The sequence below is a fragment of the Lolium rigidum genome, chromosome 4 (assembly GCF_022539505.1).
Source record: "Lolium rigidum isolate FL_2022 chromosome 4, APGP_CSIRO_Lrig_0.1, whole genome shotgun sequence".
Classification (NCBI taxonomy): domain Eukaryota; kingdom Viridiplantae; phylum Streptophyta; class Magnoliopsida; order Poales; family Poaceae; genus Lolium; species Lolium rigidum.
The window spans coordinates 48,537,267-48,609,355 of NC_061511.1; the positions used below are offsets into that span (position 1 = coordinate 48,537,267).

At 48.3% G+C, this 72,089-nt stretch overlaps 1 protein-coding gene and 2 pseudogenes across 1 annotated transcript; 1 reads left to right on the plus strand and 2 right to left on the minus strand.

Annotated features, from left to right (window-relative positions):
* Positions 1–13,146: 13,146 nt before the first annotated feature.
* LOC124646998 lies at positions 13,147–15,377 on the minus strand (annotated as a pseudogene).
* Positions 15,378–24,419: 9,042 nt separating this feature from the next.
* LOC124646999 lies at positions 24,420–28,495 on the plus strand (annotated as a pseudogene).
* Positions 28,496–57,346: 28,851 nt separating this feature from the next.
* On the minus strand, positions 57,347–61,462 carry LOC124649091 (short-chain dehydrogenase TIC 32 B, chloroplastic-like). Its single transcript, XM_047188765.1, has 8 exons — positions 61,345–61,462; positions 59,045–59,276; positions 58,816–58,895; positions 58,570–58,723; positions 58,415–58,493; positions 57,853–57,937; positions 57,692–57,738; positions 57,347–57,514 (listed from the first exon to the last, which is right to left on the minus strand). Exons 1-8 carry the CDS (start codon positions 61,460–61,462, stop codon positions 57,347–57,349), a joined length of 963 nt encoding a protein of 320 aa, XP_047044721.1.
* Between the last annotated feature and the right edge of the window lie 10,627 nt (positions 61,463–72,089).

Genomic DNA, 72,089 nt, shown 5'->3' on the forward strand with positions numbered 1-72,089 from the left:
AACACAGGCAGAGCGTATGTCGAGGATAATACTGGCCGATCGCTAAAATTGGCCTCCTCTTGCATTGTAATGCTTAATGAGGATTTACAACTTCTTGGCCTTTTATTACGGTGATGTGACTTGCTGGAGGCACGTTCATCCTGTCTTGGGTCGTAAATCTCTGAGGAGATCCTGGACACTGTGCTTGTACCAGCCGATGCCTCTGCATCGGTATCAGCCGATGCCTGTGCATCAGCTTTCGTCTGTTTAGGGCGCCATACTTTTTTGGGCGGGCGCGCCTTTGTCTCTAATGCTTGCTGAATTTCTACGGCCAGATCGGGCCACGCTTTTCGCAACGTGTACAGGTACTGTGCCTCGGCTTCTTCCAAGTTTCGCAGCCGCTGCACCCTACGCTTCTGAGAATGGCTGAGTCCATCAGGGCACCACCTTGGCCGGTGATACCTATCTTCTTCTCCATCTGACTCCTCGAAGTCTTCTTCTTGAGATGACCCAGCTTGTTTCTTATGAGATGGGAGAGGTTCTAGACGCTCGAACGCTGAAACTTCATTTGCCCTTCTCCTTTGATGTTTGCACTCTGTGCAGTTCTCGATTGTTGGCAATCGGCTCATTCCGGAGTCCCAGCAATGTTTGAAGAAAGGACAGTTCCATTTCTTATCCATGTTGTCTTGCTCCCTTGACCTCCCTCTAGCGTGAAGCTCGTACCCGTCGTTGTTTCTGTTGTGCTGACGATACCTCCTGTCCGTCGCATCTGACCGACGATATCTTTCGTCGTCTTCGTCGTGGCGTCGACGTCGGTCGTACTGCTGCTCGTATTTGTTGAGGGGATGCACTGAGAGTGGGCGTTGATACCGTATGCTTCTCACCTCCTCCTCGGTTAGGTATCGTCTATCATCATCCTGGGGCCGGTCGCGTGGAACGGCCTCCTCTTTGTCCTTGCCACGAGAGTGGCTGCTTTCTGCTTTGCCCGTGCTATGGCGGATCACAAGCCCTGCCATATTGACACCAAAGGAGAACCCTGGCTCCCTTATAGAGTGGCTGAGATCCACCATATTGACGCCAGGAAACGAACGTGTGCCCCCTTTGACCTTGATGCCGTGCAGACGGGCTTTCGCAAAGGAGCCGATGAGCTCGGCTTCACAGATGGCCTTCAGCTCATCGCATTTCTTCTTGTGTTCTGCAGGAAGATCCTTGTATGTGATCTGTTCCTCTGCCATCTCGGATGTCGGTGTTGACGTGGATGCTGCAGAAGATATACACAAGACTGCATTCAGAGTGCCGGGCTCGGTGGGCTTGTTTGAATATGTGGTCATGACGTTTGGATTAAAGAACGCTGGCGCAACATACCAAAGAGCCATGAACTACATCTTCCATGATCTAATTGGCAAATTGGTAGAGATTTACATCGACGACATGGTGGTAAAGTCCGTTGCGACGAACGGACACTTAGAGGATTTGCGACAAGTCCTGGACCGAACCCGGAAGTTCGGACTGAGAATGAATCCAAAGAAGTGCGCCTTCGGTGTGACGGCCGGTCAGTTCCTAGGGTTCTTGGTTCACGAGCGCGAGATTGAGATCGGCCTGAAAAGTCAAGAGGCAGTGCGAACGATGAAGCCGCCCACCACAAAGAAGGAGCTCCAATGTCTCATTGGCAAAATTAATTTCGTCAGAAGGTTTATCTCCAACCTGTCAGGGCGAATTGAGCCGTTCATGGGCTTGGTCAAAATCAAGTCCGATGAAGAGTTCCGCTGGGGGGCAGAGCAACAACAGGCCTTTGACAATATTAAGGAATAACTGACCAAGCCACCTGTGTTAGTTCCGCCGCGGCAAGACAGGCCGTTCTACATTTACTTATCAGTGGCTGACACCTCCATCGCATCAGTGGTGGTGCAGGTTTATGATGGCCTGGAAAAAGTGGTTTTTTACCTCAGCAGAAGGATGTTGGATGCAGAAACAAGGTACCCTGAAATTGAGAAGTTGTGCCTCTGTCTATTCTTTACCTGCACCAAGATCCAGCACATCCTGGTGTCAGCAGACATCATCGTTATATGCAAATCAGATGTCATCAAGCACATGTTGTCGGCTCCTGTATTAAAAGGCCGACTCGGCAAATGGATGTTTGCATTATCGGAGTTTGAAATCCGGTATCAACCGGCAAAGGCAGTCAAGGGACAGGCGCTAGCAGATCTGATTGCTGAACGAATAAACACGGACGTAGCAGCACTATCTGTGCGTGCATGGGCCATGTTCTTCGATGGATCGGTTTGTGAGGATGGTTGCGGCATCGGCGTGCTACTCGTGTCGCCTCGGGGGGCAACATACTCCTTCTCCATCAGGTTGGCTGACCCTTGCACCAACAATGTGGCTGAGTACGAAGCGATCTGCAAGGGAATGGAGTTACTCCTGGAAGCTGGGGCTGAAGCAGTGGAGATCTTTGGAGATTCCAAATTGGTGATTTCTCAGCTCACAGAAGAATACAAGTGCGAAAGCGAGTCACTCTTCCCATTTTGGGTACAATGCCGTGAGCTAATGGCACAGTTCAGGTATATAAGCTTCAATTGGATCCCAAGGTCGCAAAATACTGAGGCAAACGACCTCGCACAAACAGCGTCAGGATACAAGGATGTAGCAGGAGAGGCCGATTTTCAAGTGCAACTCCTGGAACCAGATGATTGGAGAGCCGATATCTTCAATTACTTGAAGGATCCGGCTCGGGGGGCACCTAAGCGTACAAGATACAGAGCCATGAAGTACGTGCTGATTGGCGATGACATGTTTTATAGAACTTTGGAAGGATTACTTCTCAAATGTCTGGGACCAGCCGAGTCCAATCGGCTCTTGCACGAGGTGCACGAGGGTGCTTGTGGAACCCACCAGTCGGCTCATAAGATGAAGTGGCTGATTAGGCGCTCCGGGTTTTATTGGCCTACCATGCTTGAAGATTGCTTCCAGTATTATAAAGGTTGTCAAGCATGTCAGAAGTTTGGGAGCATTCAGATGGTACCCGCATCGGCAATGAATCCTATCATCAAACCTTGGCCATTCCGAGGATGGGGTATGGATATGATCGGAGAAATTCATCCTTCGTCGAGCAAGGGCCATTGATGGGTTACGGCCATTACAGATTACTTCACGAAATGGGTGGAAGCGGTCCCTATGAAGAAAGTAGCATCGGAAGACGTTATCAAGTTCGTATTGGAACATGTCATTCATAGATTCGGGATCCCCCAAACTATTACGACCGATGGAGGTTCGGTCTTCGTTTCGAAAGAGATGAAAAAGTTCTGCGATGACATGGGGATCAAGTTAATCCGATCGTCTCCATATTATGCTCAAGCAAACGGGCAGGCTGAAGCATCCAACAAAAGCTTGATCAAGCTGATCAAGAGGAAAATCGACGAGCACCCTAAACGATGGCATGAGGTGTTGTCAGAGGCGTTGTGGGCTTACCGCATGTCGTGCCATGGAGCAATAAAAACCACCCCGTACCAGCTGGTCTATGGACAAGAAGCTGTGTTACCCTGGGAAGTCAAGGCAGGGTCAAGGCGGGTCACGTTTCAGAATGATTTAACCTGCTCGAAGAATATGCAGCCCGATGAGTGACGGCGTTGAGGATGCGACGGAACTTAGACTATGGTCACTTGAGAAAATCAAGGAGAACAAAGCCAAGGTGGCTCGGGCATATAATAAGAAGGTGAAGCCAAAAGAATTCCAAGTTGATGATTTGGTATGGGAAGGTCTGTATTGCCGTTGGGGACGAGGGATAAAGAGTATGGTAAATGGTCTCCGAATTGGCATGGCCCGTACAAAGTTGTCCAAGTTTTGAAAGGGAATGCGTACATGCTCGAGAAGTTGGATGGCGTGAAGTTCCCAGTAGCCGTCAATGGCCAGCATCTCAAGAAATATTTCCCAAGTATGTGGGATGATGGACAGTAAGATATGGAGGCCGATACACAAATCGGCCAGTAAAAAAAATGGGGGCCGATGTATGAAATCGGCCGGTAAAAAAAAAATCAGGCGGTCGATGCACGGTCATCGACTCTAGAGATTGAAGGCAGCTTTTTCGCCTTGAATTACGTATGGGATGCAGGCCGATGCTTTGCCATCGGCTCTTTGGGTAACGATTGCGTTGAACAGTCGGCTAAATTGACAAAGAAGCAAAGGTAATTGATAGGAATTTTCTTCATTAATAGGAGAGGATTTTTACAATGAGGAGCCGATTGCTCAAGAAAGGAAGGACAAAAGAAGAGCCGATTGCTCAAGGACTACTAATCCTACAGAGTTAATCTTCGTTGGCCTCATCGTCGGCGCCGGAGCCGCCGTCGACGCCGCTTCCGGAGACTTCCTCGTCGCTGCTACCCAGGTCTTCGGCTGGAGCCTCTTCTTCCTCGTCATCATCATCATCCTCACTGTCCGCCCAAGCGCGGAAACGCTTTGTCGGCGGATACCCAGCGGAAGAGGAGGAATCATCTTCCTCCTCTTCTCCTCCTTCCTCGTCATCATCATCGTCCTCGCTGTCCGCCCACATGCGGGAGCGCTTCGTCGGCGGGTACCTGGCGGAGGAGGGGGCCTCTTCCTTCTTTACTGGTTCCTCCTTCTTGTAGGAGGAGATGGGGTTCGCCCCGGAGTGGGGGTCGTCTTCATTCTTTGGCGAAGATCGGAGGGAGAGACCTGAGGAGGTAGAAGAAGAAGAAGAAGACATTGCTGCGGGGGAAGAGGGTTTTTTGGTGCTGGTGGGCAGAACAGAGCAAGGGGATGAAGTGGCGAACAGTCTGGCACAGATAAATAAAGGGGATTCAGTGAAGATTTAATGCTATGACGGTTCTCGAGGACATGATTCCAAAACCATCAAATCGTGCAGAGAAGTTGAGAAGGCAAGGCGTCATGATGGAGAATACTGCGACGGTTCTGCTCTGCCAGGACATGACCCCTCAGAGGAAAAACAGATGGTTTTGAAATTATCATTGCCAAAACCAGGGGGGCATGTGTTATCACCAGATTTTGGCCAAATCAGGAGATGGGCCGTAAGTGAAGATGGGCTTGAAGGACGTACACGTGGAGCATCTTCGAAGCGGCCTTGCGCTAAGGGTTTGGGCTAAATTGCCCGTGTATCTGTAACATAGTAGATCGTATCGTGTTTAGAATTAACAGATAGAGTCTGGCCCGTGCACGGTTAGGTGCACGCCTCAATTAGAAAGTCCCTTGGACTATAAATATGTATCTAGGGTTATCGGAAAAAGAGGACAATCACGTTCACAACAAACACAAACCAGGCGCATCGCCACCCCTTCCTTCGAGGGTTTTCTTCCGGGTAAGCATCATGCTGCCTAGATCGCATCTCGCGATCTAGGCAGTACACGTTTATTCGTCTACCTTGTGCTGCTCGTGCTGAAGCGTTGTTGATGGCGAGCAGCACTATTTATCCTTAGGTGTTTAGGGGCTTGCATTGATGCTTTCTCATGCATATCTGCGTGGCAATGCCGTCCCTCGACACCTAGCTGCCCGTGTAAGGGCAGCATCTTGCTTGTTCGTTACTTAGTAGATCCGATCTGTTATAGTTGCTCCTTGCTCCGCAGGGATTAGTTTAATATCTGCATAGTTAGGCCTTATGCTGGAGTCGGACGATCCGGTAGTGCGTTAGGTGTTGTTTACCGTCCCTACAAGGGATGTTCCGGGAATCAACGTTATGTTGGTTTTTAGGCCTCTCGTAGGGGTAGTTTGCATCATCTTTCGTATCTGCTAGGCCCGATCACACGTAGGACGTTCCGGTTATGCGGTGAAACCCCTAAACTGTCGTAGATCGGTTTAGCTTTGTTTTGATCAAGCAGGATCCCCATGTCATTGCAAATCCAACGTGAACCATGGGGCGATCGGCTCTTTGAGCCGATCCACGAGGCAACTCCGAGAGCCGATAGGGCTCGTATTTAATGTTTACGTGTCTACCATGCGGGAACAATCGAAGCACTCTAACACCTTCTCCGATCGGGTCTAGGTCGGGTGGCACGCCCTAGCAACCGCCGGGACGTGGCCGGAAGACTTGCGGGACGACGCGAGGTGCCAGGGTCCACTAAGCGGCCTTGGGAGCCTCCCGGCTCTTCGTGTTGCTTAACCATTGCCCGCCGGTGGGTTTTGGCAGGTAACATGACCTTAAGCCGATTGGTCTTCCTCGATCGCGGCACGAGGGGAGACTAAGTGGAAAAGGCACGATCGGAAGGAAATCAACGATATGTATGGACGGCCATTCTCTTACTGAAGCACACCACACAGTTCTGACCAATTCCAGCTTGGTGGCTCCGTACTTTGAGAAACACAAGAATATTTTACGCTCGGACAACCCGGGGAAGCCTGAATCCTGGATTAGGAAGGCCCACATGGAGACTTTCGGCAGTTGGTTAAGAAAACATTTAATGAGTGACAATGAGGTTGTAGATCAGCTGTACATGTTGGCCAAGACACCATTTTCCAAGGGTACGAGATAAATGGGAATACATTTTACACGATTGCCCAAGATAAAAAGAGCACCAACCAAAACAGTGGTGTCCGCTTTGATGCAGCAACCAAGAATGGGCAAAAGGTCACATATTATGGTTACATAGAGGAGATATGGGAACTTGACTATGGACCCTCCTTCAAGGTCCCTTTGTTCCGGTGCAAATGGTTCAAGCTAACAGGAGGTGGGGTAAAGGTGGACCAGCAATACGGAATGACAATGGTGGATTTCAACAATCTTGGTTACCTTGACGAACCATTCGTCCTAGCGAAAGATGTCGCTCAGGTTTTCTATGTCAAGGACATGAGTAGCAAACCGAGGAAACGGAAAGATAAGAAAACGATCGAGTACATCATGCGATGATCCAAAGCGCCACATTGTTCTTTCAGGGAAAAGAAACATCGTGGGAGTGGAGGACAAGACGGACATGTCGGAAGATTATAATATGTTTGGTGAAATTCCGCCCTTCAAAGTGAACACCGACCCAAGCATTAAGTTAAATGATGAGGATGCTCCATGGATACGACCCAATCGTAAGCAAGCAGGGACACAAGGGAAGAAATGATGTGTAATAATTTATTGTACCAAACTTTGTTGAATGGATCATGTGAATTATATTGCCTGTGATGTGTTTGGTGTCCATTTTCGAATGATTCGATTGATTCGAGATAGCACTGATGATACATGAAATTTGGAGTGATTTAGTCATACTCCTGCCTAGGCGTATAATATGCATACTCGTAGTCTTCATAGTCGCCGCCATTGTACTGGTAGTCGTCGCCTTCTAAGTTGCCGCCGTCGTTGTCGCTGCTGTCGTCGCTGTCGTCGGGCGGCGCTCGTGGCTCGAACTAAGGGTAGCGCAGGCGGGGGATATCGCCGGCCGTGATGTAGTCCATGACGCTCTGCAGAGTCCGGCCATACCACCATAGCCGACGGCCGGCCTCGTGGAAGTTCCCAGGAGGCAGACCGTCCTCCTCATACTCGGCGAGCGCCCTCTCACGCCGATTGATGAAGAAGGCGTCCCAAGTATGCTGGTTATCGGGATGCCGGCGGGATTCATCCGCTGCTCCGGCGTGAGGTCGAGATAGTAGTGGTTCGTGATGGCTGCCCGGCGCGCGAGCACCCGAGGGAGGGGAGGGACCGGCACGCCGCCGGCGCTTAGGCTCCGGCCGGCGGGGACGCGGTAGCCCGGTGGGCAAGGGTAGTTCGAGGCGCAAAGCTCCTCCACCTGCTGGTAGGTTAGAGTGGGTGCGGTGGAAGCCATGAGAGAGTGATGAGAGATTGTAGAGATGTGATAATGCTGGCCAAGCCGGGCTACATATATGTAGTGAGAAATGGCGGGAAAAATGGGAGCGGGAAGACAGGAGGCGGGAAGAAAGAGGCGGGAAGACAGGAGGCGGGAAGAAAGAGGCGGGAAGAAAGAAGCGGGAAGAAAGTAGCGGGAAGACAGGGAAGAAATGGCGGGAAGACAGGGAAGAAATGGCGGGAAGAAAGAAGCGGGAAGAAATTGGCGGGAAGACTGGGAAGAAATGGCGGGAAGAAGAGGAAGAAATGTAGTAAGATTTTGAAATGAATTAGTTTTATTTTTCTGAATTTATTGATATATTATTTGTATTTTTAAGATTTTGAATTGAATTAGTTTTATTTTTCTTTATTTTTTGATATATTATTTGTATTTTTAAGATTATGAATTGAATTAGTTTTATTTTTCTGAATTTATTGATATATTATTTGTATTTTTAAGATTCTGAATTGAATTAGTTTTATTTTCTGAATTTATTGATATATTATTTGTATTTTTAAGATTTTGAATTGAATTAGTTTTATTTTTCTTTATTTTTTGATGTATTATCTGTATTTTTAAGATTTTGAAATGAATTAGTTTTATTTTTCTGCATTTTTTGATATATTATTTTGTATTTATAACATTTTACAAATTGAAATAATTTCGAAAAAGGCCTTTAGTCGCGGTTGGCCACCCCAACCGCGACTAAAGCTCATTTCCGCGGGAATCGCAAAAACGGGCGAAAATTGGGCTTCGGTCACGGTTGGTGTGGCCAACCGCGACTAAAGGGTATCCTTTAGTCGCGGTTGGCCACACCAACCGCGACCGAAGGGGGGTCCCTATATAATTGGCGCTGAACGGCCGCGCCGAACAGTTCGCCATTCCCTTCGTCTTCGTCGCGCGCCAGAGAGGAGATCGTCGCACGCCGCCGCACACGCCGCCGTTCGTCTCCGCGCCGCCCTTCTCCGCCCTGCGCCCCTCCTTTCTTCTCCGCCCCGACGTCCCTTCTCTCCGCGTGCATGGTGCTTGGGCGCCGGGGCCGCCGCCGGCCGCCGCGCGCGCCTCGTGTGGCGCTGCGCGCGCGCCGCCTTGCGCCGCCCTCGCCTCGGCGCGCCCTCTGGCCAGCCTTGCGCGCCGCCCCTGCCTCGGCGCGCCGCCTTGCGCCGCCCCTGCCTCGGCGCGCGCGCGGCCCCTGCATCACATCGAGGGAGAGGCAAAGAAGGAGAGAGAGGGCCGCCGGTCGGCCGGATTTTTTTTCTTTTTTTTAATGTTTTGTTTGTTATTTTTAATTTTAACTATACTTAACAAAAAAAACTTAAAACTTTGTAATTATAATTAATGAATTAATTGGTAACTATATATATATAGTTAACAAAAAAACATAAAGAAAAATATCCTCGATCGATTTGGCCGAATTTTTTATTTTTTTTAAAATTTGTAACTAGTTAAATTACTTTGTGTTTTTTTGTAACTAACTACTTAACCAAAACATAATATTTGGAATTTGGAATGTTAAGAAAACATAATATTGGAATGTTAAGGAAAAAATAACTTAAAAAACTAACTACTAACTAATAAACCTCTAATATTGGAATGTTAACTAACTAACTACTTTAGTAAAAATAATAATATTGGAATATATGTTAAGAAAAAAATAACTTAAAAAAAACTTAATTGGCATGTTTGGAATTTGGAATATTGGCGTGTTAAGTACAAAAGTAATTACAAAGTTTGGAATTTGGAATATCGGCTTCGACCCCGCGTGTATACGGAGGGGGCCCTCGCCGCCCCCTCCGTATACGCGCGGGTTTTTTTTTGTTTTTTTACGAGAGAGAGAGGATCGGCACCGCCACCGCCACCATCACCGCCACCGCCCTTTCGCCACCGCCCTTTCGCCACCGCCACCGCCCTCTCTCCTTTTGCCACCGCCGCCCCCCTTTCGCCACCGCCACCGCCCTCTCTCCTTTTGCCACCGCCCTTTCGACACCGCACTTAATTAATTAGTTTTTACTACATGTTTTCAGGACTGACATATGGCGGACGATAGAGCTGACCTGATTATAGACAACTATGATCAAGAAGTTGAAGAACAGATATTTGGCATCATAAAAGGCGATATTCCTTATGTGCCGACCGAACAAGATGAAGAGGGTATTTCTTCTTATCTGAATCTTGACGGTCAAGATGAAGGCCGTCAGCAAGATGATGGGGAAGAAACGTCGATAAACGACGATCTTCAATTGCAAGTAGCAACCAGCTCCGGCGCCGAGGTATATATATACATTTTGCCTCTGGTGATACAAACTTACTGATTTGAATAAATATGTGTGTACTAACACGCGCGACTCTCTTTCTTATTTTAGCCCTCGGCCGGATCGTCGAAAAAATCTAGTACGTCGTCGTTAAAGCGTGGCGCAACCAAGACGCTCAAACCAGGAGAAACATATACCATCGAGGTTGTCGACAGTGCAACCGGCAGGCCGCTGGAGCCCCAGAAGCACGCCACCAAATTTATCAACCAATGCGGAGCCGTTGTTAGAGACAACGTCTCGATCACCCTCCAGGAGTGGAATGAGCCAAAGAAGGCACGTCTTGGTTTCACTTTTGTCGACAAGAGAACTAAAAAGGATTGCTTTAAAAGCTTATGGAGCATTTCATCCTACCTCCGGAATACCACAAATTCGATGAGGAGGGTAACAAGATTCGAGGAAAACAAGGAGAGGAGAAGGCTAGTCAAACACTTCGCTCTTGGTAAGATGGCCGACACATTCCGGAAATTCAAGCAAAATCTAGCCCGTGACTATGTCAACCAGAACAAGACTCCGGAATTCAAAGGACAAGTATGAGAGACTTGAACATGATTGGCCAGAATTTGTGAAGCAGAAGAAATCGGAGCATTTCATTGAAATATCGAAAAAAATAAGGAAAATGCGGCTAAGAAGGAGTACAATCATGTTATGGGGCCAGGAGGGTATCCCTTTTGGGAGCCTATGTGGGAGAAGATGGAGAACGAGCTGAGGAGGCGAGGAATCCGTCCAGGTACGGAGGGATGGGACCGAAGGGCCAAAAGCTGGTGGTACGGGCATGGGGGGACGCTAGACCCGGAGACAGGGGCGTGTGTTTACGGGAAAAAAATGTTTAAACCCACCCAAGCCCTTATTGACGCAATGAGGGATGCTCAAGAGGGGAAGATCAAGTTCAACAGAGAGAACGACGCGCTAACAAGAGCCCTCGGGAATCCTGAACACGGAGGACATGTACGAGGCATGCCCGGGAACATTCTGTGGAAAGTAGGGTTCTCGCAGGACGATGACCCGTACGGTTACAGAAGCCGTAAGAGAAAGTCGGATGGGGATGCAGATGTTGTGGCGCGGTTGGCATCGGAAGTCGATGAGATGAAGAAGACCCTGACTATACTAGTACAGGAGAGATCGGCAGCCGGGACGCATGAAGATCATCCAGGCGGATCTCGGAAGCCGGCAGCGGAGAAGCGGCGTGGCTTCCACGGAGGTCCAGCCGGCTACCGATGCACCGGAGATCCAAATTACTGCACCGGAGCCTCCTCGCTACCCCGTGGACGATGTAAAGGAGATGAAAGAATGTCATCTCGCATTATCCTACCGGGAACATGTCCACGAAGGTAGCCATCGGCGAGTGCTTTACCATGTGAGCTCGGAGCACTCCACCACAACAACCCCATTGCGAGATGGCTATGCTCGTGTCACGGTGGAGGAAATAGTCCCGGGGTTTGAGGACCTCGGAGATTGACATTGCTACACCCGAAGGGGAGAGAAGACTTGGAGGTGTCAAGCGCCGGTTTATTCTCCGGAAAAGAAGTTTATCAAGTTTCCAGGCGAGGCGCCAAGGCGAACAAGTCCACCCCCCTCCGGTGGTGGTGGCGGCGGCGGCGGTGGTGGTGGTTCACCTACACCTCCTTCACGTCAGCCGACGCCGCCCCCCAATTCACCTCCGGCGGGTAAGCAGACGCCGCCCCCAGTCCTCGTCCGGCGGGTGATCAGACGCCACCCCCCAATCCACCTCCGGCGAAGAAGCAGAAGCAGTCTTGGGTTATTAACCCGGAGCCTTATGTACCTGCAACCACAAAGATACCAGAGCCATCACTAAAGCCTCTCACCCCGAGGCCTTGGGAACTTAGTGTCGAGGAAAATGCAGCGGCCGTGGCTGCTCAGCATGAGAAATGGAAGGCGGACTGCAAGAAGAAAAGAGAGCCCGAGCCCAAGCAAGTATTTTCTGAGAAGGAAAAGAGCTGGGCTAAGTCATTTTTGAACACACCATCCCAAGCCGCGAAGAATCTGCCTGACGACTATGAACGTGAACTTCGTAGACAAGCACTCGCGGTCAAGGGGAAACAAGTTGCCCAGCTCGGGGAACAAAGTAAACAGTCGATCGCCCCGCTCATAGTGAAAGCCGCCGGTCCGGACGATGCCCCCGATATCATAGCAGCTGCGGCAGCACAGGGATTGAGCCGTAGCGAGTGCCACGGAACAAGCGGCCAACTTAGGTCTGACTCTTCGTGCAGTGTTAGGCCTTGATGAGGCGCCAATGAAGGACGTAGTATTTACATATGTGCGGAATGGGCCTCTCGTCGAGCATGCGCAGGAAGAGGATCTACCTCGACAAATGACAGGTCTGCTAAATTGGTACAAGGCTTACATACAACTTAAAAGCGCCAAAGACTATATTTATGCGGAAGTTAGACCTGAGCATCACTTCAAACATTACTATATAACAATTCATCGGAGTGAATTGTTCCAGCTGTTCAATCTGCGCGAGCTCGACAAATCTATCATCGGTTGCTATGTTACGTAAGTGATTTATTAATTTCTACCCCATCTCGTTCATTGCCCGCACTATAAATATATATATTGTCCTAACTATCTTGTTGTGTACGCTATTATGCGAGAATGAAGAAGCGGGAAATGCGAATAAGGCGCATCCATGATGTTGGGTTCATTGACCCACAAATCGTTAATTCATATGTGTTAGAACACCACCCCACCGACGTGGAGGATGACCTCGTGGCGGTTTCTTATAAAACAGGAACTCAAAAGTGATATTCTATTTCCTTACCATTTTGGGTGAGTGTTTCTGTCTTGAGCACATTCTCTTTTGTTTACTCCATGCATGGTATGTGGCTAATCGATGAGTTATGCATGACTGCGCATGTATCGTGTCCGCAGGTTCCACTGGATTCTGCTAGTAATTCAAATTCAGAACTCCACAGTTCTCGTCCACGACTCTCTGAATATGGATCCGAAGCTTTGGGCCGACATGAAAAAAATGATGCAAAAGTAATCATTTTCATTCGTTTGCGCTCTATATCGATCGGCCTATTTCGTTCATCATTTCCTAATATCAAGTAACTAATTAATAACTCTCTTGTTCATTTAATTTTCTTTGCCTCGTAGGGTTTGGAGACGGTTCGTAGATCAAAAGGTCGGTGAATTCAAAAAAGAGCTACATTTTAAAAGGGCAAAGACTGCGACTCGGGGATATTCAGCCACCGGGGACCAATCTATGTGGATACTATGTTTGTGAGAGGATCCGGAGATACACCACCGAGCGGCAGCCGTCCGAGAACAACATCGGGAGGAATAACCTCCGGACGACGCTTAGTCCGGAAGCTCGCTTCCGACCACTTCAAGAGGAACTAGCTGGATGGTTCGCGAGGGAAGTCATCGATCCTAGAGGAGAACACTATGTAGAGGACGTAGAACTTTATATGCACTAAATATGTATGGAAACTTGTTCAAAACTGTATATGGTCATCCGATATTGAATATATATTGTATATTCCTCTTGAATTCTTTTTGGTTCTAATTTCAAATTTGTTTGAAATTGTACATTCATTTGCATGTATGTAGTACGGTAGAATATGTGAAACTCCTTCAAAATTAAAACCCAAAAGAAATAAAACAATACAAACTAAAAAGAAACCAGATTTAGGGGGAGGGGGGCTAAACCCTAAACCTGCGGCGGCCTTTAGTCGCGGTTGGCCAGGAGAACCGCGACTAAAGGTCCTCCGCCCCGAAGGACTGCTGGCGGTCACGTGGAGGCGCTTTAGTCGCGGTTCGTAAGGAACCACGACTAAAGGGGAGGCCTTTAGTCGCGCTTGCTTGGTCGCGGTTGCGCAACCGCGACCAATGACAATTACGAACCGCAACCGAAGCCGTTTTTTCCACCAGTGGGTACTCTGTCCCACTGAAGAACAAGAAAACAGAATGACCAAGAGTTGACAAGAATATACATCTAGCCTCTGAACAACTAGAATGCACATATATGACGATCGGAAGAGCTATTAGAGTGCTAAATATTATCCTGAAATGGGGTAAAAATATGTAAATAGAAAGTTATATTCACTAAGACTTATGTCTGGTTCAAAATTTCAGAAAACTTTTGTTCTTTTTTTTTTTGGGGGGGGGGGGGATAACTTTTATTTGGAAGATCATTTCAGATGAGGGTCCAGATTTCAGGAAAAAAATTCAAAATTTTAGTGGGTACTGAAATATTTGTATCCTCGATATTGCAGGTTTGATTCAAAATAATTTCAGAGAAAATTAATATTAGATCATGCTAAATAATTTAACTGCTCTCTTTTGTTTTTTTTTATAGTTGTCTGTTTTCGTTACGGAAGTAATGAAAAATGGAGCACTTTTTTATACAGTAGCTATTTCAGATGCTTCTTGATTGACTTACCCGGTGCAAAGAATTGCGGCATGGAGATTGTACTCTTTGGCGAAGATGAACGGCACGATCCCCGTGGAATGGCGGCCTACATAGCAGCATGATGCCACGTTAGTGGATGTCTTGGAAAGATGAGCCAAGAATGGTACGGCCGTACCGACGGGGAGACACGTACGTACTTGGACAATGGCGATGCGCAGCAGCGTGCCTCGGAGGCCGACGGCGGCGGAGGCGATCGCCATGACCGCGGGGCTGAGGAGAAAGCGGACGGCCATGGCGGCAGCCATGACGGTGTTGCTGCCTGCGATGATCTTGGGCTGTATGGCCATGAAGAGTCCCAGGCTGAACATGGCCATCCCCAGCCCTGCGTCGGAGAGGATGGAGATGGAGTTGGCCACGATGGCCGGCATGGTGAGGTGGAATCTCGAAGAGGAGGATGAGCAAGTTGTACCAGACGATGCACTGGAGCACGACGAGCTGCACCACGAGGTGGGCAGCATGCGGCCCGTACATGGGGCCGATGAGCGGTATGCCCACGATGACCGTGTTGGGCAGAGTGGAGAAGGAGAAGAGCGTGATGGACCAGTCCAGCCCGGCGAACGGGCGGTAGCGCGCGGGGCGAGGCGGCACCATACGGCGAGCGCGGCGATGACGAGGCCGGAGCTTCTGGAGGGTGTCGGCTGCGGCGAAGCGGAGGTCCATGGCGTAGATGTCGGTGGCGGAGATGACCTTGAAGATGAGGAGCGGCACGGCGAAGACGGCCACGAAACGGTTGATGCCGGCGCACTGCTCGGGGGTGATGACGGCCCACCAGCGCACGGACCCGTAGGCGAGTATCATCGCCACGTACAGCGGCACCACGGCGGACATCACCATGTACAGGTCGTGCCACATTATCATCGCGCACACACGCCCTGCCGGGCCACCGCGAGCAACGCCGGGCCGGAGTGGTGGCGCCGCCGCGAATCTTGGTGCACTGAGATAGTAAGCTACGATTTTCGTTTGATTGATATATAAACGGATTTGCTAGCCTTAAGGTAGAGTGTCAACCCCACATATATACGTGACCATCTCTCCTCATCGGGGGCACCACAATTAACCTACGATTTTCGTTTGATTGATATATAAACGGATTTGCTAGCACGCAGGGAATAGCTGGCCATCTTCTTGTCTGATTTTGAGTATTTCGCATTCCTGTCTCCGTCTATTCCCTTTCCATTCTTTTCTTTTTTGACCCTCTGGTTTGTTCCCACGTGCTTCTTCTCCCCAATGTTCGTTTATCCCAAACAAATGCTCCTTGAGTAATATAAATTTCTAAACCGAGACAATATTTTAATTCTCCTTTTGGGGTGTGGAATTTTGTGGTAAGAAAATAGGTGGGGAATAGCACAAAATAGATGAGGCACTCATATAGATGATTATATTACGTTTTTATCCGCGATTTATTATATACTAGCAAAATACCTGGTGACGTTGCTACTGGTTTCTTTTTATTGAATAATATATTTAGACCATTGATATTTTTTGTCAGGTTAGCAAATCTCAGAAAATTAGATACGTGATGGCTCGAGGAAGACGCATTACTTGCCTAAACTTGTATAGCTAATATTAATCAATACGTATGACATAACTGTAAGCAATTATTTTTGAATCTACTATTTTATTAGCGAAGAAATCCCATTAAACTAAATACTTCATGTTCATGGCTTGAGGAGACACATTAATTTGATTACTCACTATACTACACCTGTACAACAAACAAATGGATACATATTATGATCTAACAGCTCGGGGTTTCATCCAGATCGACATGTTTATTTTAGCGCTCGCATTGAACTAATGGATGGGTGGTCACTACTACCTTGCATATAAACAAAAGATTAAGAGCGTGTGGATGCCAGCAAATACGATTGGAGTTTCAGATACATGTGGACATGCTCCTGTTTCGTCTGATGTTGTTGCCACCACATGAACTACACTCCGGCAGCAGAGCTACAGCTTTGTATGAACAAATGCCAGAAAAGCTATACGGTCTTGCAAACAGCTAGCGCGCGTGTGCATGAGGTGACTTAGTAGCGGCAGCAGCCAGCAGCTGAGCGTGAGGAGAGAGAGCAGCAGCACGCAGGAGTCCTTCGGGGCTCTAGACTTCGATCGTGATCATGACGCCGATTTGATCATGAGTCGCTGTGATACGACTTATGAAGGACGTTTCAATCCTGACGAAAGGCCGATCGAAGCTGGTTTTCTTTAAGTAGTAAGTATACTAGAAAACATGTCCGTGCGCTGCACAGGATTATTTAAAAATCTTCAAGATTTACATATGCCAATTATATACATTATCATTAGCCATACAGTGTTGATAAATGAAGAGAACAACCAATCGACTTATAACACTACTGTATATTTGGTGCCAGGTAATGCTTGTAGCACTAAACACAAGGAAGACGATATATGTTTTCACACATTGTATCTCCATTTGACCATTATTAGTTGAGATCATAGGTTCACTGGCATGACATCGCAAGAAACTAATCACTTAAAGCAAATATGGACAGGTGCACCATAAAAATACTAGACTTGGTATGGAAAAATTAAACATAAATTTCTACTAATGTCATGTAAATAATGGTCAAATATTTCAAGATATCAGGCTTTACCTATAGCTGAGTATTTCCTATTCACGTGTCTTCGTGCCACTCCCTCGAGAAGCAAACTATCGGGATAAAAGCATGGATGCGCATGACCGAATATCAGCCGATCCAACAAACTCCAGGAATAGGGTGCACTGTTGCATATGCCGACGGAGCCTTCCGAAACTCACCACTCCAGCTAGATCAAGAAGGACCGACTTCAATAAGGTATCCATCTTCGCAAAAGAGGAACCCTAGGCCAGTCACCTTTATTAGGCAGATTGACGGGCCCCCATGCCGCCGCCCGCCGGTCGACCTCATCGGAGGAAGAGGAGGCCGCCACCGACCACAGACCCGTCGCCGAGTTGTCCGCCGCCTCCCCCGCCAAACATCATATAGTAGGCCACCACCATGAGCCGCCGGGAGGGTGGGGCGTAGATGACCCACCGGCCACCACCAAGCACGACCACGATGCCGTAGACGCTGGATCCGCAGCCGTCGGCGTCACCCCTGCTGCTAGCCACATCGCCAAGCCATCACCCGGCTGCTGCAGCCCTCGCCAAGGGAACCAGGCGCGATGCGTCACAAAACCACCACCCCAGGACGCCGCCCCGGATCCTGCCCTGAACCCAACCAAACCGACCCCCAACCAGCCCCGCTACCGGCCGGTGGTCACCGCCGCTGATCCAGCGCCTCCTCTATGTACGCAACGCATGAGGGGACCTGCCGCCGCCCAGAGCATCACGGGATTTGCCCGCACGCGTGCGCCGGTGGCGACATGGTGGACGGAGACTGGAGGAGGGGGAGGAAGAGGCGGTGGCGTTAGGGTTTTCCTCCCGAGCCGCCCGATGCGGGGTGCGACGCTGGGAGGTGTGTGTCAGCTCTGGCAAGGATAAATGGAGGATCCCATATGTTTTTTAAAATATTCAAAACACACAACAACTTAGTCATGCCTAACGGTGGCCAACGTCAAGTGCATCGAGTGGTCTAGAAGTAACAACTTAACTAAATTTAGTGAGGTTTCTCAAATTTGGGAACAACTAGTGGCATAGACCAAATTTTGACAAAAACAAGTGACTAAATTAGAAACCTTTTTTTTTTTGCTACGGACCATACTTAATTAAGTGTTTATCTCTACGTTGAAGTTCGTTATTTAGGTACGTTGTTTCCGGTTTTCCGAGTGGCCGCAGAAAGGTTCCATTGGAGATCCGTCTTCATACATGGTTGCACACTCCGACGAGCTTAATTAGCACGATGAAGATACTGCTTGAATTAGAAAAAGGAAGGTAGGTATATATTGACGCGCTGCAATGAGCTTAGCAAGATCTCCTGCTCTATTTACCAAACAAAAAAGTTGCATATTGACACGCTGAATGAGCTTAGCACGATCAGTTCTTTTCTAAATGCAAATGGTACGATCGGATTTTTCTTAATTTGCACGTGCCATCAGATCAGATACGTGAGTAGCCCCAAATACGGGAGTCCACGAGCATGCGTGACAATTTAAACCATTATATATGGCTATTACTTTATGAAATCGTAGGCACAAACACTACATCTCACAATCAGAAACTTTCTGTGCAGGAACTTGTCCAAGACATAAATAGTAGTCCTACTAGTATGATAACCTCGATCTGGATGAGAGAATGAAGCAATTAGATTAGTGGAAAGAAGAAAGAACACAAAGAAAGCAGCTCTTGCCGATTTTGTTCACAACGTGAGATCCTAATTATTGACTCCGAGATCATGGACCGATCGTCGATTTATTCTTACACAATGAGCAGCTGTGCACTCTTTCTGAGATTATAATCAGAAAAAGGCAACTCCTAACACGGAGTAGTCAATCGAATAGACACAACCTGATTTGCTGCCGTGTAGAACGTCGATTGAGGCCATGGTTCGAGTCATGGCGGTCACATGGAGTAGCAGATCATGCATCGAGACTTGGGGATCATGCATGCCCAGCGTGCAAGTTGCAGAATTCCTGTCATTTTTTTTTGTTTGTTTCACGTGACCTTTTTTCCTTTGGGCTGGCTAGCTAGCAATATTCATGCAATGCAAGTAGTAAGATTAACAAGCAAACGAGAAGTTTTATGCATGCACCTCGTCCCTGACGTCCACCCAGCTGCACCGGGCATCGGAATTCCTCACGATGGCAACGACCATCCGCCGCCTCACCACACCGGCGTCGTTCTACTCACCGTCACCGCGTGGATGCCCAACATTAGTACCCACATCACATATAGCTCGCCGAGTCCTGGTTCTCTATGTTGCACGTGCGGTATTTCTCGGTGCGCTCGGCGCCGGCTTCCCCTCTCGGCATCGTCCCCAAGCAGTCTCTCGTGACCGCCATGTCGGTGTTGCTTTTTATAAGTGCAGTCATCTTTTGTGCAGGGTGCTCATCATGCGGTTCCCGTGACCCGTGGCCCGTGCAACACGGTGCATGCCACGACCTTGTTCTCGACAGCACCGCTGACCACCACCTGTGAAGGCCATCTCTCCAACACATCTGCATGCTCACTTCCTGGATAAGCAAGTTCCATGACACTGCGTCACGATGATTCATAACTTTGAAAGTGAGATTCATGGGTGGTCTCCATGACTCCGATGGAGAAAACCCTTGTATTTTCGTGACGGTGGCCATGGTAGTTGATTTTTTTTATACGGGACATGAGGAGGGTGTGTGTTAGGTACATCCTTGTCTTCTCCGATTTTGTGGCTATTGTGTGTTTCTCTTCCAACTTCGACATATCAAACTGAGCAGGTAACGACGACACCTGTTTTTCTTAGCGGTTGTTTGCGGGAACAACGTGTAACCTGTTTTTTTGTTATCGATCTCTTCACGGTCGGAACGGTTTATTTGATGTATCCGGTTTTTTTATGTAAAAAAAAAGATTAACCACCGATAGTTTGGTTGGGCCTGATAGAGCCCAATATTTGGGAATTTCCATCCTGAACTCATTCCCCAATCCCCATTCGCATGTCCCGTATAGAAATTGAGAATTTTCATTCCAGGTCTGACAATGGGGAGTAAACCCCAGATAGAAATTGAGAATTTCCATTCCTGAACTCATTCCCCAATCCCCATTCGCATGTCAGACCTGATCTCATCTTGCTCCTGCCATGGAGAAGAGATCTAGGAAGGACAACTCTCTGGCGGCGGCGGCGGCGGCGGCGGCGGTTGACCTAACCGCCGGCCGCTTCCGCCCCATGGAGGAGGAGACACCTAAGGAGTTGATGACGGACAGCCCTCCGGCGGCGGCGGCCAGCCTTCTCACGGACGACCTCATCGTGGAGATCCTGTCCCGCCTCCCCGTCAGGTCAGTCCACCGCTTCAAGTGCGTCTGCAAGCTCTGGCGCGACCTCATCGCCCTGCCGGCGCACCGCAAGAAGCTGCCCCAAACCTTCGCCGGCTTCCTCTACACCACCTATCCCGGCGGCTACCGCCACCACCTGGCCGGCGTCTCGGCCACGGCCGTCGATTCCGTCGACCCTTCGCTGGCTTTCTTGGGGCCTATGAATTGCACCAAGATCTTTCTCCGGGGCACCTGCAACGGCCTCCTCCTCTGCTCCTGCTACCACAACGACGAGGAGGAACGCCTCGTCGTCTGCAATCCCGCCACCCAGAGGTGGACCGAGCTGCCCCCTCCTCCCCAGCCGCAGCCACCCGCGGAATTCTGTGTCGAACACCTCGCTTTCGATCCGGCAGTCAGCCCATCCCATTTCCACGTCCTTGCTTTTGAGTCCACCGGCAAGGATTATCACCTAACAGGAGTGAGCATATACTCGTCAAGAACCAGAGTCTGGTCTCATAGGAATGCTGAGCTGCTTGACAAAATTGTGCTCAGCTATGGAAGTGTCTTTGTTGGCGGTATGCTGCACCTGCCGGGCGACCTGTGCACCGACCGCCTCACCGAGCAGGACGACGGCTTTGTGGTGGTGGTTGTAGACATGGAGGGGAAGACATGGAAGACGGTCCGCGTGCCACGTGGTTTATATACAGGTGCAATCGGATGGTCACAGGGGTGTTTGCACTGTGCTACTCGATATCAAGATGACGAATGGGGTGAGGAGGTAGCAGTCTGGTGCCTTAAGGATTCTGATACTGGTCAAGAATGGTTTGTCAAGCATACTGTCAGGATCGATAAGCTGATTGACTTACTTGAGATGCAGTACTCAGTGGCTGGGTTTCATCCGGACTGCGATACCATCTTCTTTGTTACCAGGGGCCTTTATGACGGCGATTCATGGACGGCTTCTTCATTAGCATCATGGGATATGCGCCGTCTGGAATTCCGTACTATCCGTCACCTCGAGAATGGTAGTGGTGAGACATATCTACCTTATGTTCCTATGTTCTCAGAGTTGACATTGGCAGATGGAAATATGCACTAGCTGGTGTTACTTTCTGTTCACTTCATTCTTGGCCATACTCCAAGAAATAATCAGCTATTGCGTACGCATGCTGAATAATAATATATCTATGTGGATCTGCTTGTTCAATTCATGATTTTTGTATGCCTTTTGTGAAATTTTATTCTATGGACATGCCATAGTTACTTAGAGATGAATTTGAAATTATTTTTGCTATTCTCTCGCAATACTTACTCTGGCTAGGGTTTGGGTTGCTACTTGCTAGGACACCACCACTGGTGGAGCACAAGTAGATTTGGCCGTTCGGGTTTCTGTGTGTTCATGTTGCAGGCGCTTTCTCCTGACGGCTAGGGTTCATGTGGCCATGACACCACCACAGGCAGAGCAGAAGTGTCCAGGGTGTTCTTGTTTGTCACAGGTATCAGGCAGCTCTTTGTTTTAGTACATGATCTTCCTTCACAAAGTTACGAAGCCCCTCAATCTTCGTCCAACTCGCAACTCGTAGGCAGAGCAGAGTTGAACCTACAGTTAAGCTGCCCTTGTATTTGTGGTCACTAATTTGTCGGAAGGAATAAAACATGAATTTTCATGGTACCGACACCTTGGTGACACTACTCTGAAAGTTGAAGTATGGGTATGCATTTTACTCTTAAGAAATTTATGTATTATTTTACCAAAGGCATATTCATGATACTCTTTAAGAGGTATAAGAAGGGAATGGCATCTTAGGCAACTTTATCAGTTATTTGGAATGAGAGAAACACAATACCTCTGAAAGATGACTCTTATTCTTTTTCTTGAGCATGACGCTTAATATCGCTTATATCAGCTTCTATAGTAGACATGCTGTTGATGGAAAGCACATTATCTTCAATCTGATTCACTTCACCCTTTTTTCCATGTAGTTTAGTTTGTGATCATTGTTGTTTGTCAACTGATCTTTGGCCCACAAAACAGCTCAACCGAGATGTCTTTGCTTCTTGACTCACACTTTTGTAAGTGAGACGAGGACAGTGTACTATGCCTTCCCTGCAATTCATTAAGAGCATCTCTAGCAGAGCCCGAAAAAACGCAAACCGAAAAGGAAGGATTCAGTCTCCCGAAAACGGGAGTTTGTCCCTTTTTGGCAGTGGCGCAGAACAGAAACCGTAAAACACGAACTGAAAACATGTAATCAACATGTAATCAGAAATCTCGCGGGAGAATTCATCGATGAACACAAATAGACGATAGTTGTTGCTCCGATTGAGCACCAAACACCAAACAGTACATAATTCAAACTAATAACCTAAATTAACAAACACCAAACAGTACATAATTCAAACTAATAACCTAAATTAACTAATATCCGCAGCAGCGCGATCTAATTTTGCCCAAAAAGCGGCCAGGCAGCGACGTCGGCGGTGGTGGCGGTGGAAGGCGAGGCGGCGGACGCTTGGAGCTCCTAGTCGTCGTCGAGGTCGACGATCTCCTGCTGCAAGCGGCGGACGCGTTCTTCACGGCGCGCCGCCTCGTATTCCTGGACCTGCCGGACGGCGTCGGCCTCGTCGAGGCGCCAGCGTCGACGGGCCTCCGCGGCGGACACGGCCGCCACCTGAGCGACAACCGCGTCCTCCTCCTCGTCGTCGTGGACGTAGTCCTCGGTGGACACGACCGTCGCCGCCGTATGCGCGACGACAGCCAGCTCCGCCTCCTCCTCTTCTTCCTCCTCCTCCTCCTCCTCCTCCTCCTCCTCCTCCTCCTCCTCGTCCTCCTCCTCCTCCTCCTCCTCCTCCTCCTCCTCCTCCGACTCCTCCTCTTCCTCCTCCGACTCCTCCTCTTCCTCCTCCGACTCGGACCAACGGAGGCGTCGCGAACCGCCGGTGGAGGACCCCTCGCCTCCTAGCGCGTACTTGGCGAGCTTCCCCGGGGGCGTGAGCCCCCTGTTGGTCCACCGGCGGGCGCTGCGCTTGCGCGCGCCCTCCGAGCGGACCCATTTCCGCCGCTCCTCCTCGGTGCGGAATACGGGCGGACGCGGCGGCGACTCCCCGCCGCCCGATCCGGCGGCTGGGCTGCCAGCACCTCCACCGGAGGCCATCGTGCGGCGGAGGTTGGAGGTGCGGTGGCTGGCTGCGCGTGGATTGCTCGTCGGAGTGGGGGACTGGCGGCGGCGGAGGAAGAGAAAACGGCGGAGGGGAGTAGGGTTTGCGACCCGAACTCCCCTCGGCGAACCCTTTTAATAGGGGCCGTGCGGCGATTTGTTCGGGCCCCTGAACTTCCAATTCGGGCCGGCCCACTTTTTCGGGCGCTGTTATGCGCCAGTTTCGGTCCGAACCCGTAAATCCGCCGGAAAAGTTCGGTTCCGGCGGGATTTACGGACTCTGTTAGAGATGCTCTAAGGGTGTCTTCCGGCTCAGAACAAAGTGGAATGGAATTGGAATGGAATGTAGGCCGGTGGAATGTCATGCTTACATTCTGGTCTTGTGTTTGGTTAGAGTCAATGAGATGGAATGGAACCGTTTTATCATATCACCTTTGTAAATAAGAGTTGCAATTATATATGTCATTAAGCAATTTCATAGTGATATGATATCAGCATATAATCTGCTGCCTATGTATCATTTAATTCACAGGGACTTTTCTAGTAAACAAACCCAAAATTAGTGAAGCACAAAATCAATGACAATCCCAACAGAAAGCATACGTATCTAGCACTAATCGAGCTATTGCGGAGGATTAGTACTACTACTTAAAATCCATCGCTAAGATCGATTGATGCTAGCTTACCATTGCTTCTTTCAACTGTGCACTGCTTTTATTGGCATTTTGTTTTCTTATATACTTCTACTGAAACTCCGCCTATGTTGTCTCAACATAGCCGGTCCCAATCCCGGGTAAAGGAGGAGGGTTGTGATAGGCGAGGCGAGCCAACGTAAAAAACCCAGCCACTCTTATGGAGATGAAACCCAAAGGAACCTCGTTGGAGCGTAACCCTCTTAGCGACGCGCCACATCGGAACCCGGGTGTGGTGTCAAATGGGTAAGGGCCGGGCCATCACCCCCTTGGTGGCACGCCGTATCTTGATCTGGATACGGTGATAAGTGAGCAAGGGTCGGGTCGCCGCATCCTTAGTGGCGCGCTGCACCGACGCCCCGGTGTAGTGAAAAATGAGCAAGGGTCTCCGCATTTGACTCGACGAGTGCGGAGGGTAAGGAAGTTAGCCGAGCCTAGGAGGATACGCTTAGGTAGCTGGAACGTAGGGTCCCTGACGGGTAAGTTACGGGAGTTAGTTGATACAGCGGTGAGGAGGCGTGTTGATGTCCTATGTGTCCAAGAGACCAAATGGAAGGGACAGAAGGCGAATGAGGTGGAGGATACCGGTTTCAAGTTGTGGTACACGGGGACAACTTCAAACAAAAATAGAGTAGGCATCTTGGTCAATAAGAGCCTCAGGGATGGAGTTGTGGACGTCAAGAGGCAAGGGGACCGGATGATCCTTGTCAAGCTGGTTGTTGGGGACTTAGTCCTCAATGTTATCAGCGCGTATGCCCCACAAGTAGGCCACAATGAGAGCACCAAGAGGGAGTTCTGGGAAGGCCTGGAGGACTTGGTTAGGAGGGTACCTATTGGTGAGAAGCTCTTCATAGGAGGAGACCTCAATGGCCATGTGGGTACATCTAACACAGGTTTTGAAAGAGTGCATGGGGGCTTTGGCTATGGCATCAGAAAGCAAGAAGGAGAAGATGTCCTAAGCTTCGCTCTAGCCTATGACATGGTCGTAGCTAACACCCTCTTTAGGAAGAGAGAATCCCATCTAGTGACGTTCAGTAGTGGTCTACAATCTAGCCAGATTGATTTTGTCCTCTCTAGAAGAGAAGACAGACACGCCTGCATTGATTGTAAGGTGATACCTGGAGAGAGTGTTGTCCCTCAACATAAGCTGGTGGTTGCTGACTTTCGCTTTAGGATCCGTGTCCAGCGGGGTAAGCGCGCCAAAGTCGCTAGAACAAAGTGGTGGAAGCTCAAGGGTGAGGCATCCCAGGCTTTCAGGGAGAGGGTTATTAAGGAGGGCCCTTGGGAGGAAGGAGGCGATGCAAACATGATGTGGACGAGTATGGCGACCTACTTGCGGAAGGTCGCTGTAGAGGAGTTTGGGGTGACTACGGGAAGTAGAAGGGAAGCTAAGGATACCTGGTGGTGGAACGGTGAGGTCCAGAAGGTTATTAGGGAGAAAAAGGACTGTTTCAGATGCCTATATCTGGACAGGAGTGCAGCTAACATGGAGAAGTACAAGGTGGCGAAGAAGGCTGCAAAGCGGGCGGTGAGTGAAGCAAGGGGTCGGGCGTATGAGGACCTCTACCAACGTTTAAACACGAAGGAAGGCGAAGGGACATTTATAAGATGGCCAAGTTTAGGGAGAGGAAGACGAGGGATGTCAACGAAGTCAAATGCATCAAGGACGGAGATGATTAGCTTCTTGTGAAGGATGAGGCGATCAAGCGTAGATGGCGGGAGTACTTTGACAACCTTTACAATGGAGAGGCTGAGAGCTCTACCATTGAGCTAGACGACTCCTTTGATGATACCAGCATGTGCTTTGTGCGACGTATCCAGGAGTCTGAGGTTAAGGAGGCGTTAAGGAGGATTAAAGGCGGCAAGGCGATGGGTCCTGATGGTATCCCCATCGAGGCGTGGAGAGGCCTTGGAGACGTAGCGATAGTATGGCTAACTAAGCTTTTCAACCTCATTTTTCGGTCAAACAAGATGCCTGAAGAATGGAGGCGGAGTATTTTAGTACCAATCTTCAAGAACAAGGGGGATGTTCAAAGTTGTACTAATTACCGTGGAATCAAGCCGATGAGCCATACTATGAAGCTATGGGAGAGAGTCATTGAGCACCGCTTAAGAAGGTTGACAAGCGTGACCAAAAACCAATTTGGTTTCATGCACGGGAGGTCTACCATGGAAGCCATCTTCTTGGTACGACAGCTGATGGAGAGATACAGGGAGCAAAAGAAGGACCTTCATATGGTGTTCATTGATTTGGAGAAGGCCTATGATAAGATACATCGGAATGTCATGTGGTGGGCCTTGGAGAAACACAAAGTCCCAATAAAGTACATTACCCTCATCAAGGATATGTATGATAATATTATGACAAGTGTTCGAACAAGCGATGGCGACACTGATGACTTTCCAATTAGAATAGGGCTACACCAAGGGTCAGCTTTGAGCCCTTATCTTTTTGATTTGGTGATGGATGAGGTCACAAGGGATATACAAGGAGACATCCCATGGTGTATGCTCTTTGCGGATGATGTGGTGCTAGTCGATGATAGCCGAACGGGGGTTAATAGAAAGTTAGAGTTGTGGAGGCGAACTCTTGAATCGAAAGTATTTAGGCTTAGTAGAACTAAAACTGAATACATGAGGTGCAGTTTCAGTTCTACTAGGCACGAGGAGGGAGAGGTTAGCCTTGATGGGCAGGTGGTACCGGAGAGAGACACTTTTCGATATTTGGGGTCCATGTTGCAGAATGATGGCGATATCGATGAAGATGTGGGCCACCGAATCAAGGCTGGTTGGATGAAGTGGCACCAAGCTTCTGGCGTACTCTGTAACAAGAGAGTGCCACAAAAGCTAAAAGGAAGGTTTTATAGGACTGCTATCCGACCTGCGATGTTGTATGTCGCTGAGTGTTGGCCAACGAAGAGACGACATATCCAATAGTTATGTGTAGCAGAGATGCGCATGTTGAGATGGATATGTGGCCACACTAGAAAGGATCGGATACGGAACGACGATATATGAGAGAGAGTTGGGGTAGCACCGATTGAAGAGAAGTTGGTCCAACATCGTCTCAGATGGTTTGGACATATCCAATGGAGGCCTGCGGAAGTGCCAGTGCATAGCGGACGGATAAAGCGTGATGAGAATGTTAAGAGGGGTCGTGGTAGACCAAACATGACATGGGAGGAGTCCGTTAAGAGAGACCTGAAGGTTTGGAATATCGACAAAGATTTAGCCATGGATAGGGGTGCGTGGAAGTTAGCTATCCACGTTCCGGAACCATGACTTGGCTTCGAGATCTTATGGGTTTCAACTCTAGCCTACCCCAACTTGTTTGGGACTGAAAGATTTGGTTGTTGGTTGTTGGTTGTTGGTATATACTTCTACTGAAACTGTTTTGAAACCAGTTGGCTTGTGATTTCATAATGATGGGCTCGTGATTTCATAATGATGGGCATTCATTTTTATTTTCATATACATGGCTACTGCCCCGTGGCTGTTGTAACTCACTAGCCAGTCGGCATCCTGTGATCCATAATAAGTGACAGGGTTTAGTGCATAAATGTTTCGGAGCAGCAAATTCTCCTTCAAAACTCGTGGTATGAAGTCCGTACAGTTGTATGCATTCGCTGTTCTCGTCTCTTCAGATTTATATACTTGTCAATATGAACTACTGCCTTTTCTTGAAGAGCACATATTTATTTCGCTGTTGACAAACCACAGCGTCTTCTGTTCCTCAACACTGCAGGTTCTCGGGCACGCAGATAAAGCTATCCTGCTCGTGCACGTTTGTCATGAACCAGAATCGGTTGCTCGGTTTTAAATGCACCAGGCTATGTGTTGTTTGCTTCTACACAATGTCTGAACTTCTCCTGTGCTTCTCCCCTGCTGCAGCCTGCAATAGACTTGCGTTGACAATAGATCAATACCTGGTTCTAGCTCATACTCCAGTTTGCAACAAGTGCAAAACTAGTCCACAATATAACCGTATGTATTGATCAGTAAATAACAGAGAACAAAATCGGACTTGCAACATAACTGTCGAGCACTTTCTTTTCACAAGAAGCAAGCTGTCTGTCTATTTCCAACTTAAGGAGCCAAATATAGTGAAGTCATTTGATTTCCATGTATCCAATCTTGATGTTTTTTTAAGTAAGAGGACATAAACAATATAATTAGACAATATTAGTAATTTTGTAGTCCTGACTTCTGTATATAGGAACTAAAAAGTCCTGCCCCAGCTGACTGATATTTCTCAACAGCTGCTTCCACTTCACAAGAGACTCAAGATTCATTATTTTGGGAGAAGACTCAAGATTCACTTTAAGCACATACATTTCATTCGTGGAACATAAAAGAGTTTTCATACGGTGCAAAACTTCACAAATTTTACTACGGAGTATTTTGTACCAGCTAACAGTGACTACAACTCTCCATGGCATGCATCAAATTATTGATACTTGCCCAGGACCCTAGTATATTCACAGAACTAACAAGTTAATTATAATATTGTGAAGTGCTTTTTGGGAGAAATCTGTACATGATTTGAATATGCAGAGTCCCAAGCTACATAACTTTCATTACAAAAGGCCCAGGTTGAAACCCTGAGCTTGGAAACCGCCTCGTCATCTGGCTAGACACACAGTTTCTTGCATATGAATCTCGTCTGGATGATCAGCAACCTGTCAGCGGTGATGGTGGTGATCTATCTGCAAACGCTGCATCCCGTGGCAATTTTGGAGGCCGCAATAAGGGAGGAAGAGGTGCTGGACGAGGAAACTCTGGTGGTGGCGGCCGTGGTCAGTATAGCGACAGCAACCAGTATAGTGGTGGAGGCAACTATGGCAGTGGTAGCTACCAAGGTGGAGGCTATCAGCAACGTCAAGGTGCAGGCCGCAATGATAGGCAGGGTTCCTCTGTGGTCTGTCAGATCTGTGACAAAGAGGGGCATCCTGTGTTCCGCTGCTGGAAGAGGTTCAACAAAAGCTACCAAGGCCCTAACCCTGAGCGCTCGGCAAATACAGCAACAGGATCTTATGGAGCTGAAGGTCCCTGGTTCATTGACTCTGGGGCTACTGATCATATCATGGGGGAGTTGGACAAGCTGACCACAAGGGAGCGCTACAACGGTCAAGAGCAGATCCATGGTCCTAATGGCAAAGGTCTGGATATACATCACATTGGTCAATCTTTATATCATACCCCCAATCATAGTTTCCAACTCAAAAATATTCTCCATGTTCCTGATGCCACCAAAAATCTTATTTCCACTCATAAACTTGCATCTGATAATCATGCATTTATTGAACATTGGCCTGATTTTTCTTCTATCAAGGATCAGGACACAAAGAAAATTCTCCTTCAAGGTAGGAGCGTGGGTGGCCTCTATCCTATGCCGGCTTCATCATGGTCGTTCAACAAACAAGCACTTGGTGTCCAGTCCTCATCACATTGGCATAGGCGTCTAGGACATCCCTCTTCAGTAGTGGTTCAGAAAATTCTTCGAGAGAATAATATTCCTTTTAGTGAGTCCAATAAAGAGTCAGTGTGTGATGCATGTCAAAAGGCCAAGAGCCATCAATTACCTTATCCAAAGTCGTCTAGTGAGTCGTCTTTTCCTTTAGAACTTGTGTTTTCTGATGTATGGGGTCCTGCCTGTCCTTCAATTGGAAGAAATAAATACAATGTCAGTTTTATTGATGATTTCAGCAAGTTTTCTTGGATATATATGCTTAAAAACAAATCTCATGTGTTTCAGCGCTTTCACGACTTTCGAAATCATGTTGAACGTCTCTTTGATCGAAAGATTCTTGCTCTTCAAACTGATTGGGGGGGTGAGTATCACAAACTCAATGCCTTTTTCCAACGTGTTGGGATCTCGCATCATGTTTCCTGTCCTCATTGATGGGTTCGTTGCAAGGAAAACAAAAAAAATTCTACCGCAAAGACGAATAAATCCAAGATCTAATCTATGGAAAAGCCAAGATCTAATCTATGAGATCGAAGCAACGAGTTGAATGTGAGACTAATCCTCAAAGATTCCAAAGCCTACGAGATTAGATCTCGTTGTTGGTGTAGACGATCGTCCCGGTGCTGCAATCCGGCAGCACTTCCGTACTCGGTCGCGCGTACGGTGTCGATGAAGCACGTCCTCTCCCCGTTCCAGTGGGAAGCAGAGGTGTGGTAGATCTCCATGGAATCCCAGCAACACGACGGCGTGGTGGTGGTGGTGGAGAAGAAAAACTGCAGGGCTTCGCCTAAGCCGGAGCAGTGTATGGAGGAGGTAGAGAGGGGGCGGCCAGGGTTGGATGAAGGGGTGTGGTGGCCGGCCACCCCCTCCGCTCTTTATATAGGCGGAGGGGTCGGCCTAGGGTTTCCCCTAGGGCCCACCCTCCCCTTGGCCGGCGCATGAAGGGGGGAGATCTTTGATACGTCTCAAACGTATCTATAATTTCTTATGTTCCATGCTACTTTTATGACAATACTTGAATGTTTTATACATACTTTACAGCATTATTATACATTTTCCGGCACTAACCTATTAACAAGATGCTGAAGTGCCGATTCTGTCGTTTCTGCTATTTTTGGTTTCAGAAATCCTAGTAAGGAAATATTCTCGGAATTGGACGAAATCAACGCCCAGGGTCCTATTTTTCCACGAAGCTTCCAGAAGACCGGAGGGATAACGAAGTGGGGCCACGAGGTGGCCAGACCATAGGGCGGCGCGGCCCAGGCCCTGGCCGCGCGACCCTATGGTCTGGGCCCCTCGCGTCCCCCCCTGACCTACCCTTTCGCCTACAAATAGCCTTCGTCGCGAAACCCCCTGTACCGAGAGCCACGATACGGAAAACATTACTGAGAGGCCGCCGCCGCCAATCCCATCTCGGGGGATTCAGGAGATCGCCTCCGGCACCCTGCCGGAGAGGGGAATCATCACCGGAGGGGCTCTACATCATCATGCACGCCTCCGGATTGATGCGTGAGTAGTTCATCCTTGGACTATGGGTCCATAGCAGTAGCTAGATGGTTGTCTTCTCCGCATGTGCTATCATTGTTATAGATCTTGTGAGCTGCCTAACATGATCAAGATCATCTATTTGTAATGCTACATGTTGTGTTTGGTGGGATCCGATGAATCTAGAATATTATGTCAAGTTGATTATCAATCTATCATATATGTGTTGTTTATGTTCTTGCATGCTCTCCGTTGCTAGTAGAGGCTCTGGCCAAGTTGATACTTGTAACTCCAAGAGGGAGTAATTATGCTCGATAGTGGGTTCATGCCTTCATTTAATGCAGGACGATGACAGAAAGTTCTAAGGTTGTGGATGTGATGTTGCTACTAGGGATAAAACATTGATGCTTTTTCTAAGGATATTTGTGTTGATTACATTACGCACCATACTTAATGCAATTATCTGTTGTTTACAACTTAATACTGGAGGGGGTTCGGATGATAACCTGAAGGTGGATTATTTAGGCATAGATGAATGTTGGATAGCGGTCTATGTACTTTGTCGTAATGCCCTGATTAAATCTCATAGTAATCATCGTTGATATGTATTGAATCTTTATTTGTCAATTGCCCACCTGTAATTTGTTCACCCAGCATGTTAGTTATCTTATTGGAGAGACACCACTAGTGAACTGTGGACCCCAGTCCATTCTTTTACATCTGAATACATTCTACTGCAATTATTGTTTTTACTATTCTTTGCAAACAAACACCATCTTCCACTCGATACGTTTAATCCTTTGTTTTCAGCAAGCCGGTGAGATTGACAACCTCACTGTTACGTTGGGGCAAAGTACTTTGATTGTGTTGTGTAGGTTCCACGTTGGCGCCGGTTTCACTGGTGTTGCGCCACACTACATTCCTCCACCAACAACCTTCACGTGCTTCTTGGCTCCTACTGGTTCGATAACCTTGGTTTCTTTCTGAGGGAAAACTTGCTGCTGTGCGCATCACACCTTCCTCTTGGGGTTCTGTTACCTGCCAAAACCCACCGGCGGGCAATGGTTAAGCAACACGAAGAGCCGGGAGGCTCCCAAGGCCGCTTAGTGGACCCTGGCACCTCGCGTCGTCCCGCAAGTCTTCCAGCCACGTCCTGGCGGTTGCTAGGGCGTGCCACCTGACCTAGACCCGATCAGAAAGGTGTTAGAGTGCTTCGATTGTTCCTGCATGGTAGACACGTAAACATTAAATACGAGCCCTATCGGCTCTCAGGTTGCCCTGTGGATCGGCTCAAAGAGCCGATCGCCCCATGGTTCACGTTGGATTTGCAATGACATGGGGATCCTGCTTGATCAAAACAAAGCTAAAGCGATCTACGACAATTTAGGATTTTCACCGCATAACCGGAACGTCCTACGTGTGATCGGGCCTAGCAGATACGAAAGATGATGCAAACTACCCCTACGAGAGGCCTAAAAACCAACATAACATTGATTCCCGGAACATCCCTTGTAGGGACGGTAAACAACATCTAACGCGCTACCGGATCGTCCGACCCCAGCATAAGGCCTAACTATGCAGATATTAAACTAATCCCTGCGGAGCAAGGAGCAACTATAACAGATCGGATCTACTAAGTAACGAACAAGCAAGATGCTGCCCTTACACCCGTATAGGTGTAAGGGCAGCTAGGTGTCGAGGGACGGCATTGCCACGCATGTATGCACGAGAAAGCACCAATGCAAGCCCCTAAACACCTAAGGATAAATAGTGCTGCTCGCCATCAACAACGCTTCAGCACGAGCAGCACAAGGTAGACGAATAAACGTGTACTGCCTAGATCGCAAGATGCGATCTAGGCAGCATGATGCTTACCCGGAAGAGAACCCTCGAAGGAAGGGGTGGCGATGCGCCTGGTTTGTGTTTGTTGTGAACGTGATTGTCCTCCTTTTCCGATAACCCTAGATACATATTTATAGTCCAAGGGACATTCTAATTGAGGCGTGCACCTAACCGTGCACGGGCCAGACTCTATCTGTTAATTCTAAACACGATACGATCTACTATATTACAGATACACGGGCAATTTAGCCCAGACTCTTAGCGCAAGGCCGCTTCGAAGATGCTCCACGTGTATGTCCTTCAAGCCTATCTTAACTTACGGCCCATCTCCTGATTTGGCCAAAATCTGGTGATAACACATGCCCCCCTGGTTTTGGCAATGATAATTTCAAAACCATCTGTCTTTCCTCTGAGGGGTCATGTCCTGGCAGAGCAGAACCGTCGCAGTATTCTCCATCATGACGCCTTGCCTTCTCAACTTCTCTGCACGATTTGACGGTTCTGGCATCATGTCCTCGAGAACCGTCATAGCATTAAATCTTCACTGCATCCCCTTTATTTATCTGTGCCAGACGGTTCGCCACTTCATCCCCTTGCTCTGTTCTGCCCACCAGCACCAAAAAACCCTCTTCCCCCGCAGCAATGTCTTCTTCTTCTTCTACCTCCTCAGGTCTCTCCCTCCGATCTTCGCCAAAGAATGAAGACGACCCCCACTCCGGGGCGAACCCCATATCCTCCGACAAGAAGGAGGAACAAGTAAAGAAGGAAGAGGCCCCCTCCTCCGCCAGGTACCCGCCGACGAAGCGCTCCTGCATGTGGGCGGACAGCAAGGACGATGATGATGACGAGGAAGGAGAAGAAGAGGAGGAAGATGATTCCTCCTCTTCCGCTGGGTATCCGCCGACAAAGCGTTTCCGCGCTTGGGCGGACAGTGAGGATGATGATGATGACGAGGAAGAAGAGGCTCCAGCCGAAGACCTGGGTAGCAGCGACGAGGAAGTCTCCGGAAGCAGCGTCGACGGTGGCTCCGGCGCCGACGATGAGGCCAGCGAAGATTAGCTCTGTAGGATTAGTAGTCCTTGAGAAATCGGCTCTTCTTTTGTCCTTCCTTTCTTGAGCAATCGGCTCCTCATTGTAAAAATCCTCTCCTATTAATGAAGAAAATTCCTATCAATTACCTTTGCTTCTTTGTCAATTTAGCCGACTGTTCAACGCAATCGTTACCCAAAGAGCCAATGGCAAAGCATCGGCCTGCATTCCAAACGTAATTCAAGGCGAAAAAGTTGCCTTCAATCTCTAGAGTCGATGACCGTGCATCGGCTGCCTGATTTTTGTTTTTTTTACCCGGCCGATTTCATACATCGGCCCCCTTTTTTTTTTACTGGCCGATTTGTTTATCGGCCTCCATATCTTACTGTCCATCATCCCACATACTTGGGAAATATTTCTTGAGATGCTGGCCATTGACGGCTACTGGGAACTTCACGCCATCCAACTTCTCGAGCATGTACGCATTCCCTTTCAAAACTTGGACAACTTTGTACGGGCCATGCCAATTCGGAGACCATTTACCATACTCTTTATCCCTCGTCCCCAATGGCAATACAGCTTCCCATACCAAATCATCAACTTGGAATTCTTTTGGCTTCACCTTCTTATTATATGCCCGAGCCACCTTGGCTTTGTTCTCCTTGATTTTCTCAAGTGACCATAGTCTAAGTTCCGTCGCATCCTCAACGCTGTCACTCATCAGGGCTGCATATTCTTCAGCAGTTAAATCATTCTGAAACGTGACCCACCTTGACCCTGCCTTGACTTCCCAGGGTAACACAGCTTCTTGTCCATAGACCAGCTGGTACGGGGTGGTTTTTATTGCTCCATGGCACGACATGCGGTAAGCCCACAACGCATCTGACAACACCTCATGCCATCGTTTAGGGTGCTCGTCGATTTTCCTCTTGATCAGCTTGATCAAGCTTTTGTTGGATGCTTCAGCCTGCCCGTTTGCTTGAGCATAATATGGAGACGATCGGATTAACTTGATCCCCATGTCATCGCAGAACTTTTTCATCTCTTTCGAAACGAAGACCGAACCTCCATCGGTCGTAATAGTTTGGGGGATCCCGAATCTATGAATGACATGTTCCAATACGAACTTGATAACGTCTTCTGATGCTACTTTCTTCATAGGGACCGCTTCCACCCATTTCGTGAAGTAATCTGTAATGGCCAGAACCCATCTATGGCCCTTGCTCGACGAAGGATGAATTTCTCCGATCATATCCATACCCCATCCTCGGAATGGCCAAGGTTTGATGATAGGATTCATTGCTGATGCGGGTACCATCTGAATGCTCCCAAACTTCTGACATGCTTGACAACCTTTATAATACTGGAAGCAATCTTCAAGCATGGTAGGCCAATAAAACCCGGAGCGCCTAATCAGCCACTTCATCTTATGAGCCGACTGGTGGGTTCCACAAGCACCCTCGTGCACCTCGTGCAAGAGCCGATTGGACTCGGCTGGTCCCAGACATTTGAGAAGTAATCCTTCCAAAGTTCTATAAAACATGTCATCGCCAATCAGTACGTACTTCATGGCTCTGTATCTTGTACGCTTAGGTGCCCCCCGAGCCGGATCCTTCAAGTAATTGAAGATATCGGCTCTCCAATCATCTGGTTCCACGAGTTGCACTTGAAAATCGGCCTCTCCTGCTACATCCTTGTATCCTGACGCTGTTTGTGCGAGGTCGTTTGCCTCAGTATTTTGCGACCTTGGTATCCAATTGAAGCTTATATACCTGAACTGTGCCATTAGCTCACGGCATTGTACCCAAAATGGGAAGAGTGACTCGCTTTCGCACTTGTATTCTTCTGTGAGCTGAGAAAACACCAATTTGGAATCTCCAAAGATCTCCACTGCTTCAGCCCCAGCTTCCAGGAGTAACTCCATTCCCTTGCAGATCGCTTCGTACTCAGCCACATTGTTGGTGCAAGGGTCAGCCAACCTGATAGAGAAGGAGTATGTTGCCCCCCGAGGCGACACGAGTAGCACGTCGATGCCGCAACCATCCTCACAAACCGATCCATCGAAGAACATGGCCCATGCACGCACAGATAGTGCTGCTACGTCCGTGTTTATTCGTTCAGCAATCAGATCTGCTAGCGCCTGTCCCTTGACTGCCTTTGCCGGTTGATACCAAATTTCAAACTCCGATAATGCAAACATCCATTTGCCGAGTCGGCCTTTTAATACAGGAGCCGACAACATGTGCTTGATGACATCTGATTTGCATATAAAAATGATATCTGCTGACACCAGGATGTGCTGGATCTTGGTGCAGGTAAAGAATAGACAGAGGCACAACTTCTCAATTTCAGGGTACCTTGTTTCTGCATCCAACATCCTTCTGCTGAGGTAAAAAACCACTTTTTCCAGGCCATCATAAACCTGCACCACCACTGATGCGATGGAAGTGTCAGCCACTGATAAGTAAATGTAGAACGGCCTGTCTTGCCGCGGCGGAACTAACACAGGTGGCTTGGTCAGGTATTCCTTAATATTGTCAAAGGCCTGTTGTTGCTCTGCCCCAGGCGGAACTCTTCATCGGACTTGATTTTGACCAAGCCCATGAACGGCTCAATTCGCCCTGACAGGTTCGAGATAAACCTTCTGACGAAATTAATTTTGCCGATGAGACATTGGAGCTCCTTCTTTGTGGTGGGCGGCTTCATCGTTCGCACTGCCTCTTGACTTTTCAGGCCGATCTCAATCCCGCGCTCGTGAACCAAGAACCCTAGGAACTGACCGGCCGTCACACCGAAGGCACACTTCTTTGGATTCATTCTCAGTCCGAACTTCCGGATTCGGTCCAGGACTTGTCGTAAATCCTCTAAGTGTCCGTCCGTTGCAACGGACTTTACCACCACGTCGTCGATGTAAATTTCCACCAATTTGCCAATTAGATCATGGAAGATGTAGTTCATGGCTCTTTGGTATGTTGCGCCGGCGTTCTTTAGCCCAAACGTCATGACCACATATTCAAACAAGCCCACCGAGCCTGGCACTCTGAATGCAGTCTTGTGTATATCTTCTGGAGCCATGAAAATTTGGTTGTAGCCAGCGTTGCCATCCATGAAACTCAAAATCTTGTGACCAGCAGCTGCATTGATCAGGGTCTCTGCTACTGGCATTGGATACTCGTCCTTCGGAGTGGCGCTGTTAAGGTTCCGAAAATCTATGGCTACGCGCCATCGGCCATCCTTTTTCTCCACAGGTACCACATTAGAAAACCTGCATGGCCTGATGAACCCGGCGTCCAACATCTTCTTGATCTCCTTCTTGACTTCCTCCAAGACTTCGGCCTTCATCTGACGCGATCGCTGCTGGAACGGTCGAAATCCTTTTTTCAGAGGGAGCCTGTGCTCAATGATGCTCCTGTCTAGCCCAGGCATTTCTGTATAATTCCAGGCAAAACAATCTGGGTATTCTTTCAACAATGCTATCATCAGGCTCCTCAGATGCGGGTCTAACTTTTTGCTGATAAATGTTGGTCGTGGCTTATCCCCCGGACCAATATCGATCTCTTCTAGCTCGTCGGCTGATGTAAACCCGTAACCCAGCTTCCCATCGCCTGCCAGGTCAATGTTGAACACAGGCAGAGCGTATGTCGAGGATAATACTAGCCGATCGCTAAAATCGGCCTCCTTTTGCATTGTGATGCTTAATGAGGATTTACAACTTCTTGTCCTTTTGTTACGGTGATGTGACTCGCTGGAGGCACGTTCACCCTGTCTTGGGTCTTAAATCTCTGAGGAGATCCTGGACACTGTGCTTGTACCAGCCGATGCCTCTGCATCGATATCAGCCGATGCCTGTGCATCGGCTTTCGTCTGTTTAGGGCGCCATACTTTTTTGGGCGGGCGCGCCTTTGTCTCCAATGCTTGCTGAATTTCTACGGCCAGATTGGGCCGCGCTTTTCGCAACGCGTACAGGTACTGTGCCTCGGCTTCTTCCAAGTTTCGCAGCCGCTGCACCCTACGCTTCTGAGAATGGCTAAGTCCATCAGGGCACCACCTTGGCCGGTGATACCTATCTTCTTCTCCATCTGACTCCTCAAAGTCTTCTTCTTGAGATGACTCAGCTTGTTTACTATGAGGTGGGAGAGGTCCTGGACGCTCGAACGCTGAAACTTCATTTGCCCTTCTCCTTTGATGTTTGCACTCTGGGCAGTTCTCGATTGTTGGCAATCGGCTCATTCCGGAGTCCCAGCAATGTTTGAAGGAAGGACAGTCCCAGTGCTTATCCATGTTGTCTTGCTCCCTTGACCTCCCTCTAGCGTGAAGCTCGTACCCGTCGTTGTTTCTGTCGTGCTGACGATACCTCCTGTCCGCCGCATCTGACCGACGATATCTTTCGTCGTCTTCGTCGTGGCGTCGACGTCGGTCGTACTGCTGCTCGTATTTGTTGACGAGATGCACTGAGAGTGGGCGTTGATGCCGTATGCTTCTCACCTCCTCCTCGGTTAGGTATCGTCTATCATCATCCTGGGGCCGGTCGCGTGGAACGGCCTCCTCTTTGTCCTTGCCACGAGAGTGGCTGCTTTCTGCTTTGCCCGTGCTATGGCGGATCACAAGCCCTGCCATATTGACACCAAAGGAGAACCCTGGCTCCCTTATAGAGTGGCTGAGATCCACCATATTGACGCCAGGAGACGAACGTGTGCCCCCTTTGACCTTGATGCCGCACAGACGGGCTTTCGCAAAGGAGCCGATGAGCTCGGCTTCACAGATGGCCTTCAGCTCATCGCGTTTCTTCTTGTGTTCTGCAGGAAGATCCTTGTATGTGATTTGTTCCTCTGCCATCTTCGGATGTCGGTGTTGACGTGGATGTTGCAGAAGATGTCCCACCGGGCGTGCCAGAATGTGTTACCTACCAAAACCCACCGGCGGGCAATGGTTAAGCAACACGAAGAGCCGGGAGGTTCCCAAGGCCGCTTAGTGGACCCTGGCACCTCGCGTCGTCCCGCAAGTCTTCCAGCCACGTCCTGGCGGTTGCTAGGGCGTGCCACCTGACCTAGACCCGATCAGGAAGGTGTTAGAGTGCTTCGATTGTTCCTGCATGGTAGACACGTAAACATTAAATACGAGCCCTATCGGCTCTCAGGTTGCCCTGTGGATCGGCTCAAAGAGCCGATCGCCCCATGGTTCACGTTGGATTTGCAATGACATGGGGATCCTGCTTGATCAAAACAAAGCTAAAGCGATCTACGACAGTTTAGGGTTTTCACCGCATAACCGGAACGTCCTACGTGTGATCGGGCCTAGCAGATACGAAAGATGATGCAAACTACCCCTACGAGAGGCCTAAAAACCAACATAACGTTGATTCCCGGAACATCCCTTGTAGGGACGGTAAACAACATCTAACGCGCTACCGGATCGTCCGACCCCAGCATAAGGCCTAACTATGCAGATATTAAACTAATCCCTGCGGAGCAAGGAGCAACTATAACAGATCGGATCTACTAAGTAACGAACAAGCAAGATGCTGCCCTTACACCCGTATAGGTGTAAGGGCAGCTAGGTGTCGAGGGACGGCATTGCCACGCATGTATGCACGAGAAAGCACCAATGCAAGCCCCTAAACACCTAAGGATAAATAGTGCTGCTCGCCATCAACAACGCTTCGAGCACGAGCAGCACAAGGTAGACGAATAACGTGTACTCGCCTAGATCGCAAGATGCGATCTAGGCAGCATGATGCTTACCCGGAAGAGAACCCTCGAAGGAAGGGGTGGCGATGCGCCTGGTTTGTGTTTTTTGTGAACGTGATTGTCCTCCTTTTCCGATAACCCTAGATACATATTTATAGTCCAAGGGACTTTCTAATTGAGGCGTGCACCTAACCGTGCACGGGCCAGACTCTATCTGTTAATTCTAAACACGATATGATCTACTATATTACAGATACACGGGCAATTTAGCCCAAACTCTTAGCGCAAGGCCGCTTCGAAGATGCTCCACGTGTATGTCCTTCAAGCCTATCTTCACTTACGGCCCATCTCCTGATTTGGCCAAAATCTGGTGATAACAGGTTCCCAACGGACGTGTACATCTACGCGCATCAAGCTCTTTTTCTGGCGCCGTTGCCGGGGATCTAAAGAGAAGTTACACCCCAGAGATTGCCAACTCCCACGGCAACAACTCTTTTTCTGGCGCCGTTGCCGGGGAGATCAAGACACGCTGCAAGGGGAGTCTCCACATCCAATCTCTTTACTTTGTTTTTGTCTTGCTTTACTTTATTTTATTTATTGTCTTGTTTGCTTTCTTATATCAAAAACACAAAAAATTAGTTACTTGCATTTAATTTATTTTGTTATCATGTCTAGTCCTGTACTTATTTTTATTTTCACTAGTTAGGCTTAATGGAAAAAAACAAAAAAATTAGAGATCTTTATGAACTTTATCTTGAATTAGGACATGATGTGTTTGAAGAGAGAATTAAAAAACCTATGGAACTTTATATGCATGCTAATGGCAATGTTATTAATATGAATGCTTTGAACACCATTATTGCTAATGCTATTGAAGAATTTAAGCTTGCGGAGGTCGGTTTTGATGAAAATGATCTCTTTAGTCCCCCGGGTATGGAGGAGAAAGTTTATGTTGATATGCCTCCTATATATGATGTTTACAATGATGAATATGATATTTTCAGTCCATCTACTATTGAGGATAAAATTCATTATGATTATTCTATGCCTCCAATTTATGATGATTACAATGATGGTTGTGATAGTTTTACTCCCACTATTACTAATAAAATTGATTATGCTTATGTGGCGAGTAATGATATTTTTATGCATGTGGATCATGACAAGAATGCTGTATGTGATAGTTATATTGTTGAGTTTGTTCATGATGCTACTGAAAATTATTATGAGAGAGGGAAATATGGTTGTAGAAATTTTCATGGTACTAAAACACCTCTCTACATGCCGAAAATTTTGAAGTTACTCGTGTTTTATCTTCCTATGCTTGTCACTTTGTTTTTTTTGAATTTATTTGTATACAAGATTCCTAAGCATAGGAGGCGGGTTAGACTTAAATGTGTTTTGAATTTGCTTCTTGATGCTCTCTTTTGTTTCAACTCTTATTTCTTCGAGAACATCATTAAAATTACTGAGCCCATCTTAATGGCTATAAAGAAAGCACTTCTTGGGAGATAACCCATGTTTTATTTTATTTACTGTATTGTTGAGTCTTGGAAGTTGTTTACTACTATAGCAACCTCTCCTTATCATGTTTTTGTGTCAAGTAAAGTTTCTATGCTAAAGTTGATGCTATATTTGGATTGCTGCGCAGAAACAGCATTGATGTCTGTCACAAATTCGCGCAGAAGTCTCTGTAAAAAAATCAAAAAAATCTTCCAATTTACGAGCGTGATCCTTAGATATGTACGCAACTTTCATTAGTTTTGAGTTTTTCCGTTTGAGCAAGTTAGTTGCCCCTGCAAAATTCGTCTTTACGGACTGTTCTGTTTTTGACAGATTCTGCCTTTTATTTCGCATTGCCGCTTTTGCTATGTTGAATGAGTTTCTTTGTTCCATTAACTTTCAGAAGCTTTGTGCAATATCCAGAAGTGTTAAGAATGATTGTGTCACCTCTGAATGTGTGAATTTTTAATTATGCACTAACCCTCTAATGAGTTTGCTTGAAGTTTGGTGTGGAGGAGGTTTTCAAGGGTCAAGAGAAGAGGATAATATACTATGATCAAGAAGAGTGAAAGGTCTAAAGCTTGGGGATGCCCCGATGGTTCATCCCTGCATATTTTAAGAAGACTCAAGCATCTAAGCTTGGGGATGCCCAAGACATCCCCTTCTTCATCGACAACATTATCATGTCACTTCTAGTGAAACTATATTTTTATTCCATCACATTTTATGTTCTTTACTTGGAGCGTCGGTTTTGCTTTTATTTTTGTTTTGGTTTGAATAAAGTTGGATCCCATCATTCTTATATTGGAGATATTACGCTCCGCTTTTTCATATGGAACACTTGTGTTCTTAATTGTGCTTTAATGTTCATGGCGAAGGTTGAAATTGCTTCGTTAAATTGCTATTTGGTTGGAATCAGAAAATGCTGCATATGGTTTGGTAACTTGGCAATTGTTTGAGCTCTCATAGATCATGTTTAAGCTCTTGCATCATGTAGTTTAATCTATTAATGAAGAACTACCGTAGAGCTTGTTTAATTTGGTTTGCATGATTGGTCTCTCTAAGTCTAGATATTTTCGGGTAAAGTGTTTGAACAACAAGGAAGACAGTGTAGAGCCTTATAATGCTTGCAATATGATCTTGTGTAAGTTTTGCTGTACCTGTTCATACTTGTGTTTGCTTCAAACAACCTTTCTAGGCCAAACCTTGTACTGAGAGGAAATGCTTCTCGTGCATCCAAACACCTTGAGCCAAAACCCATGCCATTTGTGTCCACCATATCTACCTACTATGTGGTATTTTTCTGCCATTCCAAAGTAAATTACTTGAGTGCTACCTTTAAAATTTCATTCTTTTACCTTTACAATATATAGCTCATGGGACAAATAGCTTAAAATCTATTGTGGTGATGAATATGTAGTTATGTGTCTTAGTTCTTATAAGTTGCTTGTTGAGCGGTAACCATGTTTCTGGGGACGCCATCAACTTTTTACCTTTGTTGGATATCATGTGAGATGCTATGCATGTTCGTCTTGTCTGAAGTAAGTGCGATTTCATGATCAAATGGTTTGAGTATGCATATGTTAGAGAAGAACATTGGGCCGCTAACTAAAACCATGTATCATGGTGGAAGTTTTAGTTTGGACATACAACCTCAATCTCTTATGAGAATATTATTTGTTGTTGAATGCTTAAGCATTAAAAGAGGAGTCCATTATCTGTTGTCTATGTTGTCCCAGTATGGATGTCTAAGTTGAGAATAATCAAAAGCAAGAAATCCAATGCGTGCTTTCTCCTTAGACATTTGTACAGGCGACATAGAGGTACCCCTTTGTGACACTTGGTTGAAACATATGTTATGCGATGATAATCCGTGTTTTCCAAGCTGATTAGGACAAGGTGCGAGCACTATTAGTACTCTATGCATGAGACTTGCAACTTGTAGGAAGTATTATGCATAGCACATATGAATTATTACTACCGTTGACAAAATTGTTTCTATGTTTTCAAAACAAAAGCTCTAGCACAAAAAGAGTAATCCATGCTTTCCTCTGCGAAGAGCCATTCTTTTACTTTATGTTGAGTCAGTCTACCCACTTCTTTCTATCTTAGAAGCAAACACTTGTGTTAACTGTGTGCATTGATTCTTACATGTTTACTTATTGCACTTGTTATATTACTCTATGTTGACAAATATCCATGAGATATACATGTTACAAGTTGAAAGCATTCGCTGAAACTTAATCATCCTTTGTGTTGTTTTAATGCATTCTACTAAGAATTTATTGCTTATGAGTTAGCTCTTATGCAAGTCTTATTGATACTTGTTTGAAAGTACTATTCATGAAAAGTTTTGCTATATGATTCATTTGTTTAGTCATTATCTTTGTTAGCAATCTTTTGTTCAGATCACTCCATTCATCTCATATGCTTTACAATAATGTTGATCAAGATTATGTTGGTAGCATGTCACTTCAGAAATTATTTGTTTTATCGTTTACCTACTCGAGGGCGAGTAGGAACTAAGCTTGGGGATGCTTGATACGTCTCAAACGTATCTATAATTTCTTATGTTCCATGCTACTTTTATGATAATACTTGAATGTTTTATACATATTTTACAGCATTATTATACATTTTCCGGCACTAACCTATTAACAAGATGCCGAAGTGCCAGTTGCTGTTTTCTGCTGTTTTTGGTTTCAGAAATCCTAGTAAGGAAATATTCTCGGAATTGGACGAAATCAACGCCCAGGGTCCTATTTTTCCACGAAGCTTCCAGAAGACCGGAGGGATAACGAAGTGGGGCCACGAGGTGGCCAGACCATAGGGCGGCGCGGCCAGGCCCTGGCCGCGCGTCCCTGTGGTCTGGGCCCCTCGCGTCGCCCCCTGACCTACCCTTTCGCCTACAAATAGCCTTCGTCGCGAAACCCCCTGTACCGAGAGCCACGATACGGAAAACATTACTGAGAGGCCGCCGCCGCCAATCCCATCTCGGGGGATTCAGGAGATCACCTCCGGCACCCTCGCCGGAGAGGGGAATCATCACCGGAGGGGCTCTACATCATCATGCCCGCCTTCGGATTGATGCGTGAGTAGTTCATCCTTGGACTATGGGTCCATAGCAGTAGCTAGATGGTTGTCTTCTCCGCATGTGCTATCATTGTTATAGATCTTGTGAGCTGCCTAACATGATCAAGATCATCTATTTGTAATGCTACATGTTGTGTTTGGTGGGATCCGATGAATCTAGAATATTATGTCAAGTTGATTATCAATCTATCATATATGTGTTGTTTATGTTCTTGCATGCTCTCCGTTGCTAGTAGAGGCTCTGGCCAAGTTGATACTTGTAACTCCAAGAGGGAGTAATTATGCTCGATAGTGGGTTCATGCCTCCATTTAATGCTGGGACGATGATGACGAAAGTTCTAAGGTTGTGGATGTGCTGTTGCTACTAGGGATAAAACATTGATGCTTTGTCTAAGGATATTTGTGTTGATTACATTACGCACCATACTTAATGCAATTATCTGTTGTTTACAACTTAATACTGGAGGGGGTTCGGATGATAACCTGAAGGTGGATTATTTAGGCATAGATGCATGCTGGATAGCGGTCTATGTACTTTGTCGTAATGCCCTGATGAAATCTCATAGTAATCATCGTTGATATGTATTGAATCTTTATTTGTCAATTGCCCACCTGTAATTTGTTCACCCAACATGTTAGTTATCTTATTGGAGAGACACCACTAGTGAACTGTGGACCCCAGTCCATTCTTTTACATCTGAATACATTCTACTGCAATTATTGTTTTACTGTTCTTTGCAAACAAACACCATCTTCCACTCGATACGTTTAATCCTTTGTTTTCAGCAAGCCGGTGAGATTGACAACCTCACTGTTACGTTGGGGCAAAGTACTTTGATTGTGTTGTGCAGGTTCCACGTTGGCGCCGGTTTCACTGGTGTTGTGCCGCACTATATTCCTCCACCAACAACCTTCACGTGCTTCTTGGCTCCTACTGGTTCGATAACCTTGGTTTCTTTCTGAGGGAAAACTTGCTGCTGTGCGCATCACACCTTCCTCTTGGGGTTCCCAACAGACGTGTACATCTACGCGCATCAATCTTCTCCCCCAAGTCTCCCCCTTATCTCTAAATTTAAACCCTTTAATTTAGGAGATGGATCTTATCTCTAAATTTAAACCATTTAAATTAGAGATAGATCTTATCTCTAGGGGTGGGCAGGCCTGGGCCCACATGTCATAGTGGACATGACCCACCATGCCATGTGGCGCCTACGTGGCCCCTCCCGGGTGGTGGGCCCACTGGTGACCCTCTAGAACCTTCTAGAAGCTCCGGTCAAAACACCGGAACTTTCCTGAACCCCGTAAAATGACTTCCCATATATGAATCTTATTCTCCGGACCATTCCGGACCTCCTCGTGATGTCCTGGATCCCATCCGAGACTCCGAACAAAACTTCGGACTCCATCTCATATTCCGAATCTACTTATGCGACATCGAACTTTAAGCGCGTCACCCTACGGTTCGTGAACTATGCAGACATGGTCGAGACTCCTCTCCGACCAATAACCAATAGCGGGATCTGGAGATCCATAATGGCTCCACACATTCAGCGATAAATTAGTGATCGATTGAACCATTTACATACGATACCGATTCCCTTTGTCACGCGATACTTTACTTGTTCGAGGTTCGATCATCGGTATCTCCATACCTAGTTCAACCTCGTTACCGACAAGTACTCTTTACTCGTACCGTGGTATGTCATCTCTTGTGACCCAGTCACATGCTTATAAGCTAATCAGACGACATTCCACCGAGAGGGCCCAGAGTATATCTATCCGTCATCGGGATGGACAAATCCCACTATTGATCCATATGCCTCAGCTCACACTTTCTGAATACTTAATTCCATCTTTATAACCACCCATTTACGCAATGGCGTTTGATGTAATCAAAGCATCCTTCCGATGTAAGTGATTTACATGATCTCATGGTCGAAGGACTAGGTAACTATGAATTGAAAGCTTATAGCAAGTTGAACTTAATGACTTGATCTCATGCTACGCTTATTTGGGTGTGTGTCCATTATATCATTCATCTAATGACATAACCTTGTTATTAATAACATCCAATGTTCATGATCACGAAACCATGATCATCTATTAAACAACAAGCTAGTTACACAAGAGGCTTACTAGGGACTCCTTGTTGTTTACATAACACACATGTACCAATGTTTCGGTTAATACAATTATAGCATGGTATGCAAACATTTATCATAAACACAAATATATTATAATAACCACTTTATTATTGCCTCTTGGGCATATCTCCAACACTCATGCGCATCAGCAGAATGGATCAGCTGAGCGTAAGCATCGGCATATTGTTGAGGTTGGCCTATCTCTACTAGCTCATGCCTCCATGCCTCTGAAATATTGGGATGAGGCCTTTCAAACGGCGTTTTTTTTATCAATCGTCTTCCTAGTAGAGTCATTGGAAATCAAACACCTGTTGAGCGTCTCTTTAAAAATAAAGGTGACTATTCGTTTCTTCGAATTTTTGGGTGTGCCTGTTGGCCCAACCTTCGCCCTTACAATTCTTGCAAACTGCAATTTTGCTCTAAGCAATGCATGTTCCTCGGCTATAGTGGGCAGCACAAAGGCTATCGTTGTCTTGACGTTGCCACTGGCCGTATCTATATCTCACGAGATGTAGTGTTTGATGAATCGGTATTTCCGTTTTCCACCTTAAATCCCAATGCCGGTGTACAATTGCGCTCCGAAATCAGTATACTGCCATCTCATATTCGTCCTATGTTTGGGGATATTGATATTTTGGCTAATGATGATGCTAATCCTGCTAATTACCTACCTGCTGGGTCATTTATACATGATACAGATAATTTTTTGTTCACCACAGATTCTGGCGGGAACCAGGGGGACAGATCGGATGAATCTTCATCGGGATCGCCCATGCGATCTGCCTCAGATCGAGTGCAGCAGCAGGCGGATCCAGGCGGGCTCTCCTCCTCTCCTGGCGTGGCGCGTGGCATTACACCCTCCTCTCCCGCCCACTTGCCTGGACCAGCGACAGCGACATCGACTGGCGCGCCAGGTCCTTTTCTGTCGGGCGCTGGATCTTCTGTGGCTGGCAGCCCTAGATAGTCCTCCGCTGGATCGTCTGTGGAGCCCTCTGGTGGATTTTCTGACAGAGACAGCGCCGGATCCTCTGCGTCTGCTCCTGCTGTGCCTGAACCTGCTGCTAATCGTCCGTGTACGCGCAGCCAAAAGGGTATTGTTAAGCCGAAAATTGTCACTAATGACCGTGTTAGATATGACAGAATCCGCTTTGCTAATTTCTGCAGTACTGGTGAACCTGAGAATCTTCAGGAAGCATTGGATGATCCTCGTTGGAAGGCTGCTATGGATGAAGAGTTTTCTGCTCTTTCTCATAACAACACTTGGCATCTTGTTCCTGCTGAACATGGGCGGAATATAATTGACTGTAAGTGGGTCTACAAGGTAAAGCGCAAAGCTGATGGCAGTATTGACAGATACAAAGCCAGACTTGTTGCTAAAGGATTTAAATAGAAGTATGGTGTTGACTATGAGGACACATTTAGTCCTGTGGTTAAATCTGCCACGATCAGATTAATTCTGTCTTTAGCTGTATCTCGGAATTGGAAGCTCAGGCAACTAGATGTGAAGAACGCGTTTTTGCATGGTGTTCTCGAAGAAGAAGTTTATATGCGGTAACCTCCTGGTTATTTTGATCCCTCTCGCAAGGGTCATATCTGCAGGCTTGATAAAGCTTTGTATGGTCTTAAACAAGCTCCTCGTGCGTGGTATGCTCGACTTAGCTCTAAGCTTCATCAACTTGGTTTTTCTGCATATCGAGCTGCTACTTCGTTGTTCTTCTACAACAAAGGGGGAGTAACTATATACATGCTAGTCTATGTTGATGATATTGTTGTAGCCAGTTCCTCAGATTCAGCAGTTGATGCTCTTCTTCAATATCTCGGTATGGCTTTTGCGTTAAAGGATCTTGGAGAGCTTCACTATTTTCTGGGTATAGAGGTCAAGAAGGAAACTGATGGAATTATTCTCTCTCAAGAGAAGTATGCTCGAGACATCATAGCTCGTGTAAACATGACAGGTTGTAAACCAGTTGATACTCCCTTGTCGACCTCAGAGAAGTTATCATTGGTGGATGGTGGGATGTTGAGTAGTGATGATTCTACTCGCTACAGGAGTATAGTGGGTGCTCTTCAGTATATTACTCTGGTTCGACCTGATATTTCACATTCAGTTAATAAGGTCTGTCAGTTTCTGCATGCACCCACTACTGTTCACTGGACAACAGTCAAGAGGATTCTGAGATATTTGCAGGGAACAATCTCATTAGGCTTGCGGTTAAGTAAGTCTAACTCTATATTGCTCAGTGCTTTCTCTGATGCTGATTGGGCTGGATGCCCTGATGACATGAAATCTACTAGTGGCTTTGCTGTGTTCTTTGGATCTAATTTGATTTCATGGAGTGCACGGAAACAGACAACAGTTTCTCGTTCCAGTACTGAGGCTGAGTATAAAGCCTTAGCAAATGCCACTGCTGAAGTAATTTGGGTACAGACTCTGTTGAAGGAGCTTGGAGTACCACAACCTAGAGCTGCGTGTTTATGGTGTGATAATATTGGAGCTACGTATTTGTCTGCTAATCCTGTGTTTCATGCAAGGACAAAGCATATAGAGGTGGATTATCACTTTGTTCGTGAGAGGGTAGCTCGGAAACTTTTGGACATACGGTTTATACCTTCAGGAGACCAACTTGCAGATGGCTTTACTAAATCACTCTCTTCAAGACAGTTGGAGGCTTTTAGGCGCAATCTTAAGTTAGACAAGTTATGATTGAGGGGGAGTGTTAAACATTGTATAGCTGTTGTAGATAGAGTTGTATATGGTCTCCGGTGTTTGTACAAGTCCTTGGTACTCAAGGCACCGTGTAATCTGTCCTATATATAAACACACCTGGCGACCCAATTAGGGTTAACGCCGCACATACGTTTTTACATCTCACAATCAGAAACTTTCTGTGCAGGAACTTGTCCAAGACATAAATAGTAGTCCTACTAGTATGATAACCCGATCTAGATGAGAGAATGAAGCAATTAGATTAGTGGAAATAAGAAGAACACAAAGAAAGCAGCTCTTGCCGATTTTGTTCACAACGTGAGATCCTAATTATTGAGTCCGAGATCATGGACCGATCGTCGATTTATTCTTACACAATGAGCAGCTGTGCACTCTTTCTGAGATTATAATCAGAAAAAGGCAACTCCTACCACGGAGTAGTCAATCGAATAGACACAACCTGATTTGCTGCCGTGTAGAACGTCGATTTTTTAGATAGAAGGCACGAGGTGCCCGACTTTAAATTAATAAAGCCCTCAGGTTCGGTAACAACAGGTTATTACATGCTGCGGCATACAGCTTCGCCAAGGTAAAACATGCTGCGGCATACAGCTTAGCCAACACGGAAATCAAACAGCCGGGCGCGGAGACCTTCCCCCTGGAGGTGTTCCTGATGCTGTCGCGTCAGTCCTTCTTGACGGCGCACTTGGTGCGTGGGCGGCGTGAAGCAGCCTGAGTTTGGTGGCCACCGTCCTGAGTCCCGGTCTGTCCAGAGGTTTGGCGAGTGGCGTCCAGAGCTGCAAGAAGAGCATAGATTTGAAAATAATGTTAGCGGGATGTTTCATCAGCTTGGATTCAATGGTTAGCTTATTTCTGAAGTGCCATAAAGCCCAAGATTGGGCCAAGAACAACAGCCAAACCAAGCGTCTAAAGCTACCCGAGAGGCTAGAAACAATGGCATAGAGCTGTTGGAAGTTTGCCGGACACCAACTACACCCTAGTATTTGGCGAAAGGCACTCCAGGCAAACTTGGCAGGGGAGCAGGCAAAGAATATGTGGGTGGCGTCTTCCTCCACACCGCACAGCGAGCACCGGCCATTCCCTGGCCCATGCCTCGCCGCAATATTAAGGCTAGAAGGGAGTCTGTCCAGGATAAGCTGCCAGGAGAAGATCCTAACTTTGAGGGGGATTTTGGCTGCCCAGACGTCTTTGAAGTGAGCAATGGAGGCCCCGGCCGAGAGCTTTCTGTACATTGAGTTAACCGAGAACTTTCCAGATTGTTCCAACTTCCAACTGATCCTATCCTGCCCCTCGGATAGAACAGCATTCTCAATAATCTCACGGAGGCTGTGCCATTCCTGTAGGGCGTCCGCGTCCAAGGCCCTGCGGAACCCCATTTGAGTGGAACCACCGCAAACCTGGAACACCGAGCAGCCCTGATTCAAAGCGATGCTGAACAGCCTAGGGAACTTGTCTTTGAGGGCTCTGTCGCCGTGCCAAACGTCCAGCCAGAAAAGCGTTCTCTGACCATCTTTGACTTGGTAAGTTGCTCCCAGCTTAAAGAAGTGTTTGATCTTATGCAGGCTACGCCAGAACTGCGAGCCCCCCTGGCCCGAGCCCGCAAAGATGTTGTCCGCAGAGGTATACTTTGCTCGCAAGATCTGGGCCCAGATGGGATTGTCCTCTTGAAACAGCTTCCACACCCACTTGAGCAGAAGTGCGATGTTCATCTTCTTAGAGTTAATAAGCCCTAAGCCTCCGCAAGCTTTAGGTCGACAAATCGCCGGCCAGTTGACCAAGTGATATTTTCTTTTAGGCCCCGCGCCTTCCCAGTAAAATCTGGCTCTGTGGGTATCGAATTTAGCGTGTACCCCATCCTGAAGCAGGAACATGCCCATAGCAAACATGGGGAGGCTGCCCAGACAGGAATTTGAGAGGATAAGTCGTCCCCCTGACGACATGAACTTTCCCCACCAAGGTTCTACCCTACGAGCGAGCTTTTGTACCAAAAACACCCATTGTTCTCTGGTGAGCTTACGATCAGAAATAGGGAGACCGAGGTAAGTAAAAGGGAAAGCCCCTAGCTTGCAATTCAAAGCATCGGCCACCCTCTGCTTTCTCTCGCTGCTTGCCCCCAGCACAATGACTTCCGACTTGTGGTAGTTGATTTTCAGCCCAGACATGTCTTCGAAGCACATGAGGAGGAATTTGAGATTTGCGATATGCTCGTCACTGTCTTGGATCATGATCAAAGTGTCATCGGCGTATTGGAGGTGGGAAATCCCCCCCGGGATAAGATGCGGAATGACTCCAGCCAGGTGACCCGCTGCACACGCTTTGGTGAGGATTAAAGAGAGGGCTTCAGCCATGAAATTGAACAGCAGCGGCGAGAGAGGGTCCCCTTGACGCACTCCCCGCTTGTTTCTGAAGAAGGGACCGATCTCCCCATTGATGGAGATCGCTGTTTGGCCACCAGTGACCAGTTGGCTAAGACGGTGGACCACCCCCGGGTCGAAACCTTTACACCTTAGCACCTCAAAGAGGAAATCCCAGTTGACCCTGTCATAGGCTTTCTCGAAGTCGAGTTTGAGCAGGATACCACCAAGCTTCTTGGTTTTTAACTCATGTACAATCTCGTGGAGGGCCAGAATGCCATCAAGAATGAATCTGCCCTTGATGAACGCTGTCTGATTTGGACTGATGATCCTATTGGCGATGGGGTCCAGCTTGGTGGCAAAGGCTTTGGAAATGATCTTGAAGATCACATTGATCAGCGCAATGGGCCTGAACTGGGTGATCTTGTCCGCACCAGGGATCTTTGGGATGAGCGAGAGAACCCCAAAGTTGAGTCTCGCAATGTCAATCCTTCCCAGGATGAAGTCGTTCAGGATGTGTAGCACCCCGTGCTTGACCAAGGGCCAAAATTTCTTGAAGAAATGAACCGGGAACCCGTCCGGCCCCGGCGCTGTGTCCGATTTCATATCCATGACAATCTCCTCCAACTCTTTCTCTGAAAAGGTGCGCATCAACAAGTTGTTTTCTTTGACAGAGACCCTCTGCTGTTCGTTCCAAGAGTTGGGGTGCAGCCCGCACACCCTCTGAGCCTCCGAGCCAAGCAGTTCTCTGTAGAAATCGTAAATGTGTCTTTGAATAAGGTGCTTGTCAGAGATTTGCCCTTGAGGCGTGATCAGGGAATGGATGTAGCATTTCCGGCGGCGCCCATTCGCCACAGCATGAAAGTAAGCCGTGTTGGCATCCCCTTGGAGGGACCATCTGACCCTACCTCTTTGCCGCCAATACTCTTCCTCCGAGCGAAAAACGGCTAACAGCTGCTCTTCCAAGTGGTAGCGGAAGGCCCATTCCTCTTCCGAGATGCCCACCGCATCAGCTTTTTCATCCAGGGTCTTGATCCTATCGACGAGCCGCTGTTTGTGGTCTCGACTCTCCCTCCCTTTGTTAGCGTTCCACCCCTTGAGTTTTTGCCTGAGCCCCGTGCTCATAAACTTCCACCAATCGACAATGTCTCTCCCTTGCACCCTAGACAAGAGGAGATCCCAGCAATCTTGTAAGAGCTGCTGGAAGCCGTCCACTTCCAGCCAGCCGGATTCGAAGAAAAATCTGTTGCTCTTTGGCGGCACCCCGTCGCCCGAGTCAAAGATGAGAGGAGTGTGATCCGAGCCCAGACTCGTTTCAGCACTCAGCGTGCAGAGGGGAAAAAGAGGTTCCAACAGCGGCGAGAGGAACACCCTGTCCAAGACACATCTCACTGGATTCAGTTGCTTATTCGTCCAGGTATACCGCGCCCCTGTGCGCGGTATTTCTTGCAGCCCCCAGTCCGCTATATGATTGTTGAAAAGCTCTAGCCTTGGCCAGTTGATCCTGTCATTATTCTTGTCCTGCTCCGTTCTGAGGAGATTAAAGTCCCCACCCATGATAATGGGCAAGTGGGTGTTCAGCACTTTGATCGAAAGCTCCTGGAGGAAGGCCGCCGAGAGCGCATGGTCCGCCGGACCATAAACCCCGAACACCCTTAGCGCGAGCCTAGCAGGTCTGAGGATGACGTCCACAGAAACGAAGTGACGGCCCGTGTCAATCGCTCCGATCTCAAACAAGCTTTCCCTAAAGCCCATGAGCATACCGCCTGATCGCCCTGATGCAGGTAACCAGCACCAAACAAAAGTCTCACCCACTTCATGGTTCGACTCATGGCGGTGACATGGAGTAGCAGATAATCGAGACTTGTGGATCATGCATGCCCAGTGTGCAAGTTGCAGAATTCATGTCATTTTTTTTGTTTGTTTCACGTGACCCTTTTTCCTTTGGGCTGGCTAGCTAGCAATATTCATGCAATGCAAGTAGTAAGATTAACAAGCAAACGAGAAGTTTTATGCATGCACCTCGTCCCTGACGTCCACCCAACTGCACCGGCATCGAATCCTTCCTCACGACGGCATAGACCATCCGCCGCCTCACCACATCGACGTCGTTCTACTCACCTTCACCGCGTGGATGCCCAACATTAGCACCGACATCACATATAGCTCGCCGAGTCCTTGTTCTCTATGCTGCACGTGCGATATTTCTCGTTGCGCTGGGCGTCAGCTTCCTCTCTCGGCATCGTCCCCAGTCAGCCCCTCGTCACCACCATGTTAGTGCTGCTTTCTGTATGTGGAGTCATCTTTTGTCGGGGTGCTCATCATGCGGTTCCCATGGCCCGTACCCCTGTCCAAGGTGCGGGCCGTGGCCTTGTTCTTGATGGTGACCGCCACCTGTGAAGGCCATCTCTCCAACACATCCTCATGCTCACCTCCTAGATAAGCAAGTTCCAGGACACCGCGTCACGACGATTCATAACTTTGAAAGCGAGATTCGCGGGCACAATCTGGTCTCCATGACGGTGACGACGAAACCCTACGGTATTTTCGCCACAATGGCGGATGGAAATTGATTTTTTATACGGGACATGATGCGGGTGTGTGTTAGGTATATCATTGTCTTCTCCAATTTTGTGGCTATTGTGTGTTTCTCTTCCAACTTCGACATATCAAACTGAGCAGGTAACGACGTAGCGGTTGTTTGCGGGAACAACATGCAACCGGTTTTTGTTTGTTATCGATCCCTTCACGGTCTCGGAACGGTTTATTTGATGTATTGGGGTTTTTTTATGTAAAAAAAGAAGATAAACCACGGATAGTTTGGTTGGGCCTGATAGAGCCCAACATTTGGCTCACGTCTCACAAAGTCACAATGCGAAGTAAACCCCAGATAGAAATTGAGAAATTCCATTCCTGAACTCATTCCCCAATTCCCATTCGCATGTCAGACCTGATCTCATCTTGCCCCTGCCATGGAGAAGAGATCTAGGAAGGACAACTCTCTGGCGGCGGCGGCGGCTATTGACCTAACCGCCGGCCGCTTCCGCCCCATGGAGGAGGAGACACCTAAGGAGTTGATGACGGACAGCCCTCCGGCGGCGGCGGCGGCCGCTGCGGCGGCCAGCCTTCTCACGGACGACCTGATCGTCGAGATCATGTCCCGCCTCCCCGTCAGGTCAGTCCACCGCTTCAAGTGCGTCTGCAAGCTCTGGCGCGACCTCATCGCCCTGCCGGCGCACCGCAAGAAGCTGCCCCAAACCTTCGCCGGCTTCCTCTACACCACCTATCCCGGCGGCTACCGCAACCACTTGGCCGGCGTCTCGGCCACGGCCGTCGATTCCGTCGACCCTTCGCTGGCTTTCTTGGGGCCTATGAATTGCACCAAGATCCGTCTCCTGGGCACCAGCAACGGCCTCCTCCTCTGCTCCTGCTACCACAACGACGAGGAGGAACGCCTCGTCGTCTGCAATCCCGCCACCCAGAGGTGGACCGAGCTGCCCCCTCCTCCCCAGCCGCAGCCACCCGCGGAATTATGTGCCCAACACCTCGCTTTCGATCCGGCAGTCAGCCCATCCCATTTCCACGTCCTTGCTTTTGAGTGCACCGGCAAGGATTGTCACCTCACAGGAGTTAGCATCTACTCGTCAAGAACCAGAGCCTGGACTCATAGGAACGCTGAGCTGCTTGACAAAATTGTGCTCAGCTATGGAAGTGTCTTTGTTGGCGGTATGCTGCACCTGCCGGGCGACCTGTGCACCGACCGCCGCACCGAGCCGGACGACGGCTTTGTGGTGGTGGCTGTAGACATGGAGGGGAAGACATGGAAGACGGTCCGCGTGCCACGCGGTTTATATACAGGTGCAATCGGATGGTCACAGGGGTGTTTGCACTGTGCTACTCGATATCAAGATGACGAATGGGGTGAGGAGGTAGCAGTCTGGTGCCTTAAGGATTCTGATACTAGTCAAGAATGGTTTCTGAAGCATACTGTCAGGATCGATAAGCTGATTGACTTACTTGAGATGGAGTACTCAGTGGCTGGGTTTCATCCAGACTGCGATACCATCTTCTTTGTTACGAGTGCTATTTATGATGGCAATTCGTGGGATGCGTCTTCATTAGCATCATGGGATATGCGCCGTCTGGAATTCCGTACTATCCGCCACCTCGAGAATGGTAGTGCTGGGACATATCTACCTTATGTTCCTATGTTCTCAGAGTTGACATTGGCAGATGGAAATATGCACTAGCTAGTGTTACCTTCTGTTCAATTCATGCTTGACCATACTCCAAGAAATAATTAGCTATTGTGTAGGCAGGCTGAATAATATATCTATGTGGATCACATTACTCTGCTTGTTCAATTCATGATTTTTGTATGCCTTCTGTAAAATTTTATTCTATGAAGATGGCACAGTTACATAAAGATGAATTTGAAATCATTTTTGCTATTCTTGTGCAATAGTTACACTGGCTAGGGTTTGGGTTGCTAGGACACCCCCACTGGCAGACCACAAGTGGATTTGGCTATTGAGGTCTCTGCGTGTTCATGTTGCAGGCGCTTTCTCCTGATGGCTAGGGTTCATGTTGCCATGACACCGCCACAAGCAGAGCAGAAATGTCCAGGGTGTTCTTATTTGTCACAGGTATCAGGCAGCTCTTTGTTTTAGTACACGATGTTCCTTCACAAATTTACGAACGAAGCCCTTTAATCTTCATCGCATTTGCCACTCGTAGGCAGAGCAGAAGTTGAACCTACAGTTTAGCTGCCCTTGTATTTTTTGTCACTAATTTTCATAAGGACTACATGGGTGCAGATGCATGCTGCTATATGATGGCACCCGCAGCAAAATTGTTGAAAGTAAATCTCAGTCACCAATGCAGTTGCAAGCCAGACTCACGCTTCAAAATAATCCAGTGAAGCGCAGAAACTTAACGGGAAATAACTTAGTGTTTATGTTTTGGGAATAAGATGCGCAACAAAATTAAATGGGTGTCAAATTACGATCCAAGCCGCCGCCTCCTCCTACTCCAGCATAGATCGGTTCCCTCTCCTTCGGCTGGCCTCACTAGCGTCTGAAGGAGTGGGAACCTGATCTATGAGTGGACGTTTCAATGAAAGTAGTGTTTTTTAGGTTAGGATTTTAGGTAGTAGTCTTATTTTGGTTCCCAAATCAATGGAGATGATATCATCTACAATAATTGATCTTCAACCCACTTTTTGTTGACGAGATCTTCCTTCCGGCGTCAATGATGGTGTTGTAAGATTAAAGTTCTCTAGGTAATCTAGGTATGGTTCTTTGGATCTCGCTTCGCCGGATCAATCTAGGACATTTTCTCATCGTTGCCGCGAGGACGTTTATCCCACAATATTTGTCCTAGCTGCTACATCTTCGACCATAGTGATTCGTATCCTTAGCTCCCTGACGATGTCGATCTGGCTGCTCGGTTGCTTTTTACCTGGCATACTGATGTTGGATTTAAGCCAACTCGGCCTTCGGCGTGTTAACAGCGATACTGCCATACGAGTGCCATGGTCTTCCCAAACCAGTGGACGCAAGACAACCTCAGCAATCGTAAGAACGAAAAAGCTGAGTGTTGGCTTCAGCATTATGTTGGAGGCGAAAGGCGTTGCCCAACTTGTAATTGGCGAGAGCAAGAGTACCAAATTTATTCATGAACAACCAATATTGGTTTTCACCATAGTAACCAAACTCGACCGTATTTGGAAAGACGCCTTTTGTGAGCCTGCTTCCGGCTCTCACTGGGCAGATCTAATGAGCTCTTCGCTGAATTCCCAGAGCTGCTTCGCCAAGGCGTCACTATTGGCTAGTTTGCTCATCTTCTCCTCGTTACAGTCAGCAAAGTATTTGCCTGTCACCCCCTTCAGCTGAGGGTCGAGCCCTACATAGCATGTAGTTGCTGCTCCCTAGAAAACCACATATTGCGTTCATACGGTCAAAAATAAATTTAGGGTAAAAAGAACAAAATCGTAAATATATATTCGTTACTTTCATCTTGTGACAGTAGGTCATTTGCTTCTCTAAATATAGTTATATCCATTGCTGAAATAAGAATTTTAGTGACAACAAGAAGAGGGAAGAACCTGGGGTGCAGTCTTCCACATCATGTAGGTGACGACTCGAATAGCCTCTGCAGGAGAAAATAAACAAGTTTCATAATACGGGGAGATAAATGAACTGTCACTCAAACTAGGGTACAGGTATAAACTGATTCACAAGGACATTTGGACTTGAGAAAACATACTCATCATAGCTAATGAGTGCCTCATTAAATTGGTCATGATCAATCCAGGATGAACGCAATTAACTGTGATGTTAGCTCCTTCCTCCTGTTTCAGTGGGATAATTCGTCATGTTACATCAGAACAATTTTTTTTTGCTGGGGGTAGAGAATTAATATATACAAGTAGATCTAAAAAAGTCAATGTGCAGTGGGTGAAAAAGCCAATAAATACCGTGTAATAATGACGATAACTAATACTAACAGTTTTAGCACGAAATGTCAGATTTGCTTTCGGAGAAGCATAATAAGATGTTGAAAGAATTACTGACACAATTCAGCATATGCAAGAGTAGTACAGATCTTGGATAATCGCTTTAAGTTTTAGTAATTTTTCATTTGAGGAAATGAAGCCCTAAGATGTTGTTGCTTTACTAGCAATGATCCACACTTCATGTATTGTAACAGACTAACGGGGAAGGTTAAAAAAAGTCATGAACATGCTAGACAAATACTATGTCTTCAAGATCCATTCTAATGCATAAAAATTGAAAAGAAAAGGCCAAAAATTTGTACAAAATGATACCCTGAGCCGCCTAGATAGCTCTTTGGCATGCAATATGTTTGCAAGCTTAGACTGTCCATAGGCCATTTTATCACTGTATCTGGCAATACAAAACCATATTAGCAACAGTGGAATCAATAACAGATTTTCTTTCAGAGGACAGTAAGAACCCATACCTTTTCTTGTCATTGAGTTCATCAAACTGGATCCCCTTTGGAGACGTGTGGTGGTGCGCGATTGATGACAAGTTCACAATGCGACCCTCAATACCCGTAGACTTTGCAGTAGCTTTCATATTATCAAGAAGAAGGTTGGTAAGCAGGAAGTGACCTGATTGAGCATAAGGAGTGAAAAAAAATAGCATCAGGATATCCACCATTAATATTGTCTGTTTCTTTGTTGCTGACAGTAAAAGACAGTACCGAGATGATTGGTGGCAAACTGCATCTCAACATTATCTTCAGACAGTTGGAAAGGACAGAGCATGACACCTGCATTGTTTCTGCAGAAGAGAAGGATTTTACAGAACTTGATTCAATGAGATGAACACATTGCTGCAATACACTAGCAACGATATACAGCTAGCCCGAACGGAACTCAATCAATGTACATAGAAAACAAAATCATAATGGACAGAGGGTTTACACTTACATCAAGATGTTTAGAGGAAGATTCATTGAGCTGAGCTGGTCCACGAAGGCCCTGACCGACTTGAGGGAGCTAAGGTCAAGCTTCAGAACATCGACACGAGCTGTTGGGTTCGACTCTGTGATGCGTTTTTTTGCCTCTGATGCAGCCTCTGTGTTTCTCGCAGCGATGATGACATGGGCTCCTCTCAGGGCAAAGACTCTCGAGGTCTCTAGACCAATGCCACTAGATGCGCCTGAAAGATATCAGAATTGAGGCTTTCAGACGAACATGAATAGTTCTTTGGAAAAATCATAAACTTAGAGTTGTGGTAAAAAAAAAACTTAAAGCAAGAGTTGTTCAAAAGAACCTCAGGAAAATGCTAGTGGCGTTGATTCTCAAGATATGTGAAAAAAGTTCGGGGAAATGCTAGTGGTAGTATCGGCTCTCAATAAAAACAGTTCAGGGAGAAGGCTCTCATTTATCAATAAATGTGGAAATTAGTCTCACAACCAACCAGGAAATGGCGCGCAATTCACAGATTTAGTGAATTTCTACATACAAAATAAACAGATACAGATGATTAAAATATATCAGAGGAAGCTATATTTGCCATCAATGTGAACTTTGCCAAAAATGGTCTCACAAGAAAAGAACATACAGATACTTGGTTGGTTCTTGTTGAATATTTAGACAATAAATAGTCCCTATCGTAGTCCGATACGAAGCGAATTGCCGGACTAGCATCTGGCCATTCATTTAGAGCGATTCATCCAACGTCACACGGATGGGATATATAAGGGCCCGCACCAGGCACCACACCACACCCCGTCCCCAACGAGCTCGTCGCCGCCACCACTACCGTCGATCCTTTCCTGTCGCCGCTTGCCGTTGTCGTCGTGTCCGGCCCTCCCCTGACGTCGCTCAAGCTTCTAGCAGCGCTCGCTGGTGCTGCATTGGTTCCATGGGCCATACCTCCAGTGCGGCCTCAGGATGACGAGGGAGAGAAGCGCAGAACCAACAACAGCATTGGCGTGGGGCGGCGGCGCAGCCCAGCGGGTGCCAAATCACATCAAGGTTGAGCGCGGCGAGGAAGCACCGCACGCGGTCGTCACGGTTCATGGTTCTTCGTCCGCGAGCTCATGACACCTTGACCTCACCCGCCGACGCGTTCAGCGCATGGTCGCTGCTTCTCCGCCGAGATCGCTGAATGGTGTGACGCTGGCTGTCGCTGCCTCTATTGATACTGACCGCGCAGGATGCTTCCTAACCCAAATCGTTTTTGCTTCCTTCATAAAAAAATAGTGATTCCCCCGTATCACCTGTCTGCTTCTTACGAACAAGGACGTCCTTATGAAAATCCAGCGGTGCTTCACTTCCCGGACCATGGATCATACTAGCGTCACATGTGCTTCCTTCTACCAATTTAATTGCTCCTTGATCCAAAAATAGATCGTCCAAAACTCCAGAGCTACCGATAGAAGAATGGCATGCTTCTAGCATACAAAATTGTGCTTCACACAGTTTTTCAATGGAACTCCCTTCCGGGGAAGAAGCAACTCCCAGGGCGAAGAAAACGTATGAGGTGTTAGCGGCATATCCGGACGTAAATTATAGGAGGTGTAGGCTGTATGGAGACGTGAATTACGGAACCGTTATCATGAGCAGTTTTTACGAGAGAGCCATGCAATCCAGCCCTGCAATCACGCATTCACGCCCAACAGCCGCGGGACTGGTTTACAATCGTACGGTCAAACTGCTTCATATCCTACGGCTAAAGGCTAGTCCGATGGAAATCAGATATCGATCAGCTTCAGATTCCTAGCGCTGCCCATAAGTCTTTTTTTTTTGAGAACACAGTACAATGAAGACGCTCACAAACACGCACGTACAAACACCCCTATGAACGCACGCACGCACACCCTACCCCTATGAGCATCTCCGAGGAACTGAGCCGGCATATCTTGAGATTGACGAAGTCACCACTGGCGCCTCGCTGTTGACGGGCACGTCACCTACCACTGAAAGCATAGCGCCGGTTAAATCCTGGAATAAATCCAGGTAAATGCAAACACCCATGTCAAGTCTAGGACTTGAACCTGGGTGGGCTGGTTCCACCACAAGGGACCTAACCACCAGAGCCAAGCTCTGTTTGCCGCTGCCCATAAGTCCAATACACATCGAAAAACATTATAGGCACCGTGGCTAGAATTGGCTGCTAGTGACGACAAACATTATCGCACCAAAAGATTTATATATGGATGAGCGACCAGAGATTAATCTTGTGCGCTGCACTGCGCTATGTCGGTTGGGACGTTGGTTACCTGTGACGACGACGGTGAGGGCAGAGGCGTCGATGCCGGCGGTGACCTGCTCGGCAGTGGAGGCGGACCCGAACCCGCTGGCGCCCGGCTTGCCGGTGATGAGCGACAAGATTCCCATCTCCTCGACTCCTGACGAAACTGAACAGGATGGGGGCTGAATGAACAAGAACAGAATGTGAGTCCCCAAGAAGAGGAAGAAGCCGAATATGTAGTGGCGATTAAACCAAGACCAATATGGAAATTCCAACAAGATTCAAGGACTAGACGACGGATGGATCGAATCGATCTCAACTGGACGGCTGTCCTAGAGGGAACGGTCGTAGACAGAGTCAAGGCCTGCATGCATGGTGTGTACTCTCGTCATATGTCCTTGAACTAGTGCAGCAGGCTGTGGTACTCACCTCTTTCTTTTTTTCTTTTCTTAGATACCAAGTTCTTTCTTCTAGAACGCGTTTGGAAGCTTCCAGACAGTCGGGCTAGGCTACGTGCGTACGAAATGGGTCGATTGGTTGCTCGTACAGTATATCTTCTTGGGCCGCACGAGCGTGCACTCAGGGCATCTCCAACGGGGCGACCCATCACGCGCCCGCGCATCTGGATAGGTCTAGCCGGACAAAAACCCGGCCCAGCGCGCGGATCCATCCCTAAAACGGATGCCCGCGGCGTTCGGATCGACGCAAACCTGGCCCAAATCTTGGCCGGGTTTGCGTGGCCGCGGACGCGAAAGGCTGGCCGCTCGCGTCCGCCCCTTGTCCCCCTGGCCCGCGTGTCATAGACATAAACAATTTTTTTCATTAAAAAGAATCCATTACAATTTTTTTAACTACTACTTCTATCCTAAATACGTACGGGGCCGGCGGCCTCGCCGGCGACTCCTCGTCGGCTCGCCGTCAGGGCCGTGGATTTCACTCGACGCGGGCGGCCTGTACGCGTGAGGATTCCACTCCAGCTTACGGGCTGGGTGGCGCGGCGGCGGCGGCGCGGGCGGCGGCTTCGGCGGAGGCCTTCATCCTCCTCCTTTTCGTCCGCGCACCTCGGGTGCGCTCGCGCTCCGCCTCCTGCGGCGGAATCATCCGCTTCCCGCATAGCTCCACCTCCTGCAGGGCGGCGCGTTCCACAACGGTGCGCGCCTCCAGGCGGACGCGGGCGGGGGCCTGGGCCTCGTGGTTCTCCTGCCGCCGGCGCATGCGCTCTTGCCGGCCGCGCTCCGCCGACTCAGCATCCTCCCGGGTGCGCCGCTCGGGCGAGGGCATCTGGATGAGGTGACGGGCTGCTGCTCGTTCTTCTGGCCGAGGAGGTCGCCTAATCGGCGGCGGCCGGCCTGCCAGGTGGCCTCGTGCTCCTTCGTCACACGCGTGAGGTCGGCGAGACGCTCCTCGATGGCGGCGTTGATGTTCGCCAGCGCGAGGTCCTCCTCGTCGACGGGCTCCTCCGCGGCGGCCGCCCCCTCCTCCGCGGCCTCGTACCAGCCGTCCGCGTTCTCGTGCCAGCCCTCCGCGGCCGCCTCCACCATCTCCGCGTCGCCGGCCTTCTTTGCCGCCGCCTCGGCAGCGACGCGGAGTGCCTCGTCGTCGGCGACCCACCGCGAGTCCGCGCGCTCCTCCTCCTCCGTCCGCGGGAACCTGGCCCGGGCGGCGAGGGAGAGCTTGGCCCACGTGGCCTGCAGGGTGCGCGGCATGGCGCCGGAGAAGGTCGAGGGGGAGAGGATGGTGATGCGGTCTGTGTGAGACCGCCGCCGTCTTTTATAGCCGGCGGCCTGGCGGGAAACTTGGGCGAGAGCGCGCGCCAATGGCGTTTTCGCGCGCGCGGGAACCTTGGTGCGCGCGGGAACTTTCCCGCGCGTTCCACCGCCCACCATGGCTGTCCCATCGAGGCCTGCCATGGCGCAGCGCCGCGCAAGGAAGACGAACCACGTGGCGTCTCTTTGGGTCGCCGCGTTTGGGTCGCACCGCGTGTCCGCGCGGCCACCCAAACGGCCCAAAACGGACGGCCCAGCGCGTCCGTTTGGGTCGCCCGGTTGGAGATGCCCTTAAAGCGCCTCAGAGGCAGCACCCACAAAGTGTAGCCAAATATGAGAGCATCTCGTGTCTCCCAAACCGTCCCCCAAAGCGATTTGGAGCGCGCCGGAAAAAAAACGCTTCCAGCCACATCCTCTAAAGTCGTTTTTTTGTCCGGCGCGGCCCGATACGGTGTCCGGCGCCCCGAGCCCGTCCCCGCCCCATAGGGAACGCACCGGGCACGCCGGAACAACGAAAAGCGAGGCGAAGCGACGGGGCCCGACCTGTCAGCGGCTCAGAAGTCTAAAATCCCGTCGCCTACCTTTGGTCAAGCGACGTTAATGGCGTCCCTGTTTTCCCAGGCGACGCAGGGACGCGTCTCGTCGTGCATGGTCGCGTGGCCGTCCGCGCCGGCGTTATTGCGCGCAACCACCCGCTGCCGCCGCTGTACATTAAGAGGCCCAGCGGTTCGTCCCAATCTCTCGCCGATCCCAAACCTTCTCCTCGCTGCCCCCCAGATCTTCTTGTCACCATTAGCAATGTCGTCCTCCTCCGCCCGCAAGATCGCCGCGGTGAACGGCTTCGACCGCGGCAGCCTAACCGTGAAGGAGGCGTGGGCGCTGTACCGCGTGGGATATCCCGTCCCGCCGGACATGCGCCTGCCAAGCAGCGGCGGCTGGAAGATGGCCGTGAACGGCATTGGCATCCCGCCGCCGCCGAAGCCGGACACAGAGCAATGGAAGGACGGCATCAGGGCCAAGCGGGCTCAACTCGACGCCGAGGAGCGGGCGGATCCGACCTAGGCGGTGAAGAACAACGATGTCTGGTGGGCCAACTACTTCAAGTCCAAGTACGACATGGAGATGAACAGCACCGCCGGCCTCATCGGTGGGCCGAACAGCTGGAATAGGGACGGGCGCGTCCTGTTCTGTGGCGTTCCGGGGCGCACCCTGGAGAGCGTCATCCGTGGCATCCGCAACGGCCCTCCAAGGTTGGAGACATCGTCGTGACCGCCAACATCTCCCGCAGCGCAATGGCAGCCGAGGAGGACGTACTCATCCTCCTCGAACTCTTCTTCCTCAGGACCGGCCCAATCGACGCCGTCCTCGTCGTACCGCTCGGCGCCCTACACCGTCCCCAACCGTGTGGTGAAGGAGGAGCACGGCGGCGCCCTCCTCATCCCGAATGACGTGGGCACTACCCTTCGGGTAACCGACGTTGTCCTATCCTATATTTCCTAGTTGGAGGCCCATGAAGGCACTTGGAGGAAAGGCGGCCCATCCGGACGGTGCACCAGAAGATTCCTTGACAAGGAAGACGAAGAAGCAGCCGAACAAGGAAAGATTAGATCTAAAACTACTGTAAACCTAGTCGTGCTCGGTTGGACCTCTTGAGACCTGGCCTCCTATATAAAGGACAGGAGAGGGGCTGCCGAGGGACACAATCAATCTTAGCAATCTTAGCCACCAGAAGCTTAGAGCTAGGTCACCGTAAAGCTTAGTATCTCGTCGAGATCCCAGCCGAACTATTCGGCACCCCATTGTAACCTATTATCATCATAATCAAGAACAGACAGGCAGGACGTAAGGGTTTTACCTCATCGAGGGCCCTGAACCTGGGTAAATCGCTCTCCCCGCTTGTCTGTGAACCGATGTCTCGTGTCAGCTTGCAGGATTCCATCAACCCAAAGCCCCTATCGGAGGGCATTGCCGAGGAGCACCCTCGACAATTGGCGCCGTCTGTGGGAACCCTGCTAGCGCAAGATCGGTCATCGGCAGATCCAGTCATGTCATCGACGTCTTCATCAACAGCGTCATCGCCAAGCCTGGGAAGCCCGATTCGATTCGGCTCCTATGAACTCACCCCACACAGCGATTCTTCTCGCTCAAACTTCTCGGATCTACAAGGAAACATGGAGATGACCATTGGCAGCATCCACTACAACGTCAACGCAGAAGGAATTCTTCAGCTGCTGGAATCACCCACCTCCAGATCAATGAGTCCTAGCGCGTCATCATCACTCGACCTTTTGGCTGGCCTGACAGGGTCGATGAGTTCGCCCGCGCCCTCGACTCCCCGTTCAGCGTCTTCCATGTCGGTAGGATCCGACGATCCCACATCCTCGGAGTTAACCTCGTACTACTGCTTGAACTGCGACGCCAGGCATGGTTTGGGGTCGAGCGACACACCGTTCATCTGCAATGCCCAATATTCATCGGGAGAGGACAGTGTCGACAGCATTGTCCGAGGAATCACCCGAAGAACGTCACACCATCAGGTTTATGCCGCCAATAACACGGGTAACACAAGTCACAGAGGAGACGGAGACCACACACCTCGTTCTAGTAGGCGAGCAAGTTTCGAAAACAGCGCCAGCAACCGCGACAGCGATTACACCATCGCAGACGAGGAATGGGCGGTAGCCAGGGCAGCCGTCCTTAACAACACCCCGCTCCCCGCAGGAACCTCGGTTGGAACCCTAAATGCCTATGGCTCTATATTAGAGAAAAACCGGGAGCACCTGTCGAGAGAGCAAGCCACCCTCGAGAGACGCCTATCTGCGGCAGACCGATCCAGCGAACGACGGAGAGGTTCGCAAGGAAGCGCCTCTCGAAGTACTCATGGGGCAGGCAAGCACCGGTCAAGGTTATCCAGGCTCTCGGAAGATGACGCTAGAGAAATAGCATCGAACCTAACCAAGTCCTTTATGACCATGGACACCGCGGGCATGCCACGGCCGAAAAACGTTGCGGGAGCAACAGCCAACCTCGCTGCGTACCTCATAAACCAGCGCCTTGAAGGATCCATGGCTCAAGCTCACCGAGGCGCCCTAGAAAGTCTCGCGATATTGGGAAATAATCTAGTTCCGCAAAAGGAAAAGACCACGACGCAGGCTAGTGGTTCAAAACATCATGCGAGAGATGCTCGGGATGAAATCACCCAGAGCAGGATAGACAAAGCAAGGCGACGACGCGCCGCCAGGAAGGACAACGATAGTGATTCTTCGGATGAGGATCAGGAGTACGACGGCAAACTCAGGGGAGCCGACTGTTTAAGTTACAAAATCCGCGAGACGATGCCGCCCAAAAAGTTCAAGCCTACTCCTACCGACGATGCCAAGTACGATGGGCAGCAGGAACCAAGATCTTGGATAGACGATTACCTGCAGACTGTGATTCTGCATAAGGGGAACCAGATAGCAGCAATGCAGTGCTTGCAGCTCTACTTAAAGGATTCAGCGCGAGCCTGGCTAAGGGGGCTGCCGAAGGGTTCCATTAAATCATGGGACGACCTAGTAGACGCTTTCGTCGCCAATTTCCAGGCAACATACAAGAGACCCGTCGGGATTGAAGAGTTACGCAACTGCCAGCAGAAGCAGAGGGAGTCGATGCGCTCATACATCGGGAGATTCACCGAACTCCTAAACGCTGCCGAAGATGTATCTATCGACAGAGCAATCGACGCTTTCAGCGACGGCGTCCGACGTGAAAGCTACATAGAAGAACTCGGACGCAAAAAGCCAAAAACCATAACCAAGTTAATGGAAATCGCCAATAGCTGGGTTGATGGTGAGGACAACGTGCGAAGGCCGCGGCAATGCAGCGATGACGAAGACGACGACCAGCCGAAGCACGACTCGGGTGGTCGAAGGGACCGCCACAAGAGAAGGAAGAACCGCAACTATGACGACAACAACCTGGTAGCCGCAGGATACTCCGATCGGCAGGACGATCGATATGACGACGAAGAGATGATCGACAGGACGGTAATCGGAATAACTGCGGGAACCGCGGCGAGTTATAAACCACGGCAGCAAAGGACTCCCGAACTGCCCTACGCCGAGCGAGATCAACGCTCCTCGTTACTTGCACTCGTATGTCGACTCTAAGGACGGCAAAACGAAGTCGAGCCACCTGCTCAGGGACTGTTGGCAGTTCATTGACATGCATAAACTCATCCAGCAGGCAGGCCAGCAACCACCACCACCACCACCACCAACTCCACCGCAGCATCAAGTCCAGCAGGCTCAACCTCATCAACCCAATGAGACGTTTCCACCACCCCGCGGTCAGATGAGCATGATCCATAGGACAGGTGTCTCGAGAAGAGAAATGAAGAAGCTCACCCGAGAGATTAACCTGGCAGAAAGCATCATGGCGAACATCCCCGAATATGTCGACTGGTCCTCTCTGAACATTACGTTCAGCCGAGCAGATCATCCGATGACCATACCAAAGCCAGGACACGCTGGCTTAGTAGTTGAGGCACAAATCGGGGGATTCAAGATGAGCAAAGTCTTTATGGACGGTGTAAGCGGGTTAAATCTGATATTTGTCAACACAATCAAAAGTATGGGAATCACCATGAGGATGCTAGAAGAGACAGACACCTGCTTCCATGGGATTCTTCCGACTGCACCGGGTTACTCTCTTGGCAGAGTTTACCTGAACGTCGTCTTCGGCAGAACCGACAATTTCAGGAAGGAAAAGATCGAGTTCGAAGTAGTGAACTGGGAGTCACAGTATCACGCTATACTCGGAAGACCAGCTTATGCCAAGTTCATGGCTGTGCCGCACTATGCATACCTCAAACTGAAAATGCCTGGGAACAACGGGACAAACATCACAGTCTATGGAAGTTTCTCTCGCTCGGACAATTGTGATCGCGACTTTCAGAGGATTGCTGCGAAGTTTGGGATCAAACAAGAAATTATCAATCCTCCACCCAAGCTGTCGATACGCGAAATCAAGGAGGAGAAACAGGACAGGGAAATCAAGAAGAAGCCAGCCGACCTTGCTCTTAAAGCCTCGGCAGCAGAAGCTTCGGCAGCAGAAGCTTCGGCAGCAAAAGCTTCGGCAGCAAAAGGTTCGGCAGTTGATGGCACAGAAGGCATAGGAGACAGCAAGACGCTGGCAACCACTGCCCAGACCCCTGGTGAAATCAACAACGCTGCAGCAACCACTAACGTGGTGAAAAAGCCAGAAGATGAGAAGAACCCCTTCCTTGCTTAAGCAATTTATCAGCGTTTAATTTTTCCCCTTTATTTTAAACAGGGCCTTCCTTTTTTCGCCCTCTAGTCTCGTGCTTACCTTATTAATGAGAACTTAAGTTTCGACCTTTTGTTAAGCATTGCAGTAATTCAAAACGTCTAAGCCGCATCACCATGCAACATAGTCCGCGGTAGAAGATCGTGCTTCAAAAGAAAAGCCTCTACGAGTGCTAAAAGATACAAAGCAAACAAGGATGTTAATCCTTCCCTCTGTTATAGATGCCTCTACGAGTGCCGTAAATAGCAAGAGTTTGAAAATAACACACAATATAACCCACGTTCGATATTTTACTTATGGAAATATCAAAGAACAACGGGCTCATCGGCAGCATCATTGCACCCGAAGTATTCGGGAATGACTGTCAGAACATACATCGTTGAAAGCAAAGTTGCACATACAACGGGTTTTAGCAAGACCTGCAACACGAGCTGATCACTCACATAATTTGCTGACCAACGAATATGAAAAACGTTTAACGAACAATTAAAATTTGTTCCCTCAAAATTTGCCAATGGCGTCAACACGGTAAAAGTACATATACATGTATCTACCGAATATACAACTTCGGCTAAACAATCATAACATTTGGATAAAGTAGCCAAAATAGCCTATTTACAAAGTAACATCAATCCCTGAATTCACCCTTGAGGAGTTTCTCTTTTTCCAGGTACCTTTGAATCCTTTTCAAGTCTGTCGACAATTATATTGGCGGGCAACAATACCTTCGGATACAGTACCTCCAAGTCGCCAGTCACGTTGGCAATAGACAGAAAACTTGCTGAGGGATAACGAGCAAGTACAAGGGCAAGCGTAAACCTGGCCCCTGCAAAAACTTGAGCTCGCACCAAGTCTCGAATCCTCTTGGCATTTCCAAACTCAGACATCAAAGTCAGCAGCGTAGGGGGAACTGTGTTTAAAGGGAACATTGTCTTCCAAACCACCCTCATTGCTTTGTAGCACTTGTCGAAGAAATGGTGGACTTGCTGAACCCGATCCTGAAATTGTGCGACAGTCGAAGCCTTCGAGTGTTCCCGCTAGAAAATCTCTTCGTCTGAGGACAGCTGGGTTAAAGCATGTACACGCTCGTGAATCCGTTTGTTTTCCTCCGCACGGTTCAGAGCTATGACTGGCAAAGAAATAATTAGAGGATCAGACAAGGCGTTGTTGACAAAAGGGAGTCGGGATCAAGAAACTTACAGTTCAAACTCTCGGTAGCTTTATGCAGCTCAGTAAGAGCGTACCGCTCCACGTCGACTGCAATCTCGCTCTTCTTATTGACAATCGCAGCTAAGGCGTAAGTACTACGCAGGTCCTTTTCCATCTGAGTGATCTGATCCTTCATACGCTGGATCCGATTACCTTCAGGAAGAGCACCCGAAGAGTCATCGACAAATGAAGGCACTGGGAAAACCTGCAGGAAAACAGCGTTAAAAAAGATGACAGATATTGCCAAATTGAGCATCCAAAGAAACTCCCATCGGGAGAAGTGCAAGTAAAAATATCATAATAGAGGTGTGCTAGCAACATTGCCAAACACGGAGTTTATTACAAACACAAGTTTTGCAACAGAACAATGTTTCACATCAGCCCGAAGATAAGTTTGTTACAAAAATCAAGGAGCTTGGGTCTGAGTCGATAGACTGGGTCCAGTCGATGTCTTTCTTGATGAAACTAGTTCAAGGAGCTGGCGAGCACAAGTAAGGGCAGGCGTTGTAAAGACACTTAGGTCAACGAATTGAAGGAGATATGCCCTAGAGGCAATAATAAAGTGGTTATTATTTATATCTTTGTGTTTATGATAAATGTTTATATATCATGCTATAATTGTATTAACCGAAACATTAATACATGTGTGTTATGTAAACAAACAATGAGTCCCTAGTAAGCTCTCTTAACTAGCTTGTTGATTAATAGATGATTAGTTTCATAATCATGAACATTGGATGTTATTAATAACAAGGTTATATCATTATATGAATGATGTAATGGACACACCCAATTAAGCGTAGCATAAGATCACGTCATTAAGTTATTTGCTATAAGCTTTCGATACATAGTTACCTAGTACTTATGACCATGAGATCATGTAAATCACTTATACTTGGAAAGGTACTTTGATTACATCAAACGCCACTTGCGTAAATGGGTGGTTATAAAGGTGGGATTAAGTATCCGGAAAGTATGAGTTGAGGCATATGGATCAACAGTGGGATTTGTCCATCCCGATGACGGATAGATATACTCTGGGCCCTCTCGGTGGAATGTCGTCTAAAATAGCTTGCAAGCATATGAATGGTTCATAAGAGACCACATACCACGGTACGAGTAAAGAGTACTTGTCAGGAGACGAGGTTGAACAAGGTATAGAGATATCGATGATCAAACCTCGGACAAGTAAAATATCGCGTGACAAAGGGAATCGGTATCGTATGTGAATGGTTCATTCGATCACTAAGTCATCGTTGAATATGTGGGAGCCATTATGGATCTCCGGATCCCGCTATTGGTTATTGGTCGGAGAGAGGTCTCAACCATGTCTACATAGTTCGCGAACCGTAGGGTGACACACTTAAGGTTTGATGTCGTTTAAGTAGATATGGAATAAGGAATGGAGTTCGAAGTTTTGTTCGGAGTCTCGGATGGGATCCAGGGACATCACGAGGAGGTCCGGAATGGTCCGGAGAATAAGATTCATATATAGGAAGTCATATTCCAAGTTTGGAAATGATCCGGTGCATTTATGGCAGGTTCTAGAAGGTTCTAGAAAAGTCCGGAAGAAATCACCATGGAAAGTGGAGTCCCGAAGGGACTCCACCTTGCATGGCCAGCCAACCCTAAAGGGGAGGAGTCCAAGGTGGACTCCCCAAGGGTGGCCGGCCAAACCCCCAAGGAAGGGGTGGGAGTCCCACCTTGAGTGGGATTCCCCCCTTGGGTAGGTTTTGTCCCTATGGAAGGTTTTGGTTTCGGGTCTTATTCGAAGACTTGGATACCAACACTTGGGGATTTCCACCTATATAATGAGGAGGAGAGGGAGGGGGCTGCCTGATGTCTACGTTCCCCCTCCTTTCCTGTAGACAGTGTTGGGCCTCCAAGTGCAGAGGTTTGTAGAACAGCAGCAAGTTTTCCCTTAAGTGGATCACCCAAGGTTTATCGAACTCAGGGAGGAAGAGGTCAAATATATCCCTCTCATGCAACCCTGCAACCACAAAGCAAGAAGTCTCTTGTGTCCCCAACACACCTAATAGGTGCACTAGTTCGGCGAAGAGATAGTGAAATACAAGTGGTATGAATATATATGAACAGTAGCAATGGTGCCAGAAAATAGCTTGCTGGCGTGTAGTTGATGGTGGTAGTATTGCAGCAGATAGTAACGCAGTAGAAACAGTAAACAAGCAGTAGTAACTCAGCAGTATTTGGGAACAAGGCCTAGGGATTACACTTTCACTAGTGGACACTCTCAACATTGATCACATAACAGAATAGATAAATGCATACTCTACACTTTTGTTGGATGATGAACACATTGCGTAGGATTACACGAACCCTCAATGCCGGAGTTAACAAGCTCCACAATAATGCTCATATTTTAGTAACCTTTAGTGTAAGATAGATCAAAAGACTAAACCAAGTACTAGCATAGCATGCACACTCTGTCACCTTCATGCATATGTAGGAGGAATAGATCACATCAATATTA

What these genes read in the sequence shown, in the direction of transcription:
- LOC124649091 (XM_047188765.1), bottom strand. Translation starts at nt 61,462, where the DNA reads ATGGGAATCTTGTCGCTCATCACCGGCAAGCCGGGCGCCAGCGGGTTC. An exon ending in CTTCCTCTAAACATCTTGAT is followed by an intron (nt 58,896 to 59,044) that starts GTAAGTGTAAAC and finishes TCTCTTCTGCAG; the next exon opens with AAACAATGCAGGTGTCATGC. An exon ending in GTTTGCCACCAATCATCTCG is followed by an intron (nt 58,724 to 58,815) that starts GTACTGTCTTTT and finishes ATGCTCAATCAG; the next exon opens with GTCACTTCCTGCTTACCAAC.